Source organism: Oreochromis aureus, linkage group 17 (genome assembly GCF_013358895.1).
Source record: "Oreochromis aureus strain Israel breed Guangdong linkage group 17, ZZ_aureus, whole genome shotgun sequence".
Taxonomy (NCBI): domain Eukaryota; kingdom Metazoa; phylum Chordata; class Actinopteri; order Cichliformes; family Cichlidae; genus Oreochromis; species Oreochromis aureus.
Genome location: NC_052958.1, coordinates 10,061,097 through 10,124,378, shown reverse-complemented (window position 1 = coordinate 10,124,378; position 63,282 = coordinate 10,061,097). Strand labels below are relative to the sequence as shown.

At 39.8% G+C, this 63,282-nt stretch overlaps 1 long non-coding RNA gene across 1 annotated transcript; it reads right to left on the bottom strand.

The window, feature by feature from the left end:
- Positions 1–9,866: 9,866 nt before the first annotated feature.
- Positions 9,867–61,210, bottom strand: LOC116309802. The gene is made up of 4 exons (XR_004198659.2): positions 61,037–61,210; positions 59,400–59,473; positions 11,609–16,483; positions 9,867–10,440 (listed from the first exon to the last, which is right to left on the bottom strand). It is a non-coding gene; the product is annotated as an uncharacterized LOC116309802 (long non-coding RNA).
- Positions 61,211–63,282: the final 2,072 nt, after the last annotated feature.

Below are 63,282 nucleotides of genomic sequence, written 5' to 3'. Positions count from 1 at the left end.
TCAATCATTTTTAACAGGCACTCATAAATTTCAATGAGTTTTTAATTAGGAGGAGCTCAGAGTAATTGTCTCTCAGGCAGTTTTAACAGGAGGAAGATCATGCTGACAGATTGACAGAGTCTGTGTGGCAGATTGCTGCAAATCACCTAATTATGAGAAGAAGTCAAACTTTCAGCTTTTGATGATGATTATTTTGGCTTTATTGGATAATTTCACCATCAACAGAGAAAGGAAGGGCTGCCGAGTGTCTGCATCAGAGAATTATGTGTGACGAAAGTCTCAGACTCATCTTCAGGGCACTGTAAATTTGTTTTTCTTGCCTTTTGTTCAGTTGTTTGTTAAAAACCGCACAGTTAGAAACTTATATATGTTTAAAACTCAAAGGTTTGTTAAGTATTATATTATTTTTTTGTTAATGTTGCTTGCATATTATCTAAAACCTTCCCCCGGGCCATGATTAAAATCATAGAAACCCTTGCTGAATTTTTCCATAAATAAGCTGAATTTCCTGCTGAGAAGTCTTTGAAATGACATCTGCGAAAAATCCAAAATCTATGAATATGCAAATATTATCATATGAAAATTTTGAATTCTTAAATACTTCACTGAAACAGCCCCATTCCCAGCACTTTGTAGTTTGGATTTTAGTTCCCCAAGTTGCCTACTGAAGCAGAATGGGTCCAAATTTAGTTGAGAAAAATGGTGCTTACAAGTAAATGCTCCGGTTTTAGGTGAGCTGGATTTGAAAACAAGGTGAACCAATGTTTTCTTTTGCAGAGGTACTCAGCCACGAGAAGTAACGTCACACATTTTTGAGTGGATTTGAACATTAATTATAATTCATTATGGAGATGTTCAGCAGGCTCAAACCCAATTTCTGTTTTACTTATAACTGGAAGAGCAGTTTTAGTTGTACCTCTAAGATTTTTTCTTTAATTATCCCACAGGTTTCCAGCATCACCTGTGTTTATAATGTCTGTATGGTAGGCCACAGACATTATTATGCCTGCAGCCTACCCCGTATATCCTAGTGCTCAAATATTTAGTGACCAGATTCTCTTTGGACTCAAGCATCAGAGCCGTTTTAAGATATCTTGTGTGTTCCGATTTCTTTGTGTTTGATTGGAATTATTTATTTTGCTTCCATGACTATACTCCCCTTTTCAAGCCTGGTCACGAAGATTTGGCTTTAGGAGTTGTCATTTGTTTGGATAATATCTGTGAACTTCTATATTTAGGATATTTTGTTGTTCAGTTCTATAAGAGTGAAAGAAAAACAACAGGCTATATTTCCAGGACCAAAATAAGATGCTTTTAGTGTCACTGCAGCTAGAGAAAGCACAACAAAATTAGCTGTGTACACCTAAAAATCACATTTCACACACTCAGACTTGCTAACAATGCACACAGATAGCAATTAGACATCCTCACATGCTTGTGGAATCATGCCAAATAATATGCATTTACACTAATTTGTAGACACACAGACCCACAGTATATGAGTATCTGTGTGGACAAATTATCCACTCACTCACAGAGGGGTGAGTTCCAGTGGAGTGGAGTGTGTCCTGAAGATGTCCTCCAGTGTGAGGAGAGAGTCCGATGATTTTCTGTAAGTTGCTTATGACTTTCTGGACACTTTTCCTTTCAGCCTCTGTACTGTAATGTATGGTTGTATGTTAGAACACTTTCATTAGTGCAGTGATAAAAGGCCTTGAACAGCTCTGTGGACACATTGGTCTTCTTAAGTGTCTTTAGTTAATAGAGCTGCTGTTGGGCCTTCTTTATCAGAGCAGTGGATTTGGCTGTCCATGTGTGGTCCAAAAACCTAACAGCAGAAGATCCTCTCCTCTATCCCCGCCTTTGAAAATTAGCGGAGAGAGGAGCCTCCCATCCATTTCTTTTTACAGATCTAGAGATGATCTTTTAATTCTTCAAAAAGAATTAGACTTCTGTATTTTTGTGGCAAAAACACTGAAATATAATTCTTATTGAGCCAAGTGGTTTTAAGAGTTATTCATTTTGATATGAATTTAAATTAGATGAAAAGCCTTAGTGAACTTTTGTATGACCATTATGAAGCTGGAGTAAGAAGCCAGTTAGCTTATCTTAGATCATATATGTGGAAAAGGCCGCCCTGTCTCTGTTCAAAGTATAGAATATAAAAAAGGCTTTTTTTGCAAGTTCTTTGGCAGGTTTGCAATAACAAACCAATGCAGAAGTACTTTAAACCTGCATTTCTTCGAATGGGATAAGGGGGAGACTTCACTGATTTCAAAAACAAGTGCAATAGTAAAAGACTCTATAAATACTTTCCAAATGATTAAACAGCTTAAGCCCCAGTCATGCAGGTGTGCAGACCAGTTGGCTACTGTCTGGCAACCACTGGTCGCTAGGGAAAAGTGAAAACTCCTCAACCAACTGTGAATGGTTGCTGGAGGTCGTTTGCTGTTGCTAGGTAAAATTGGTCACAAAGAGGTCTGCAGTATATGGCTGCTGAAAACCTCCTTCCAAAAGCAGATTGCCTCATTTGCATGGAAGGTGTCTGTAAACAGAATGAAAGGCAAAAATGAAAACAGACAATGTTCACCTTCAAAGTAAAAGTCACTCCTTTTTGAAATATGTTGGTTTCAGCAATAATTCAAACTTTTAATTTGAAGGAGAACATTCTCCGCTTCCACTTTGAGTTTCACTTTCTGACCTTTCACTGCATTGCTGGCTTGTTAGTGAGTGTTGCAGACAAGCTTGCAACCAAAGCAATCACAAGTAGGTTTTTGCAGCAGCACCCCCTTTAAATCTGATGCTGCATTCCAAACACCTCGGAAGTTAAAAATCACGTTGGAAAAACAGGAATTGGTTTTGGTCCTTAGCGAGGTAGAGCCATTAATGTATCGCTATCAATACAGCATAATTCCTAAAAGCACCACTGCACCACATTCATGGACAGAGCTTGGTCAATGCGCTGCATATGGCTTATTCAGTGAGTCACAAATACACAAATGTAACAGTACAGATGAACAGTTTTACAATTTTACTGCTGCCACCTTGGATTGTTAATTCAAGGTTGGTGGGGCTGCTCCGGTTCTCTGGGTAGGAAGTTAACACGGCCCTCCAAATTAAAATTCTGACTGGAACTTGAAAATTCTGACTTAACCTGGAACGTAGCATGATTTCACCCAGCAACAGCCAGCAACCTCCAACACCCAACTGGGGAAGACACATTCTTCCCTAGCATTTCGAGGTTGCCAGGGGATTACCGACTGGTCTTTAGGTCTGTGTGACTGAGACCTAAATTACAAAATGGTGTTTTATATCAGGGTTTCTGTTTGGGTGTAGCCAACGACAAATGAGTTGTAGGACGTCACTGTAGGCCTGAGTGTTAGGACTAGCTTGTTCTTGTCTTTATGCTAGAAAATAAATGGCTTCTAGATCCAGATGCACACTGGCATCAACCTTTGGATGATAAACTAGGCCTTCAAGAATATTACTAAAACAAGATAACCTTGGACCGAAAAAAATATGGATAACAGGCTGCCAAGTACATTTGCTTGACTGAATTGCTGCTAATACAGCAGGGAGATGAATAACATTGAGGTGCACTAAAGCGGACAGTGTAATAACAGTAATCACTTTGTGGGGTTCAATTACAGCAGTAAAACAAAGGTCACTGACATCTCTTTTCAGGACGTCTCATGGATATTAGGAAGTATTTACTGATGGTAGATAATTTAGTGAGATAACCCTGAAGGACTGTAGCTGGTGGCTGTGCAGGGACATCCAGAGGTATTTTGTATGTGTGCGAGCGCATGAGCTTTGACTTGGCAGGAGACACTGGACAGGTGGATGCTCAGCCAGCCAAAGTCCCATTACTTGCTCAGGGGGCAGCAAGTGTGTATGTCCCTGAGTGTGTGTGTGCGTGCATGCATGTGGTAATTACTTTTTCTCTCTATGTGTATCTGTTTGTGTGTGTGTGTGTGCAGACAGGGTGATTAGAGATGGGTGGTGGGTGGAGGGCTTGTCAGAAGTTATCTTCCCATCTCATCTCATCATAGGCAGTCTGGCGGATTCCCTCGATGGCTCAACAGCCCGACGCCGCAGTGCTGCTGTCAATCGGGCCGTCAACGCCTGCAGAAATCGATGCCAATCTCCCTCGGTTTCTATTTTTAACCGAGGCTTAGCACCCAGGCCTTTGATAAGGATGCTGCCTTCTTTTGGCTCTCCTCCTCACCTCGGATGAGCAGCCCCACTTCCGACCTCGTTCTCGCCCCCCGCTGATGAGGGGTGATAAGAAACAGACAAGATAGAGCGAAATGCACACACCGACCTGACACTCTGAAAGAGCCTTTCATGATGGAGAAAATGATTATTGTTAGCCCAGGTATTGATAATCAGGCTGTAATAATGCAATGTGTGGGAGAGGCATGATTGCATTTAAATTGTTACCTTTATCAACTAAAGTTAGCCACAGGTAGTACCGCTGCTACTGATGGATCTGCTACAACCTTAAAGAAAAAAACCTTTTCATCTTTTATTGGAAAATATACAGGACAGGAAAGAAACCTGATTAAAATTATACCTCATACATAGATGAATCAGCCTAAGTGCAACAATAAAGAGCATAAATTAAATTTAAATTAAAGAGCTCCAGATTTTTTGATGAAGTGGTATTAGACATGTTTTAACTGTCTCAGAAAAAGGAAAGCTTAACATTTGCATTCATGGGTCTCTAGGCAGAATCCATCTGTTGATATGGATAATGTAATATGATGGAAAGCTCCAGAACACACTGAATGGATCTTGAAAGGAGCCAGCTTTGGTAAATGTACTGTAACAGTGTATTTTGAATATGCTGTCTCTTTATTGAGGAATTTGGTGATGCATTATGTTACATGAGTTCAGACTTCCTTGAGTTTTCAGGATCACGTCTTTGCTATTTGACGATGATGCTGTCCTCCTGGCTTTAAGTCGTACTTCCAGCTTTCACTGAGGCGTTTGGATCAGAGTGCAAAGCAGTGAGGATGTGAATTAGCACCTCCATGTCTGAAGCCACAATTCTCACCCGAAAAAGGGTGGAGTGCCCACTCTGGGTGCTTGACAGAAGAGGTGAAAAGAGAGCTGAGTGTAAAAGGGGAAAACTATTGATTTACCGGTCAATCAATGTTCCTACACTCACCTGCGCTCAAAGGCTGTTAGTATAGTGATGGAAAAAAATGTTGCGATTACACGAGATACATGGAACCTTCAGAGCTTCCTCTGATAAGTGTCGGGGCCCAGCCTTTTTTGCTAACTGTGAGGATCATTAAAAAAAAGCCAGTTATCACTGACTTGGATACCTCGTGGGGAGTTGCTTCAGGCATATCTTACTTGGTTTGACACCCCAGGGCAGAACCTGGACATGCTTGGGAGACTATGTCTCCTGGCTGGCATGGATGGCAGTTGGTGGTTGGTGGTTGTTTACATATGTATTCAGAGAAATGACAAATAAAATGGAAGTTGTTTGTTCCAGGGTAACCATAACCTCATCCACTGATTTTAGGAAAGATTGCCCGATAGGCACAACAGGCAACTGTCTCAGGGTCTCAGACTTTATACAATAACACTCAGTGGAACTGTCTTGGAGAAGTGACCTAATTTTAATATTAATATTTTAAGTAAATGCCCTTACACAATGCTTGGATTGCCTGTAATCCAGTATGAGAGGTCAGGCGCTGCTAAATTAATGTAGCTGCTATCAGTATACTCTGTATTCAGTTGGAACTGGAGGCTTAAGGAGGACATTTTTGACCTCCAACAATATTATGTTTTGTTTATAACCTTTATTATATATAAACATTTTACTGTCTTTAATGCTTGATTCTGTTTCTTATGCTCCCAGTGGTGGATGTCAGCCAGCTGAGGTTGCTCCTTATGCACAAATGACCCACATCTATTCACTTCTTGCACTGCTGATATTGCTGTCTTTCACACGCTACTGTTAGTTCATTTTTCATTTTTTCTTTCATTTCAAGTAATCTCATTCCAGAGAGCAAACACATTTAGTTTAATCTTGGCTTCTTTTGGCACTCACAGCTTGGTTATGGTACTGGCAAATGTTTTGTGGGCCAGATGATGTCCAAATGTCACCACACCTGACATCTGGCCCATATAAGGTGGAACTGTGGCTGAGTCGAGGCAGCCAGACTCTCCCCGGGTTGCCGCCATCAGTCAAAGCCAAATGCTGTCAATAGAAAACTGCACATGTGGACTACACGCTGTATGGGCCAGATGCTTGGGGTTTCTGTCTTTGAGCCAGTTTGCAACAAATCTGATGTAAACTTATATAATATTGAACTGTTTGCCATAAATATGCACCATTAATTATTATACAACCATCACGTCTCGTGCTTTTGAATGGTCATAGTAGGAGAGGCACAACAGGTTTTTGTATCCCAGGCGTCCACTACCTCTATTAAAAAAGGAAGAACCCTGCTTTATTCCTCTGTGAAGTTTAAGCGACTTGTGGAATCTATGCCAACAAGGACCGAGGATGTGGAGGTGTTTAATGCTGAGTATTTTCCCCCTTTACTACACTATATATCTATATATACACTGGAGTAGCATACCCTAGTGTCAGCAACTCAAAACTCTTATTAAGAACAGAACAAGACAGAATGTACCACCTGTCTACTGTTTCTCCTCCTCCTACACTGCTCAAACTTGTGTTGTGTGTGTTTTGTAGCCGGCTGGGGATCTCCTCCCCTCTGTGGACTTGGAGGTACTTTGTCACAGCTCATTGTAGGAACTCCTGGAAAATTAATTCCCCCCTCAAGAGTTAGACTTCAGATGTTGCACATTAATAATCACTATTGCCTCGCAAGAGTCTACGTCGACAGCAATCATGTGCTGACAAGAGGGAAGTTGTGCTGGGAGTTGTTGGAAATGTATCACAGATTAATCGTATCTGGCACAATGGTAATGCTGAGGAATGAAAAGTGTTTGCGGTTTTTAAATCAATATCTCGCATTAATTCAGAGGACTGGTTTCAGAAGCGGAGGATGTTGTTGCTTTGATGATATCTAGAGTTTCTGTACACTTCATCTTACTAATTTGGCCATAACTTATGATTATGTTGAGATCCCTTTCATGGTTTTAATTAGAACAAAAATACAACATGCACCTAATTAGTGCAAGTTGTGTTAGATGTTTTAAAAGCCTCCTTCTTTTTGATGCAAAAACAGCAGCAGCAGTGTGTAGGCAAGGCAGCTTGCTGGTTCAACAGAGCCTTATGTAACTGAGAGGTCACAGGTTTGACCCTCGCCACAACAAGTGTGCGCTAACAGCTGTGCGCTTTTGCATTGTGCCCTTGAGCAAAGTAACCTCGCCTCTCCTGAAGTCATGTTAAAAAAGAATTATCGAAATGCAATAAACAACGTTGTGTTTTAAATGTAAAACAGGAACGAATAGAATTTAAAGCTTCAGTTATTTTCTTTTTGTAGAAAATCTGTTGTAGAATTTCTTTTTGTGCGTGCCCCATTTTGCTCTGAAGTTGTTGGCAAAACTCTATTCAAACATTTTCCCTCTAATTGGGTGTTTTTGTGGATGCAGGATTAATCAGCCGCGGGGTATTTAATGTTGTTTGGGCAGCTGAGAGGTAATACAGCCAAGCCATTAACATATCATTAAAGAGTCCTAAGCACTGTAATTGCAGCCAGAACGCTGACGCTACACTCTCATTAAGTGGACTCTAAGAGGAGACGTCTCGTTGTGATGGGTTTTAGTGAGATGTTGGGGAAAAAATCTGTGTAACTCAGCATGCTGCTGTCACAATGAGAAGTCCAGTGAGCAAAGATTGTTTCCAAAATGGCATGCAGGCTGATGAAAGGCACCCAACTTTCATCAATCGGCTGCTACAAACAGGTTTTTAGCCATTTTAGCCGCATGACTCCATGTATTGCAATGCTGGTCCTCTGGTCAGTCCATCACTTGAGTCCAGGTGGAAACACTGCACAAAACTGTCAGTGTTTCAAACAAGATGAAACCCACTGACTGATAACTCACTAGCTGAAATGAAAACACATCAAATTACCATAAAACCAAGTAGAATAGTCAAAGGACTACATAGAGAAGGCGTGGTAGCCAAGTCGGTGATCTACTCCATCCTGACGAAAAAGAACAAATATTTCGTGTTCATGGACACAATTTGCAGATTTTTTTTTTATGTCAGTGAATTAGAAAGTGATCTATCTCAAAAGGAAGTTTAGGCTATTTCGTGTGTAGAGAAAATGGAACGGTGTGACCAAGGCAACCAAGAAACAAAGCTTTAAAAGATGTGCCAACCATAAGCACAAACATCTGGCATGAAAAGTGTTATTATACACCATTATACCGTCACCATTTGACCATACCTTACTTCTTTTGTCTTTCATGTGTATGGACATGAATTGGTATATACGAGAGCTGAAAGAACAACAACTTATGTTCAGGGACATGAAACAATGTGCTAAGGAACGTGAAAAGCAAGATGGTAGATTTCACCACAGTTTTGTAAACTAATCATTTCAGTCTGCACTAAACTATGTACTATTTTTATGTACATGCACAATATCTCATTAAGAAATGTAGGAGAATTTATAACCTTAACTAAGTACCAAATTTCCAATTTATAAACAGAGCAATCCTTACCTTTGAAAATATTCTCTTGCTGTTTTCTCCTGTCCTTTCTTTGCTCTTTCTTACATCTTCCTCCATCTCTGAGTGCATTTATCATGACTTAATCATTTTTTAATCCCTGGATTTACAGCATCTGTGTCTTGGTCACTGGGTCTTGGTTCCAGGGTTTTGAGTTGTGTGGTTGCTTGAATCATTTTAGTTTCGAGTATATAACTTATACCAGCATTTCCTGGTTGGTTTCTTATATATTTATTTTTTGAGGTTTTAGTTTTAGATCTAGTTCTGTTCATGATTGTCTGGGTCATAACTAATTCTTTGAGTTCCTGTGTAATCCTGCCTCCCTCATGTTTCTGTGTCTTGTGTAGTCTCCGCTCTGTCTTGTTACTTTTAATTTGGGTAATCTTTTGTCTCTTGTGTTTAGTTAATTCCTTTTGAGACATTATGTTAGCTGTGTTTCCACCTGTTTGCCATTTCTATTGATATCTGCTGTGTGTTTATATTATCAGAGTTTCCTTCTTTTCATTGTCGCATCATCTTCCATGAACGTGTTACAGCAATGTGAAAGACAAAAGAACGTATTGAGGGTATAAGTGGGCTGTGGGATGACATTATTTTCTTAATGCTGGTCAACTATCTCCATGCCTTCAACTGAAGTCACATTAAATGCCTACCTAATGGCTACAGCAGAGGAAAAATTAACTCTTTGCAGTATCATGTATTAAACTGTCTATTAGATTTGATTACACATTAAGTGATGTGCCGGAATGCTATTCTGGATCATTTCAGTCCGCTTTAACCCATGCTCACAGCAAAATGAGCAAATAGTAGCTATATTTGTCGGTGTGATTGCACCTAAAACTATGGCACTATGTGATATAAGTATATAAAATTGAGCAGTAGATGACTTTGTATCTGTAAAGGGATGCAAACGTTTTTATTTAGAAGGCTCATTATATTCATGGATACCTCCTTGTAACACCATTACTACCATTAGTCTTGAAAGAATCATTTCTACTATGTTGGGGTTTTTTGCTCGTGTGGCTGTCACACTTTGAAAACTGTGGATACCTGCAGAGAGTGACAGACAGTGCAACACTTGCTCTTTTTATGAAACTCTTAAAAATCTGCTGATTGTGAGTCTCTTCAGAACTCCTCCCTCACTGAGTCCACCTGCTAAACCCAATGAGCTCATGACAGGATGTGTCAGTGAACATGAGGAGACATGTCGCTTGAGGATTTAAAGCCAATTAAACAAAAAGATTATGCAAAAGTTTATTAATTAAAAAAAATCTGATGGGTTTTATTCATAAGTCATTTTCTTCTCAGATCTAAACGTTATGACAAAATGTCATATTTTGCCCCTGTGCATAAAACTGGGAGATTCTAAAAACTTGTTCGATAATGTTGACTCATCCTCAGTATCTATACTTTGCAGGACTCATCTGTGTCAATATTTGACAGACTTTCTGCTTTAATTACAGATTCCCTTTTGTGCACTCTCCCAAATTTCAGGGATTATCCAATTACTGCTTGCGTGCCGACAAACAAGGGGGCCTCTTTGCCTTTCACTAATTGGAATGAGGAGTGGTGCCAGTGCTCAAAGGAGAGGCCTATCACTGAGAATTATTGAATAGTGAAGGAGTAAAAGGGGGGAAAAAAAAGAAGGATGTGTGGTCCGCCTTGGGCTGCTTGTGGATTTCCTCTGATTTCATCAGAAAAAAGATGGCTGAGGCGATTCCCCCAGACAACAGCCAGCTGGTGTGTGTAGGCGAGCTTTGCAGCCCAAAATCTCTGAGAAAAGAAAATGAAAGAATCACGCTGTGCCTCTGCAATTCATCCTCTGCATCAGAGTTACCCCTAAACAATCTTTCAGCTTGCCTGCTGTTAGACAACTTTGTGATAACATGGTGCAGCAAGAATGACATCTTTATTTTTTAATGCGGTTCCGGTGTTATACATATATATATGGCAATTTTGTGCCTTAAAGCAGCTTTAACATACACTGTTAAACAACACAAGCAATTATGGCAGTAATAGGCTGATTAAATGGCACTTACTGGCTCTTTATTAAGCATTTCCATACCTCATATCTATCATTAAACCAATTATTGAAGCATATGTACAGTTAAATGTGCTACTAATGTGCTCCTGATTACTACAGCTCATTGTTGGGCAATTGTGGACTTAAAGTAGTCTTGAGTCAAGCTTTTAGCGAATCCAGGAAGAAATTAGGAGTTAAATCATCCCATCTTAATAGAAAAGAGCTCTCCAGAAGCTTGCCACACGAAGGCTCTAATGTGTGTTTGTGTGTAGATTTGGGCTGAGATTGTGCACAATTTGCAAAACAACACGGGAAAAACAAAAAGAGCACGACAGACAAATGAAACGAGAGATATGCGGCAGGTTGAACTGGAAGGATTCATAATTTATTGAGCAGCACTGAGGTTACAACAGGGAACAAATGAAGCACAGAACACAAAAGAGCATTATTTATTACAGGAAAATCAAAGTGTAGCCTGAGGGGGGTGTTGATAAAGTAGAACAACACTCGTACATAACACCTACTGTACACAAACGCACTATATTATTGCAGCTGTCAGATGAAAACCCCATTATGCTGTTGTGGATGATTTTCATGTTTTTACCTGAACCTGGGGATTATGTGACCTTGTATAGGACATATGAAAGCGTTTGCATAATTTAAAGTAAAATGCACGGCTGTCACAATGAAAATGAGGCTGTGCCGTCTCATTTCTCTGATCATTTTGACATTTTTGGAAAGCTGGGGTCTGCACGGCAGTGCAGTCATAACTGAGCATTGCAGGAAAAGACATACACACCCTTAGGCGAAACAAAGAATGGCAGCAATCTATTCAAACACAACTTCCCCTGCATGTGCCAGTGGTGTTTTAAATAATGCAGACTCTTTCCCATAGATGCCAGGATGGTTGATTCCCACCTTTACATTCCCATGGCCCCCCGCTGGTCTAGGATCAAATCCTCTCTCAGTCTCCCCTGCTCTACTATTCTCTCAAGCCTCCTCATGTCTCTGTAAAGTAAGAGAAAAAGCCAATGTAGGAGTGGGAACCTGAAAAATAAATTAAACTGATAATGCAAGCAAAAGAAACTTCCCAACCCACCCACTGAATATTAGATCACAACAACGTACAGTCTTAAATAAATCATTAAACCTCTGCAGACCTCCTCTATTACAATTTCATCTTGAATAATTATCTGCCCCTTTATTGGTGCTGGAGTAATGTCACACAGTTGCAAGCGTCTGCCAAAATCTTTTAATATCGTGGGATTAATAATTCATTATTTTTTTGGGTTCTCAGCAACAACCCATTTGGGTTTTATTCGGATTCTGTCCAGGGGGAGACTGAACAAGAACAGCTCATTGCACAGCAAATACAAACAGAAGGTTGACATTTAAACCCAAGCCCCCACAGCACCCTGCTGGACCCAGCAGCAGGATAATTTGAATTTCTTGCTTAATTGGTTGACACTGAGTTCAGCTCAGGCAGAAAGTTACCGCTGATAAATGCCATTATTAGCCATTTTGAGCTGGTGAAAATTTGGACCTAATTTGTGAGCAGACAAGGGGTTCACACTGAGCTGAGTCACTGTTTTCATGCTGGTGCTTAAGAGTTTAAAGGGGTTCGTTTTAAAAAAATACACCCTCACAAAGAGAGGTGGGCTCTGATACAATGTATCAGAATGTGTTTGTTCGTGGTAAAAACTCCTTATCAAGTTTTCAACCATGCTACCTATGTCAAACTACAGATGGTGATGTCATTGAGTCCAGGCTTGAGTTTCATTCATGGTTTATGGTTCTCAGATTGAGAATCCTAACATTGGGAGTCTTATTACTTCTCCTCCGGTGCCGTAAATTACTTAACTTTTATGGTTTTAAGAAATATGCTTTAACTTCTACATGATGGATGACGGGGAATTTTGGTGTAGACGTTTGAGACCCCCTCGAGCTAAGCTGTAATTACTTTGGTGATCCTCTGATTTCTCATTTAGCTCTATTACTTAGTCAAGATCAAACTTTTTTTTTAAAATACTTTGGCTCATGAGCTTCAAAACGAATGACATTCTCATCTCAGTACCATTTACCTGTTAATTACCAAATGTCAGGACGAGCTAAAATAAAGATGAACCAACTAAGAAAATGTTTTTTTTGATCAAAGGGAAATGGATTTATTAAAAATAAAAGAAACATACAAAAAAGAGCAATTGTTTTACCCATAATTGCCAATAATTTTAAAAGAGACAACTGCTATAAATGTTTACCTTTCTAAAGTCTAAGTCTGTCGCAACCTTCTGCAGATAACCCAAACCCTTAGTCACAACTAACTGTTACACAAGCGGAAAATCCTTCTAAGGACATATAAAAGGATTTAAAACATCGTTCCAAAGAGGAAAAATAACAGCAAGTTATTTTCAAACCTTATGGCCTTGCTTCATTAGATTACATTATTTTAAAAAGGTGTTTTACTTGAGTTTTAAAGTAACCTACAAATCTATAGTCAAAAGTTCTTTATTAATCTAAGAAGAAGAAAAGAAATGTAGAAAAATGTGTTTGATTGTGGAAGGTATATGTAGAATTAATCAAAAGTATTTTCATTTAACTCAAGTTTAACCTAGAGGATTAAATAATATAAAACTTTAAAAGTTGGGATTATAGTAAATATAATAAATGTAATATTCCTATCCATTTTAATTATATATAAGGCACCTTCATGACCGATGAGGGGGTTACAGCCCACACAGACTTATGCAGTTTTTATTAGCACAGTAATAATATCATTTAACTTAAAAAATAATGTTTTTTCTTGTTTCCTTTGCTTTGTTAGGTTTGGTTTTGGGTATTTTTTGTGGATTTAAAAGTTATTTCACTTACATCAATAAAAATCACTATAACAACTTTAAAAGTTCTTTGCCAAAGTACAACTTCACAGCCTCACATCTTACTTGGATGACAAACTATTTTAAACTGAAGCCTTTTTCAATTAGTAGTTAAATTAATTTACGTGTATATAGCGCCAACTCACACCTTCCTCTCATGGCACTTTATACCATTACGTAAAATGCAAATCATGTTAGACCTGATGTAAAACATTTAAATACAGCAGCCTGTAACAGGTTTTCGTGTACAGCATTTATTTGCATTCAAAGGAGAAAACAGACTACGTCGCGTACGTTACCAAAGAATATTGATGACCTACCTCTGCACATTGTTTCACTTATTTTTCCATCCTCATCTCTATTTCGAGAACTCGGCACAATGACCCCGGGGCAGAGGAATGCAGGAATGAGTTTGAAATTCAGGGCACATGCCAGCGTGCAGGTGGGAAAAGTAGGTCTGTTCACAACCAAAGATTGACTCGTCAGCCCTTACTTGCTGAGCATTCTGCTTAATTGTTTGCAATTAGCTGTTTAATTTTCGATTTTTCCCCCACTAAAACTTTTATCCAGAGTGGTAAACACTCTCGGCAGGGATCACCCTTGTTCTATTTATAATGTGTGTGTACATTCTTGATAATAGGCAGGACATTGATGTGAACATGGCAGCTGTCATATCCACAGGAAGCTCGCTGCATGTGTTGGCCAGCGTGTTGAGCACTCGCCGCGTGTTTAGTGGCTTCTACTCCTACATGAACCCATCTACCATCACGTAGGAATAAAAAGCCATAAGACACAACAGCAATCTCACAGGAGGAAGGAGAGAGAAGGAAGGAAGGAGGGAAGCGTATTAAAAAGGAACTTCACGTAGCCAAAAAAGGAGATAGGTTGTTCTCTCAGCTGGAAGGATGAGGAAAAGGAGGAAAAGTGATTCACAAGTGGGTAAAACACAGGGAGGGTGGGCGAGGAGAAAGTTAATTTTGCAAAGGGATGATACAAGGAAAGCAACAAGGAGTCATTTAGAAGGCAGAGGTAATCCACAGTTGATAGGTATTCAGAAGGCCATGCTCTCTGTTTGTCTTTCTTTCTGTTTGATTATGTGCTTCTGTGTGCAGCAGATGACTATGTACTGCAGGCATTACTAGATTCAGAAATTCCTCTGTGTGTAAACTATATTTGATATGCTGGAAGCTGCTCTGATGAACCTAACCAAACTCCATCTGCTCTGCTTCCAAATACACACATTTTTCTCCAGGCAGCCGCACATGGTTTAATGTGTATTTCAAATGAAAGCCCGTGTTTCTTTAGATGTTTCACAAATAGATATCTGCTTTTTAAAACTAGACATGCTCCTATTAATATCCACTTCACAGTCTCTGTTCGCAGCCCTCTTGCAGTAGAGAACCACTCACCCTTGGTTGCAAAAAGGGTTACAGTACGAGTGTATGCATGCACAAGTCAGACAGATAAATATGTATGACTCCACGGCGGTAGGTTTCCTGCTTTGTATGCTAATGATCTTATTCAAGTTTAATAATGCAACGTAGGTGCACTGAGGGTAGGGTGGTGGAGGAGGGCGGACGAACTGAGGAAGGACCTCGTGGATGATCCGCGAGGAGCGAGAAAACTGATTACATTTTTTCTTAATAATCCGTAGAAAGACTTTGGCTTTCTATGGAAACCACAAAGACTGCATTTGATAATCGAGACTACAATGTATGTGATTTGACATTTTTTTAATGGCCAGTAATGGTGCTGTTCAAATTAGTAAAGTAAAAAATTCAATTCACTGCAAGGATTCATATGCAGGCTTCTATATGCTGGTTAGATGTTTTGCAACCAAAGGAATCAAAGTGAAGATTCTATAGACTGTATATAAAAGATGGATGTGACTACTGTGACACTGCCCGTTTATTTATGATATCCCATTTGGAAATCTTGAGGCGAGCATTTTGTTCGGCAGGGCTGGGATATTTCAGTAGGTAGAGCGGTGGCCCCATGATCGGAAGGTCAGGGGTTCGAATCCACTGAACGGCTACCCTGAGGTGCCCCTGAGCAAGGTACCATCCCTACACACTGCTCCCCGGGTGCTAGATTGGTGGCTGCTCACTGCTTCACTGAGTGAATGGGTTAAATGCAGAGATGAATTTCGCCCAAGGGGGATCAATAAAATATACATTCTTACTATCTTGGCTCTTTGAAACCAAAAGTTGAACTTAAAAACTTACCTTGCTTTACTTGATGTCGGTTTTACTTTGAACCAGAATTTACAAAGTGAACGTCATGCTGAATTAAATAAGTCTTGAAGTTAGGGTTAGAGGCTATTAAGCCACCAGGAAAACATTTTCTGAGGTCATAGAGCTGGTGACAAGTAGGCTCATTTGCCTATGAGTTTTTTTTTTTATCTTTTTAATCTTTTTATACAGTCTTTGACTAAAAGAGTGTTATCCAGGTATTTCAAGCTAAAATCTATTATTTATTTAATGTATTTGAAGGTGAACTGACTGTATTTCTTTTGTTCTAATTTATATTTTTACTTCATTACATTTCACGTCATTCCCTTATCATTTAAAATATGGTGTTTCATCAAATTACTCCACTTTAAAAACTTTCTCATGCCAACCAGCAAAAACACTAAAACGCATCACTCACGTAACATGAAGTTGTTAATAGTTTCATAGGTATATTACAGGTTTATTTGGTTAATATTCTTTTATCTTCTTTCATCTTTCATTGCAGTCTTGCAGCAGATGACAGCGATGGAAAAGATTTTCATTAGTAAAACAAAGGGAAATATGACGAGCGTCTGTGTTGGTGTACGTGTGTGGAACCATATGCGATTCCCTGCGTCTTTCATCTACACTCAGATGAAGGTAGACGTCAGTGCTCATTCGCAGGTCTCTGCATGAAATCCTGAAGGACCCTGGCACAGAAACAGAAGAGAAAGAAGAAGAGTGGAGATGAGAGGTGCGCTCAAACAAGAACTCATCCTGAATAGTGAAATCCTTATTAATGCACTGCAGCTGTTTGGTCTTTTAATAAGTCAATTGTAAGGTTTTAATTATTAAATTAGAGATCATTATGAGTAGCTGCAATGAAAAATGTGCACCCTGGAAGAAGTTTTATGAGTTGTGTGTGTGTGCTTTCAGCTGCCAGTCTGAAAAAGCTGTAAATCTTTAAAAAGTGCTTCTTCCTGGGAAAGAGCTAAAACTGTGATTTTACAGACCCACTGACACAAACAAGCATTAACCACAAACCAATTATGCCAAGTAGGAACCTCTTGGTGATGACTTGTGCAGTTTACAGTGCCTAATGAAAAGTTAATAGCAAGCACACACACGTCGACGTTTCTGCACCTGCTAACACCTCCACTGAGGTAAAAAGTGGGAGATTTCAACAAGGCAGCCATAAAGCGCGTCGATAAAACTTTATGTTTGCTCAAAAGTTTAGAGCGCCTATATGTTTTGTTCATACATGTCTGTGAGGACTGACCATCCTGATGGCCAAAAATAAACGGTTTACTTTTAATTTATCATCTAAACGGCGAGGAGAATTGTTTAGGATAACTCTTCACACAATGAGCTGTGACATCTTCATTGAAAAATGATTGATTGGTCTGCCAGGGAGAGGAGCTGTTTGAGAGACAGATCAGTCAAACAGTCAAGCTGTAAAAGCCCAATAATATGATGAATGGTCTATTTACCCAACAGATGAGGGGAGACTTGCATAAAGATTAAACGTGTGGTTTTTGAACGTGTCCTGGTCACAGAATAGATAGAAATTTGAATAATATGTCTGTGTTCTCTGTCAGGGAGCAAGTTGGAAATAAATTTAAGTTGCGAGTGATTTTCAGCTTTGAATAATGCAGCTTGGCTCATTCATCACTTCGGATTGTCTTGCAGCAAGAGAAAAATGGATTTATCGATTATGATGCATGCATTTCACACCTGTGTGGAGTTCCACCTGCGCAAATCCCACAAACTCGATCCGCTGAGGATCTGAAAGTTGACGGAAAAAGTGTGGTTCTCTCTGATTAATTTCCCCTTCCTATTTCCCCCGTGCACAAAGAAAGTTTCAGCCACATTATCATTACGGCATAACCATTATTAGTCGTAACATTATTCTCCTTCACTGGAGGCCACTGCGTCTATATGCTCGTGTATCATAAATGGACCATTTAACATGCACAAACTGTATCTAAAGCCGAGCCACTAATCACTTAACTAAACAATGTCTCTGAGGATCGGGAGCAAGTGTTGATAGAGTGACCCAATTTTTTATACGTGGCATTTATAATTGATGTGCAATAGATGTACCAGCCTCAGATCTGATAAGGGCTTGGCTCTGATGGATCTCCAGATAGGCTTTCGTGGGGGGAACAGATGTAGAGTCGTGCATCAGAGAGGGATGAGGGTTGCCTGTGATCGTTTCCACCCTGCAGCGAACAAAATAGCCCTCATATATCCCTGTAATCTGCATTAGCGCCGGAGCACAAGCCAGGAGACGGCACAGAGGGGGATGAGTAATGGGGCTACCGCTGATTTGGCAGGGCTATATTACACCTCAAAACTGAGGCATGCCCAACTGGCAAGAATATGAAATGAGGATGTCATAAATGAACACCATCCCCTCGAACATGATATTCTTCAATCCATATTGTATGCTTTTAGTAGGCAACAGGCAGGTATTGACTTTTTTTGGTGAAATCTACCAGACTTTGAGTGTTTTTATTTTATTTTACTGCCTTATTTCTATTGATTGGCATGTTTCATCATGTATTCTGTTTCTGTCCAGAAACCAGTAGGTTGTGAGATGACTAATGACCTCACAATGCTTTGGCAACTTCTGCCGGTATGAAAATTGCAAAACTTGAGCCACAAGTAACGCTCTAACTGGCGAGGGTATGAGCACGAGCCCGGAGCCAGAGGAAGAAATGAATGTTTCTGTCCAGCAGCCACAGTGGAGTGTACATGGTGAAAAAAAAAAAAATCATCCAAAATAGTGTATTGCACTCCACACCCAGAGGGGGAAGGCAATTAGTTACATCTACTTTGTGTCTCTCGTTTTACTGCTTATTCTGAAGCAGCCTTTAGAGAAGAGAATTAAGCAGTGAAGTTATTTCCAACTGAATATTTTTAATCATGGGAGTAAATTTTGCAAGACAAGAAAGCCTAGCTGTAGCCCAAATAGCAGAAATCTTTTCATCGCATCTCAAACAGAGCTAAAACCTAACAAGTGGGGATATAAAATGAGAGCATAACAAACACCATCCCCAACACGGCGCCTGGCATTAAAGCCTTGTAATGGCTTGTAACAGGATATGCTCACTTGGTATCTGAAATTAAAGCGTAGATATTACATCCCTTGAGGCCAATCAAGTAATTCTGTGTATATTCTGCTGGGACGCTAATGCACTACAAACTGTTTGTTTGTGGGCTCAGTCTTAGTTGGTTCTCTGTGAATGAATTTAGTTTAATTTCCTCTCATAATTTATGCTTTCTTGCATTGATAAAGTCTGGTGCATTCCTTTTTCTATTTACAATTAAAATATCTCATAAGCAAAACACACAGCTCAAGGAAAAGAGCTCAGCATCTACAGTCTGCTAATGTTGTTATTTTTGCTCCACTTTGAACAGAAATTTGATTAGCAGGAGGAGACAGATAGCGCGCCGCAACATGACAAATGATGCGAAAACTTTACTTCTTCATCAGATAAAGCCGAATCATTTAATCAACACTGGTGCAGGGAAACATCAGCATATGGTGGTATTAAATTTACATCTTGGAGTGATGTGCAGCCGCCACACATCAACCCATCAGCCTCTACAGGATATGTACGCAAGCTTCTGCTGCATGGCTTTTCATTATGTGAACGACAAAGCAGCAAAAAAAACTCAGAAAAAACGGAATCTGTGAAAAGATGAGAATAAGATGAAAAATGCAAGCAATAAGAGCTAAAGTTGTCCCTGAGATAATGAGCGATTGTGTTCGTTTAATCCTTTCTTGCGCCTTTTATGTTTTGTGACGACGACTTTCATTAGAGAGCTTGCTTTCACAACAGGCGAGCCTTTTTCGGCTTTATATAAACCAACTAAAGGTCCAGATCAGGTCATTAGGAGAGCAGGACTTTCATTAGATTATCGTTAAAGTGTGCATGTGTGAAATTCCTTCGTTAGTGACCTTTATACTCCAGCTAATAGCCTCTAAGTTTCTGCTGGTGCTGTTTTTTTCCACTGCAGGGGCATTAGAAGATTGCTTTTTCCATTTCACATGTCTCTACGATAAAAAGTGCTTGTGGAAGCATTTTGGAAGCGAGTAGAAGATTAGCTTTCTGCTCCCTGCAACATCCGGCTGACCTGAGAAGTTGAAAGGTGTTGGTGTTTTTCTGTTGATATGTGTTGCACTGCTTTGGAGGATGCCGATTAATGAGAGTATATAGGAAAAAATGAAATGAATAAAGACCCCCAAGATAAAAGATAAGAAGGTTAGAATGCAGTGTGTCGTGCTTTTATTACTCAAAAATAAAACGTAGCGCCGACACTAAGCTTCAGGGAAAAGTCGACTAATCTGATTTTCACCAATTTATTCCGGGTATAAGAACATGCTAATATTTTAGGCTATTAGTGTAATTGTTTTAACTTTGGTTTGATACATCAAAATGCTATACTAAGCACAAGCTTTTGAGATAGCTGTTACATTGTAGCATCGTTGCATTGCTAAAATGCTTTTGTCAAAGCTGAGGGAGGATTCACCTGGGTCCTATCATAAAGGATGACCTGGCACATCAGTGTGTGAAGGGGGTAAAAAAGAACACTGCTTAACCAAACAGATACTTCTAAAACTTCGATATATTGGGGAAGACGTGCAGAATAATTTGTAAAATTTTATGGTAAGTAAACTTTAGATCTGTCTCAAAGCATGACCAACTACTGAGCTCAGCCATTTAGTCCGGAAGATTTAATGAATATGGACATTTTTCTTAATCAGCATCACAGCATTTGATTTTTTGTTCTCCATATTTCTCTGTTTGGTTTTTGGAATTTTTGTATTATTTAGTTTTATATTTGTGGGTGTGGATGTATATGCATGCATTTCTGCTATGTTGCTTAGTTGTTTAAATATTTCATGTACTTTAATAGGTTTTTATCGCTGGAAGCCCTTCGAACCTCTATATGTGATATTTGGCTGTACAAATAAACTGAACTGAATAAATTTTGAAAGGAGAAAATTTCTATTCTGGTCAACACTAAGCTCCTGGCAACTAATTTTTCATTCATTTTAACTGAGATAAAATCGAAAAACCTGCAGAAAACATTTAAAACTGAGTCAATTTTAAGTAGGCAAAGTTAAACAGTGGCTAAAAAAATATTTCCCATGCAACCGCTAATCAAATATTGCTGAGTTCTGCAGCACTTTGTACCATGCACAATGTTGCAAACACACTCACATTAGTTTGCAGAGTTTGGCTTACTTTAGCAGTGCTAGCAGCAGCAGCTGTTTCCACATCCTGGTGAACTATGGTTACTCCTGGCCTCTGTTTCTTGGTTCTTGCCATTTTACTTTGGCAAAGCCAGAATACAGCTGTTTTTCTTCTTCTTCTTCCTCTTTATTTCATATTAATGTACTGGAAAAACAGCAGTGGCTAGCATGGCTGTCATCTGTTTCCTTTCCACCTATTCATAAATAGTGAGAGACCCATTTTTCAGGGCTGCACCCAGGGCAGCAGCATTGCATCATTTGTGAACAGAAAGCAGCCATTGTGCATTATTAAAATAAGAGTAATATGTTCAACCAACTAGTGTTTCTGATGCTAACTGCCTGAGAATTTTTTGTGATGTGGTAGCTTTAGTTTAAAATCGATTAATGTGCATGCACCCCAGGTAGCAGACTTCAAGTGGAATCCAAGGAGGTGTAACAGTAAGGACTGCTCCGGCATTGTTTCGCCATATTTGCAAGTATAATCAACGCTTAACATTAACAGTGACAGTGACACTCATCAGTGCACAGCCATTCTAAAAAACAGAATCTTATTCTAAAAGTAATTTGTTAATGACAAGTTATTAAGACGTGATGAATGATCTTCTGATGCCAAGAAAAATTTGTTCGATTTGTTAACGTTGACACTACAATCCAGTGCCTATCCCAAAACCTTGTCAGATTGACTCACAAAACCCTGCAATACATATTTTATGCACAAATGGGTTCATTTGAACTTGGATTTGGTCTACTTCTAGCCTATTTATTTATTGTCTACTACTTGTTATGTTCACTAATCCTTTTAACAGCTAATTATTATGTTTAGTGACCACATTCAATCTTTTTTAGTGAACATTTTCCAACTGTTATGATTTCAGTTTACAATTTTAGCTGCTAGAAATACTTTTAGCTAATAAATCCAACTTTTCATTTGTAACTTAGTAAGCTATTTTAAAAGCATATTTCGCCAACAGTTTCATTAGTTTACTGTTAACTTACAAAATGAAAAGTTAAATGTATTCTTTTACAAGTTTTCATACTATCAGTTAACTGTGAACTATTCCTCATACTCTTATTGAGCTATTTTAATGTTTTTTTAAAAACTTTTTTTATTATTAATTTCTTTTTAAATTATTTATTTTGACCACTCATTATGCATCATTTTAACTTAACGGTTAACTTTCCTTCTCAAACATGTGCAGCTCTACTAAATTCTCGAGTTAAATTATAAGATTAATTAAGCTAATTTGTCTATGTACACCCTAGGTGTTGCAAAATTAACCCCCAGTTACACCAGTGATTGGAAATCACCACTGTAGTCTACCTCACATCCGTCAGAGCTGCATTACATGGAGCCACACTTCTTTAAACTCGGTTTAGCTCACTTTAAAAAATAAATTTGTGCAGTTTTTTTTTGCAAATCATGCACACACGGTATACTATATACTTGATGTTTATGTGGAGCGACTAAATGAAGAAATTATTAATAGCCTGAAAATCAAAACCATCCTCCCAAATATGCAACAAATCACCCTTATCTACTCTGTCGTTCCTCTTTCTTTCTTTGCTCCCTCCCCGTTTTCATTACTCACTGAAGGTTTTCTCTCTACCGTTGACTCTGAAGTGAGAACATTTTCATGAAGGCAATAAAACGCTCATCAGCAAAGGCCTGAAATGATTTTTTAATATGACGACATTTTAATGAGGACTGAAGGAGATGGCTGGTTTGGCTGATGGCAGCACCTCTTTATCAATGAGTGGCAGGGAAGAACTAATGGCACTAAAACAGGCAAGCTGCCTCGCCTCCCTCTCTCTCTCTCTCTTTGTGTCTTTATGTCTCTCTCTCACACACAACACATACTTTATATTCTTTATTTGCAGGAGCTAAATTAAATTTCAAGCAGTAGAAAGATACGAAACCATTTTTTCCTCCAGCAGGATAGTTATTACTTTCCCGGAGATGCTGTATAAAACCATATTTGACCTTTTTTAGACAGTTACACACAGACTCTCCACTCTCCAGCTCACTTTTCGCCCAAGTAAGTGTTTACGTGTTAGGCCATTGATTGAAACTTAATCTGAGGACTGCACAGTTTAGCTGCTTGAGAAAACCTGTCAGATGTGTGCGCCGAGATTGATTGTGCTGACAAAAGGTCGTGTTATTGGACTGGAGAGGTTATGATGAAATTACAGATACAGCCCCAGACAGGGTTCAGCATTTGAAATACACAAGTCACAGGAAGTCCACATCTATCAGCTGAAGGAAAAAAAAATGCTGTCTGTACAGTCTCACATGCATTGAGATTCAGAGTTTATAAAACTGCTTTCATGCTTTCATGTTCAATGGAAATTACACAGCCTTTGTAAAGATGACCCAAACCTCAACACCACAATACCGCTGAGACGTGTTGTAAATTAATGTCACAAAAGGTGGAACCACATATATCACTGCCAAGATGTGCTAAATTACTGTCAGAATGCATTTTGAGTATGACTTTTACTTGAAGCCTTAAACCTAATAAGTTGTCGCGCGAGGATAAAAGTCGGTGCTTTGAAACTATAGTAAAGCTATGATAAGCAGCAAATTAATGTCAGAACAGTGTCACTCACAAAGATGCTTTGCTCATTACATGCTGCTTTATAACACAGTGTGCGATGTAAAGTGCTTACCAGCGTACATTACACCACTACACCACTTCATATTTTTTTAATGAGACTTCCACTTTATGATCTTACTCCAGCTAGTGGCCAGACTTGGCTGACTTTACCGTCCAAGGTCAGGACGGGAGCGCTTTGTGGAGGAGAGCCCCCTGCCCACCAGACGCTAAACAAAACCGCTTTCCCCGGCTCCTTCCTCTTATGCCACACAAGGTCGTCTCATGCTGGCTACGCCTCCGCAATTAGCATGCAGCCCGTGGCGTGGCCTGTCTGGTGGCGAACACGCAAGCGTGGCGCTCTGCTCTCCTAATGAGATGCCAGTCAGTGAGGGTGCCTGCGGGACTGTGAAAGTAAAATACTTATGTGTAATAAAAAAAAAAATAAATTAGAAAACCCTCCTGGGGTGTTAGTGCACCATCTCGTGGGTGGTAGAGGAAGCACAGTGGCCTAGGCAGGCAACTAATTTTACACAACACACATTATTTAGTGGAGGCTGTGCCTTATATCGCAGAACTCTACTCATGAAAGCAACTGTAGTCACCTTGAGTAACCCCCAAAAAGGTTTTGTTGTTCCAACCTTTGCTTTGCTAAAGCTTTTGTTACACTGGCTTATTGGAGGACTAAACCAGTTTAAGGTACAAATGCCAAACTGAAGTCCCACTAAATACTTTTCTTTATGTGAAATCTTAACAATAGCACAGCCTGATCTCTTGATTTATATATTATATATTAAGATACAGGTTTTGTTTTGGCACTGACAATCAGGCAAGATTTATACACAATCCAAAAGTAAAGTGATTCAGTTTCATTAAATCTGTAAATATAGACCAGACTCAAACACACCCTGGTCTTTAGCTAATTTCCCCCTTTTATAACAGGTTCTACCACTCACCAGTTTAAATTTTAGCGAGACAAGAAGTCATGCATATTTAGGAGCAGAGATGTGTTTGACTGACAGCTGCCAGCTACACCGAGTCACTACTGAACTAGACCTCTCAGCCACAATTGTGATGTTGGTGCTTTCTGGTTCACTTTTAATACAATTATCTGACAGTTAACCTCAGTTGCGATTATCTCTGCAACAATCTGGTACTGGTGAATTAAACTGTAGTGTTTTATTTATGTGCTACGTGTCACTAATTTCCAGATGTATTCATCTATGCATTCATGTCTTCATCTCTTCCGAATATGGTCCCCTCCAACAAAGACCAAGCTGGCGAAGCGCAGTATAGTCTGTCTCTATAATAACATCAAGGACTTTTACTTGCATGTTTGTAGATAGATTAACAAAACAATTGGGATGCCCAAATCATGTTTTGTGTTGCTGCTGGTCCTTTAATAAAGTCCTTTAATATGGAGAATCTGCCCTTGTTTTATATAGTGCCCTAATGGATCTTCTGTAATATCAGTGGATTAGAGTGTGAGTGTAAATCCGCTGTGGAAGGAGGCTTTGGGGGCTTTTCACATGTCTGTGAGGCTTATTTTCTCATGAGCTGCCCACACATATGGTGTTTTTTAAAAGAGGAAAACCACCAGGAGACTTTTGTTTCAACAAGCCGTGTGTGCAGCATGACAAATGCGGTGTGCATGCAGACACAAACTAGTTGAAAAAACTGCTTTTGCCTTCACTTTGACCGTGCGGGAAAGCACGAATCAAAGAGCGCATAAAGGGAATGTTTCTCTCTTTTAGATAGTATTCTGTCACAACTTCTGTTTACAATGGACACAATCACGAAATGTGTCAGGTATATCAAGTACATGCTTTCACCTCTAAGCAGATTTTTCATCAGCTAATTACCCAATTTCTTGTCTCTTATTCTGTAAATAGCAGCTGCTAAATGCTTCAGTTATCAAGAACAATCCAGTTAAATATAACAGAATAAAAATACTGAGAAGGTGACAAATAAAACCATGAGTGAAACCATGAAAATACTGGTCTAAATTAAGGTATTAACAGACTTCTGTGTCAGATTTTTTTTTAAAAATGTACGACTGGTAACATGACCTTGGAGTATAACTGTGCTTTTTTTAATCCTAGTGCCTGTGTAGAGTTTAATATTATAACATCTGGGTGGTATCTGACCGGTCTTTCACCATACAATACAAAGAAGAATAAAGAGGAAACGCCAGTGCACCTAAAAAATATGTTATCGCTGCCGTTTTGCTTCAGTTATCTTTTAAATGCCTATTAATAGTGCGCAGATCTAACTTCTTACGTACAGCATGTACTGTTCCTAAACACTGCAAGAGGCATTTAAAAAAAAAATAATCACAAAGCACATTTTCCTACAGTGAGGAAGTCATTATTATGCCGCTCCAGTCTCTAGCACTGCCTTCAGCAAAGAGAAGCTTTTACGATGGGTGTGCATCTCTTTAAAAATCTTTTGGCAAGAAAATCTGCTCAAAACATGCTATTAGGTGATATTAAACCCTGCATATGGGTAGGATTTTTTGCACCTCTGCATGAAAGAGCAGTGTGAAACTATGCTTTTATTAAAAGCAAACAGGAGGGTTTTGTTCCTAAGTCAGTACCCAGTTCTGGGTCTCATCCTCTGAGGCGCTGCGGCTACACAGTGTGCCATGTTTCGACCCAAATTGCTTTATTTTGCAAACGGGTCTGTTGTAACTAGGCCTTCAGAGAGATGTGCACCAGATGTTTTACCTTGTTACATGAAATTTTATTTAAGTGGTGCATGTTTCATAAATGCCTTATCTATCTATCTATCTATCTATCTATGTCTGGCTCTGTGTAAGGTTTGTCTTAAAAAAGCACGGGGGGCTAAAGGCATGAACAGACGACACGCCTCACAAAGCCTTGGTGCCTGCTAATGGCCCCCTGTTTGTAATGGCATCCGTATAGCACCGCTTGACGAGCTGCCAAAGCGGGTGTTCTGTTATTGCGGAGCCAATCACCCACTAAGTATTTGCTGGCTCCTATTTCCTTTCTGCTAATGTGCGAGCCTCCCCAATGCCGCAGCTAAATCGACTCTTTACGCCTGACTTGTCACCCTGCAGCGACGCGCAGAGAATCCCAAAGATGCATCGGCGGAGGGCAGCGCAATGTCTCTGTTGCCATGGATACGTTTATGGGCAGGGATGTGGCTGGGTGGGTTATGATGCTTTTACTGCAACCCTAAATCATGGAAAGTGATGGCTTTCGGTGATTAGGATGATGACGCTGACGTGACCTTTGCAAGGGTGTTGTTTGGCGGTGATTGCTCACTTTAATGCGTCTTTGAATCTTCTGTGTCAGACGCTGCGTGTGGGCAGAGGATGTGTGTGCGTTAACTGCTTCCATAAGGGCCAGATTCTCTGGATCTTTAAGTGGAAAATGAGGAAAAAATATGTATGTTAGTCATACTGTTATGGATAAAAAGAAAACGAATAGACACAATTGTTACAATTATTGATAAATTGTTTGATTAATAATTTTCCCAGACAAAAAAAGTGTGGTTTAGGTTGAAGATTTTTAGGTTTTCTTTGTCTTAAATTTTTTATCAAATTAGTCAACCTAAGTCGTAGGTAAATAAATTAGGGTTTTTGAACTACTACAAGTAAGTAAGGGACTATGACAGTATAACTTTAACTTTGTTACTAAGGCTTAACTATCAAAGGTATCAAAGAGAATTCTGGTAAAATTCTGATCAAATACCCCAAAATATAAATACTAATGGTTGGGTTTAAAAAAAACAGACTTAACAAATAAATAAAAACTGAAGTTCACAGGAATGGTCATTCACAACGAAACTTTACTGCTCACATAGCTCCTCTCGCCTTATTAGAAATCCAAGGTGTGGGGTAATTTGAACGGCCTATCCCAAGAAGCTACATCTTATTTAACATTTCCCTATCATTTGGCACCCTCAAATATATAACTAGAATTACGTTAACCCATTATCATGGCCATGTCAGATGTTCTTCTCAAATACTAGTGAGATTAAAGTGCAGCTTGCTAATTGTGTACGCTTTAAAAATTAATCTTAAAGTAATCTTTTAATGGCTTGCTTGACTGTAATGTAGCACCGTGTTTATTATGCTACTTATACCATCCTCAGCCACAAAATTCAAACTGATTGAAGCTGAATGTCCCACCTGAAATTGATATAACCGTCCATAGGAAATGTAATTTATAACATAAATTTTATACGGCCTGAATTCCTGGTTATAGAATCGTTGGCCAAGGGCAGCCCCTGGTGTGGGTTTAAATTTTTGCAGTTGGGTAACAGTGTCAGACCTGAAAGTCCATCGGCAAAGTAAACAGAGAGGTGACCTGCTGATACGGGCTTTAAAAAGCAAAGCTATGAAAGTGAGAAGCAAATAAACTCAGAAAGATGTAAGTCCTCAAGAGGTCTGTGTGGGAATGAGTATGTGAAAGCCAGGTGACGGCTAGAAAGCCCAGACATTCTTTGCCCCCTGTTATCGGCCTGCACAGATGTGCCTCAGCCTTCTCTGCAGCGCTCCCATTCGCCACATCCATCACAGAAGTGCACCTTGGGAGATTGAGAGGATGGTGCATGCGCCAAACCCACCATCTGCCGTCGTTTAGAAATAAATGACAGGCCCAAACCTAGTGGGAGCCCGTCTCATTCCACTGCCAGCGTCAGCGCGGTGACGGGTCCGCCCAACCTTCCCTTCTCCCTGAAATCGATGTGTGAGACCCCCGCCAGTCATGCTGGAGTGTGCCTGCGAGAGAGACTTGGAGTGGATTTGGTCGGTGAAGCACAGCCCTTTACTCAGGGGAGCGGGCAGGTGGAACAGCGTGGTGAAGCCAGCTGTCTCCCCACTGATTACAGCAGCCAACACGCGGAGTTGGAGAACTCGTGGATTCGAGGTGGATCAGACTGGAAAGCAGCTCAAGCTCCACTTTATTTGATTAGCGGTTTATTGATGGGCTACAGATAAAGAAACTATCAGTTACAACAAGCTGGGACTTTTACAGGCTTTCTTATATTCAGACGTGTTCCTGCTAATTAATATTTCACACACAAGTAATGTTTGCAAAAGTCTGCTCCCACAAAAGTATGCTATTTCACAGTTTTCCCAAGGTAGAGATTAGAGAAAATTAAGTACTTAACTAAACCAAATGGACAACCCAGCCCCTGTGCAAACGACAAATGAAGCCACAGGAATCATAAAACTAACACACAGTCATAACCCTCGTCAGGGTGAAAAACTGCAGCCCAGATATCGTTTGCCTAAAACACAAAAGTGCTTTTCTCTTGTTCTCTTGTTGTCTTTAATCTCCTAAAAGGATGATTTCCTATAGCTCCTCCTTGCCAGCTGCATGAATAGGCAACGTGCGGCTACACCGAGTTCTTTGATTTGACAGCAGTTATAAGTTTGGCCCCAGAAGTGAGTTGGGAGGTAGACTTTATTAATTTCATGGATTTGGAAATGAGCCGTAGTGATAAGGCTATCACTCTCTTATCTGGGGATGGTGGGGGCGTAATTAAGCCGATAGCCGGCGATGATGAGGAAGTAGTGTGAAAAAAAAGAAGCCTTGGGGATATGAGGGCGGAATCTTCAGGGCTCGTTTACCAGAGGGATGATTAGATTGGCATTTAATTGCCACCTTTTCTATTTTTAGGGCGAGAGGCTTTTCTTATGAAGCTCCCGCCTCCATTTTCCCCCCTTTTCTTCGTGGTCAAGGTCAGATTAAAGAATGTTCGATTGTCAGATTGTCGCTGAGGTTAAGTCAAAGTGTTATGTGGCAGGTTAGACTGAGGAGGGTGAATGTGTCCAGCTCCCCCCTGCCTGCGTGGATATATGGGAGATTGGGGTCAAGAGTAGGTGGACTGCAGTGTAATAGCACAAGACAGAGCGTTTGCTTGAAATGGCTAAGTTTCATCTCTTGAACTTTACCAAGAGCCTGAAACTCTGGTAATTGTTTTGCAGCCACAATCCAGGCTTACCAATCAGTTTTTATTGATTCCTCATGTCACTGTCTCGCTGCGACAAAAAATCCCAACTCCAAACCTGGACATCTCGTGAATCTTCTGAATCCTATTTCATGGCCAATAATGGCCGATACGTGTCAGAGAAGACTATTCCTTAGGGAGGCGACTAGGATTTAAAAACACAAAAAACAAATTAAAAGTACTTGATACTAGTTGGAATCATAAGTCTAATCATCAGAGAGACAGACGAAGAGCCCAGAGGCTAGCAAAAGTGGAAGGAATGGGTGGATCTGAGTATGCCAAGTCTGAAATCACAACTGGAAGCTGGGGGTCTTCACTAGACTGGTGATCTACCAGGCAGACACTTGGTTAAATTAGACAATACATGCTTAGGCTCAAAAGAGCAGTCAAATGTTGGTATTTGCATTTCTTCTAATTCCATATTTCCAGCTGTTTTTCAACTGGAATCATCCCATGAAAAAAACTTAAATGTCTACCTTGTGGTAGATCACTGTAACTCTGAATTAATTTTGCCTGTCCAAGACATTATGAAGGTGGTTCTGATGGTAGGGGGGCATACAGCATGTCAGGCTCTCATCTAGATGGCTTGAGTTTGGTTTTGCTACATGTACACTCTTTTATTAACTGTATATGCATCGTTTTCAAGTCATTAATTTGGGTAACGTACACATAACCACAATCGATAACATAAAGTAAGAATTTTAGAATCGTTGGATGAATTATTATAATTTTTTCCCCAGGATTTATTCCTAACGGAAAAGAAATGTCTCACAGTAAGGTTGAGTTTCACTGTTTTTGTGGTCAACTTTCTATTATTTTTCCTTCCCACTGCAGTTGAGGACTATTTTCAGCTGTGGATTGACACAGACTCTGGAGCATAAGTACTGAAAGCAGCAGGATGTTGCGCGAACTAAGTAAACTGAAATTACAGTGCCCTTGCTCCTTATAATAAAGGAACATGTCATCCAGTGCAATGATGCGACTTATGGTTGGGGTTTTAAGAGTTTATTTTTAATAGGATAATAACTGAGCTCTACGGTATGGAAGATTAGGCTCTCTCTGGCTATTCTTAATTAGCTGGATCAATTCATTGTTGGTCTTTCCATGGGATTTGTTGACAATAAGAAAAAAACAGACATTTTAAATGTCATGAACCAACATTACTGGAGTATGATTTGTGCTTTGGTTGTGATGCAGCTCTGCAAGAGGACAAAACAAACTCCTTCAGGTAATTTCTCCAGGAATGTCCTGGGAATAAACTTTGATAGGATGACTTTAAATAACCCGTCCACTAGGATATGATTGCACAATGTGAAGCAAAGCTAAAAACTAATGAAGACCTTTGTGTAAGACAGATGTAAGACTATTTCTTTGGTGCCCCGTGACACCCATGATACCTTCCAGTGTAAACATCCCAGCCTGCAGAAAGGTGCCACATATCGGCAGAGCCTGGCTGTAAACCCATAATCCCCGCTCCTCCGACAGACACGCAGGAGAATAGAGTGTTATCACCCTGGTTGACACACTCCTGTGTTTTCTCCCAGCATTCTCGGGGGTTTATCACTCCTGCATTTCATTCCATTATCCCGAGTACACCGAGGCTGTCCTTGGAGCGCAGGGAACGAGACAACTTGTCAGGGTCGCGGAACAAAGAGGGAGCATGTCGAGCGGCGGATTAGACTCGGAGAAGTAGCGAGGGGCTTCAGGGGGAGGAAATCAAGGAAAAAAGGGGATGCAGGAAGAGAGGAAAGGGAATGGAGGGAGAGAAGGGAAACAGAAAGGTAGAAGTCTTTCTTCCAAAGCTGTAACATTGATTTCCCCCTCTGGTACCTGTTTCCTTTATTTACCTGATGCAAGTTTTGCTGTGAATTAACGAAACCTCCTTTGTTCTTATTCCAAGACACTTTATTATAGAAAACCCTGTGAGGAAAAGTGGCATTTCTTTTTCTTCTGTTGTTTGTAGTGAATACTGCCAGTTCTTTTTATGACATTGTAAAAGAGAAACAGAGATTGAGTTTTTTTTTTTTTTTTTACTCTAGTTGGAACTCATTAATCTATGGCTTTTTACAAGGCAAACAAAGTCCAATTAATGAACTGTTGATCGACTAGCAATTTTTGTTTAGCTCTATATTTTCTTTAATGTTACAAATTCATAAAGTCGGGCCTTTTCAGCTCTTACAAAGACTATAACAACGGCGTGTTTGAGATTTCTTTTAATGTTGAGCCCGAGATTTGACTTCAAAGAATAAGATTTGGGTTCTTGCTTCTATTTTGTTTCTTTTTCATGTGCTTTTTCATAAACCGTTACAAATATAATCATTGTTTTCTATCTGTATCTTTGCATGTCTAATGATGTGTTTGATGAATTCAAAAATCGAGTGCTTTCACAGCAGGTTAAACTTTACCATCTGCATGTAATACACACAGGTGACACATCAGCCCACAATACATCCAAAAAGCTATAAGGCGCAGACAAGTGCGCACGGCAACCCCCAGATCCCACACTTCATTACACGTCCAGCCATCCCTGACTGGAGTAAATCGATGCAGGATAATAGCCACCACCCTCACCCCTCCATCACTTCATCTCCCCCTCTTTCTCCCCCTCCACCATGCCTCCATCCTTCCACCCTTTCCTCCCACCTTGCCGTTTCTCCATGTTCTCCTTCTCCTATCTTTCTCCCATCTTTTCACCCTTTCTATAGTCCAACTCCATACCCTCACTCCATCCCTGTCCTCCACCAGCCTCTCGCTAACTACAGCTCTGCCGCTCTTTCCCCTCCATCCATCCATCCCCTCTTTTCTCCCCATCTAACCCGTCTGTTTTCATCACTGCCGTGCATCATTCCTCTTATCAGCCGCGGCGCCTGTAATACCGCTGTCGTATATAACATGTCTGTTGTGATCACTGACAGCTTGGCCATGCAGCATCAACAGTAACGGGGATAATAAGCTCATTTTGCATGCGTTTCTGTGTCACTTCTGTCTGTCTGGGCTGCTTCCCATAATTTAGGTGTGCTGCATCTCTGGGGAAGGAGGCGTTATTAGTCTGCTGAGGATTGTCTGGGGTGTTTAAAAATTCCATTTCGTTAAGGTGTCGGTTATCATGCAAGTAGAGAACCTGCCGCTGTTACACTTCGTAATGGCTGCGTTACTTTCATTTAACTAGCCGAATTGATAATGGCTGCCAGCGGAGGGGCATGAAAGCCAAAGTTTTTGCAATTCTTCAAACTAGCTTTGGAAATTATTTATTGTGGTTAATGGCCCACTGCAGGCTTGTTGCATACAATTAAAGGTGCAATCCATTATTGCTAAAAAACAATAAAATGGCCTGTCACGCTTCCTTTATTCACATTCATGAGGCCGGGAAACATTTGAAGTTTGCCCCTGTTGTCGAAATACAATCTGCAAACTGTAAATACTCAGGAGGGAAGAAATTATGTTGAATTTTTAAAAAAAAAACATGCCTAGCAACTTTGCAGCACATGCGGTGACGCTACATTTAATGACTTGTGAACTAAAATCTTAAGCTTTCTTTTAATGTGACAGCAGCGTTGCATATGCATTATACACGAAACAGAGAGCGCTCGCCTCATGCCATCCACAGCAGGAAAGCAACAACTTCACTTTTCTCTGTCAGTCATACCGCACACTCAAAAACACTGAATAATTGATAATTAGGCTTTAAACAAGGACATGAGATGTGATTTTCGAGATATTCTGGTTGCAAAACAATGAGAGTGGATTGAAAAAGGAAAAGAAAAAGACATGAAATATTCAGGGGAACTGTGATAAAGTGAGGCTGGAGCAACAGGAGGAAGACAGCTCTCTGAGAAAAATCGGAGATCAAAGACCCCGAACCTCCCCTGCAATATTTCACACGATCGGGCTGCAAACACATTCCTGTGGCCTGAATCAAAAATCACTGCTGACTGAATATAGGACAATACGGAATAGATAATTCCGAACAAAAAGCGCACGTTTGCAAATGTTGGCGAACCTGAAAGCAAATGTCAGTGTTGCATTATTAATGACCTTTGCTTTGTGATAATTATGTGGGTGGAATTTAGATTATTGAATGAGCGAGCGAACATATGTGTGCCCAAGAGGTGTTTCTTCAGTTTCATGTAGTTGTACTGTTGGCATCATTTTGACTTTGTAAAATAAGATTTTAATGAGGCTGAAAATGATATTTTAAACATAGATGACGCACAAAGAATAGCTTGGTTAGTTACTCAGAGAAAGACTAGGAGGCCAGGAGATGAGAAAAAGCCCTCAGGCAGGATCAACTTTAGGCTGGAAACACAGACATTTTGACTTGTCATACTCTGAAACAGCACAGGTGTTGCTGACAATAATGATGGCTCAATTCTATTTGAGCTTTCTAGTAACTCACAACAGTGTGTGACAATGAGGCAGCACCCACATCTTTATCATGACTCACAGCAGACATTTTAGCAGTTTATGGAAAAAGCGCAGGGGTAATTGATAAAATTTAATTTGCGTAGTAGACTGCCTTGCTCACTTAAAGCAGTGAGTTATTGGAAACTTGTTTCACCTGTACTTTCTTGCTGCTGCTGGGAACAAAATGCATGCCAAGTAAAGTCTGATAACAGAAAAATTAAATCTAAAGTAGCTAAAATATTAAGTCACAAAAACCAAAATCAAACTGCTGAAAAAATTGGTTTTCTTCTTTGCCGGTTTTGAAAAATTGCCAACATTTGGAGGCGTTGGTGGATATGTTTAATGAACTGGGATGTCTATCTAATATTGTATCACATGCTGGCAGCTTAGTCATCAAGAGGCTGCGCGCTCATCTGGGCACCTGCTGCAGCCATAAAGTAGATCTTCTCACCGTAAGATGCCGAATCCGAAGCTAACGAGGTATCCTCTACAGGTGAGACGTATCATTCCCCCAGTTAGCCAGTTCACCTGTGGGAGTTCCTGCTATAGCTGCTCTGTGAGCTCCCCTCACTGCAGCCACTGCATCCTCAGGCTAAACAAGGAGAGCGATAAATCTAAAATGGAAGGCTCAGCTCAGCTTGCCAGGCTTTGGGGGATCCACCCAGTTATAAACTATTGTTTGCTCCTTTTAATTAATTAATAAAGAAGACATCCACAAGAAGACATCAAATCTGAAGTTAATGAAGATTCCCCTGTAGGTGAGATGTGCCACTTCCTCAGCCAGCCAGCCAGCCAACTTACCTGTGGGAGTTTCTCCACAAGCCCCATTACTACAGCTGCTATATCCGCTGGCCAAACAAGGAGATTTTAAAATAGCTCAGGTAGCCAGGCCATTGGAGCGTCCAGCAATAAAACCTGCCAAACTGAGGCACTTTCTCAGCCAGCAGGCTTTGGGGCAGCAGAGTCTCCCCATACATTTGTTCCTTTCATTTTTTTTCATTAATATACTTTTGGATTTCAGTGCTCTTGCAAAATTTTGATTTACCGCCACATTTCTAACTCCTCAAACTTTGGTGATAGGCTTCAGGCATAAGACCGCACCTTTCGGACAGCAGATTTTAATGACTGATACTTTAGGCAGCAAAAATGCATTGCTTGCAACTTCAATTTAATTTCAAGTCACGCAAAACATTATAGCCTCCAGACTCTTAACCTTCCACATAAAGAAATAATAAGTAAAATTTATGCACAACGGCACTGAGACTGCCACTCTTACTCGGACTCTGCGTCTCTACCTCTAGTTTTACCTCTCTAAAGCTCGCCTCATTCCCTCTAATGAAGGCGTCTTCTCCATCTACATCTCTGCCTTGCCTCAACTTCTGTGCAGCCACTTCTTTGGCTTGCTCTGAGTTGAAGCAGCTCTCCGCTGTGGCTGAGAACAAAACACTGGGATATGATATGAAAGGCAGAAGAGTCCTCAGTGTCCACGGAAGAAGAAGCAGACTCAAACACGTTTCTGATTTATTTCTGCAGATTCCTTTTAAAATTGTTCCCACACCTCATTTACAGCAAAACCTGCATTTTTTTTATTAACTCACATTTCGACTTATCTGAAAATGTTCACTATGTGCCTCATCGTTTTTTGCAATCTCATCCATTATAGCAAACTAGAAAAAAAAACAGAGGGCAGGGGAACAAGAGAATACAGTGTTCCAGCACTCACCAGTGCATTGAAAGAGACATACAGTTTTTCCTCTGAGCTTTCCTCACTAACTAACTACTGAATCTTGGCAACCAACCTAAAACCACACACAAGTGTTCCTGAGTAAACTTCAGCTCAGGAGCTTCAGCTCCATGCACTGAACTCAAGTTCCTGACTCTCGACATCTTCAACTTTCCACTGTTAAACAGAAGAAGCCCTCTGTTTAATCCAGTCTCATGGCAAAACTATCTATTGTTCATGTTTGCGGACATGAATAGTGCTGTTTTTTTTCCTTTTCTTTTCTTTGTGTGTGTGTGTGTGTGTGTGTGTGTGTGTGTGTGTGTGTGTCAGTCAGCATGTTTCTGTAACTGATAGGAAGTATGCATATAGTTGTGTCTGCAGAGATATGCTCTGCAAGTTATCAAGTATTCCACAACCAAACCAGTCTTTTGATACCCAAGAAAACAAATGAAAAAAGTTTTCCTGAAGCTATTCAGGAATTTTTAAAGCCTAAAAGTGTAACTGAGTACTTTCTAATGACAAGTAACTTCCAATAACACAAATGAAATGTATGTAGCGCTCTAACTGTGGTCTCTTGTGTGAGCAGCACACTGCGTTGCCAACATCCTGCAGACTTTTTTGCCCTTTAAAAGTGGAATATATGTATTTTGTTTACATGGACACCACAGAATGGAAAATTTGTATCCACAAATATAAATCAGTGGATTACAAGTTGTGACACTTTGTTGAATTGAACTGAACAGCTAGCAGATCACTAGACCGCACTCAACAAGAATGAAAAATATTTGATTTCATTGATGTAAGGTTAAAGCCTGAAGGTCAGTAGATGTGCTACTAAATGGCCTATGTGGACATGACCAAGGAATGGCATGTGGTGTGAATATGGCACAGACAAAAATGCATAAGAGTCCATGGGAAGGTGGAATGTAAATAGCCCTGTAGAACCCTTGTCCGGTGTTCTCTTTAATAGCTAAACCTCCTCAGCTCCACCCATGAAATCCCGCAGCAGGTGGACATGCACCACCACTGCATACCAGATTATTCTAAGTCCAATATTTATTTTACTTCTGTCTTTGGTGTTTGCCAGCTCCTGAGGGAAATACCTGACTCCTTTGAAGCTGTGATCCACAGCAAGGCTGTGTCTGTGTTTTGGTGCTGAAAGGTGGAGCACATTTAGATTTTAGAATTTTTTGTTGTTGTTGAGAATAACAGTTGAAAGTGGTGAGAGAGAATAAATAGCTGGGCAGCTACACAAGCTGACAAAGAGCCAAAGAGAGCTCAGTTTTCAGGGGAGACTCCTAAGTACAGTCATTGCTGTTATAACATTCTGTATCCACATGTTCATTAATACACTGTCAATCATAACAATGTTCTTCTTACTGGATTTTATTGAGACAGATCTGCCAATGATGGTGACAAATTTCTGGTGCATGTTGTAAAGATATTTCTTATCTCTCTGTGAATGAAAGCATATATAAATTTTATACATTTTCTATAGAATTCCTTGTATGTATATGCTATAAACTACAACTGGAGCACTGTGTAACATTCAACATGTTAAAATAAATATTTAATGGATTCTGTTTGGAAAAAAAGAGTAAGATAAGACATAAGAGACTTCATTGTCATTGTGTCACTGCTCAAAGCATCTCAATGAAATTAATGCTGAAGAAAAAAAGCTGCTAAGTAATTCAATTCAATACAATTTTTCTTTATATGGCACAAAATCACAACCACAATCGCCTCAAGGCACTTTATATTGTAAGGTATAGCATCCGATAATACAGAGAAAACCCCAACAAACAGATAACCCCCGACTGAACAAGCACTTGGCGACAGTGGGAAAGAAAAACTCCCTTTTAACAGGAAGAAACCTGGAGGGAGATGGAGATATATATAATATAAATACAAATACTATATTCTTAAATACTGTGATTTATCAAACAAGTTAAGGAAAATAAACACATTCAGTTCACTTGTTTTAGACCATCAGTAAATGTCCTTCCTTTACCCTTTGTGCATTTACATGCATCTGCTTTTATCCAAGCAATTTAACTTGGAACATGCATGCATTAGTTGTTTTATTGTGTAGCTTGAGTGTAGGTTGATTTCCAATCCTCTGCTGCAGTTTCACTTTCTAAATCTTTATTCCACAAATTTAGCTTATCGTGTTAACTGACCTGAACATGGTATACACGACTTATAATTTACGATGCCCTTTCTCAAACGGCCCTTTGCATCATATTTTTAGTAGGTGTTTTATGGTGGTATAGTGAGCGAAATATGTTGATGTGATTTTACAAAACTTCTCAGCTGGAGATCTTTAAAAGATGCTTTCCACTGAGAGTGAATTCATGCCTCAGCTCTTCAAAGGACATGAAAACATCAGTATTTGGATGAAACGGATCTTGAATTTTTTAAGCTCTTTAGAGGCCCAAGGATTAAATGTAGCATCTCTTCTTTCTGGTTAAAAAAGGTTACTCATTACTGGCCTATCTGGAGAAAGAGGTCTTTAAAATAATTTCTTGCTTCATACTAAATTTTAACCATACCTGTCTTCTTCGAATGGTTTAAACACATGGAAGGAAGTAAAATAGAGCCAATTAAATCCTAATGCAACTATAGACGCTTAATTCTTGTCAAAATAGACCTCCCCAATAACGACTGATTTGATTATTATCCTTGTGCTCAGCCACACTTACTTAAAATGAAAATTCAGCTATTTTAAGTACCAGCAATCGCATATTTACCTCATTCCCTTGGGAAATGTGTGCCTGATCTTAAACCATCGGTTCACCTGAGAAACAGCTCAGGAGGATCTCTGTGTGCTTTTGCTTATTCTACGCAACACAAGCCAAGCCATGCACATGTGTCAGATCAGCAGTATGGTTTCTGGCAGTCTGAAAAGTCCATTAATTTTCTGCAATCAAGATCATGGATCTTTTCAATGCTTATCAAGAGCAGACATCTTCTTGGATGGAAAAACTTGTCCCCGTTGGTGGATTATTGAGCAACATTTCCCATCAGCTCATCATGTGATGAGCAGCGCACATGTATTACCTCATTTATTGCCTGGAGTCTGCAGCAACAATGCCTTATACAACTACCAGTTATCAGCTACCTCAAATCAGCCAGCGCATTGTACCAAATGTGAGCACTATTAGCCGTCTGCAGGAGAAGGTTACAGCGGATGTTGGTACAGAACAGCAGCCAGATAAAGTCAAGCAAATGTGGACAAACTGAACCCACAGCAACCTGAAGATAAAATCGTAAATTTTCGAAAATGACCGCATAATGAAGCTTTTAAATGCCCACTTAAAAGAAAGATTATCATATTATTTATATATATATATGGCCTTTTGTCAACTCTGAATGGAAAAAAAACAAACTATCTAGGACTCTTCAGAAGTGTAACAGCCTTTAGGGCAGCAAAAATAATACAACTGTAAATGTCAATAAAAATCCAGTCCTTAAAGCACAAACTCATCCCAGAACTTAAAATGAACTTCAAACTTTTGTGGAGTGTGCCTGCAGCGTACTGAAAATCAAATATTCATTATCTCACCATAAGAGAAACCTATGGATCAGTCACACTGATGCTAACAAGGGGGATATGAAGTAGATGTAACAGACGGATGGCGAAGCACAGCAAACACTGCGGCAGCAGCTGCTCTCTGCAGTACAACCATTAAGAGGAGGCGACACTCCTAGGAGGAGGCACGTAATGAATGTGCATTGGTGGCGCGCCTCAACATCTGTGCACCCCAAAGCCCCGCCATGCCTTCATCTACTCGTCTCTGACTCCATTTCGTTGTTTTAAACCACACCCTGCTTGTCTGTTTGTTCAATTTTCATCTTTATTCTGTTTGCTCTTAACTGCATTTTCCTGTGCGAAAGTGGCAGCGACAAGGGAAAGGTGGATGTGTTAAAAGGTAAGAGACATAGTGACAGAGAGAGAGAGAGAGGGAGAGAGAGAGACCGGGGAATGGAAGGAGAGAGGGAACAGGAAGAGCATCCCCATCCCCCCAAAGCCCTCCACCCCTCCTTACAACTTTTCTTTGGGGGCTTCTTATAAACCAACCATCTATCTCCATTATGCCCCCGAAATTGCTATTTGTCGCTTTGCGGGGAAGAAATAATCAATATGTCTTGTGGGGGCAGCGAGCGCATTAGAGGAAGCAAATTGATGTCTCTCGCCCCAGCGCTCCTCACCCAGCACACTGCACCACAGCTAATGGGAAGCCTCGCTGGCTGGCAGACAGGGAGCCACTGTGTGTGTGTGTGTGTGTGTGTCAGTGCACATGAGTGAATGAATGAGCGAGTGGTCAGGCAATGGGGAATTTGTTCATGCAAAGTGAATGCCAGTGTTGTGCATTTGTGTGTGTGCGTGGGCAAGTATGGCTGCATCCTGTCTGTGTGTGTGTGTGTGTGTGTGTGTGTGTGTGTGTGTGTGTGTGTGTGTGTGTGTGTGTGTGTGTGTGTGTGTGTGTGTGTGTCCTCTCTGTTTGTGTGTGTCCACTGCCGACAGAGCCTTATCTCTCCCAGCCATCCGGTTTTAGGTCTTTGGGCTGTCAGAGGCAGATAGCCCTGTCACTACCGCAGCATCCCCTTTCCCCGAGAGCCTTGAAGGCTTCCTATACCGACTGACACTTCCAGAAAATCCCCACCTGATAAGTGCATTGCAGACGGACGTGACTTGCCCAGTAGTCTATCTCCTCTGCCTGGTTTTTATTTCATTACACTTCTCTATCGTTCTCGATCACAGCCCAAAGAAAGTAAATGTCCTTTTCTTGATTTCGAAAAGACACCCCACCCCCCTCTCCCAAGTTTTTCAGCTAAAAGTGCAAATTGTTCAATGTGCTCCGTTAATCTTGCCCATCATCAATATGATCTAATTTAGAAGTTTTGTGCAATGCAGAAGCTTTATTTTGTTGCTTTATGTCATATTGTCTTATTATACTTGAATACCTTGAGCTTTATTTGATCAGATGGCTGGTATCGCCTTATTTGAGTTTTGTTTCATTTGAATTTTCCCCTTTAGAGAAGGTATAAAGACAAGGTCACTGTTAGACTGAGGGATTTCCCTGGGATCTGCAGAAACCCCTACAGAAACTCACTCTCATGCTAAAATAGTTTTATTTTTATTGGTGTTATGTTTTTAAAACACAAATTAATGCATGTTTTTTTTCTTCCAGTCTTTAATATTCTGCACCTCAACAATGGATTAAAAAGAAAAAAATCCAGAAACAAGGAAAAGGAAAGAAAAATAAAGGATCAGATCAATAGGATTTAGAGCAACGACATAATTAATGCAAAGAATCTAACTGAAAGTAACGTAATCTGTATATAAAGTTAACAAAAAATCCCATTGTTAACATTTTAGAGTTGCTGGGCACTGTAAACTGTTTGACTATGTTCTGTGTTGCATGTCTCTCTAGTTTATTGACTCGTTTTTTTTGTTAAAGCCACTCTATCTAACCAAACGATCTTTCCAGTAGTAGTTTTTGGAGCATTTTATCATATTATACAGTCGTCTTCGGCCAGGCTGGAATTGCACATCTGCAAATTTCCAATTTACCAAGAACCACAAGGGCAATAATACCAACTAGCACTCATTAGCTCCAAGTCCGTTCCTGGAGAAGTTTTTCCTTCTCATCGTATCGGTTTGTGTCTGAGCGGGTAAGAGATAACACCGCGAGAGGTCTAAGCTTGACGCGTGTCCCTGCCTGTTCATCAGAGGTCTGCAGTAAATGCAAAGCCGACAACATGGAGGCAGCAACAGAATAACATCGCTGTCACTGCATTATAATATGAGGAATGAATATGTAAATAGTGTGACTGACACTACGAAACTAGAATAAATTCATCTTTCTGTCACTCTCACGAACACACATGCAAAATCAATCTCTGGCTGTGTCACTGGAGTGCTCGGATGTCTGTGCGTCTCATCTCAGGCGCAGGACGGGGGGCGTCACAACAGGATTCTCGATTATCCATTTATTCGCTGCAGAGGGCATTAGGGGCCTGTCAGTCCTCATTTAGCCAAGGCTGCACTTGCACAGCGCTGGAACCGTGAAACATATTTGGCATTGCTACTTTTAGCGCAAAACCCATGTGTCACTTTCATAAATCGGAGTATTTTGACTTTGACATGGACTGGATAGATAGAGCCAGATAACGCATTAAAAGTACAAATGCAACAACGTGGTGAGTGTGTGCTCAAGACTTTTTCTGTTATATTTGTTTGTAATCCTTGGTTCTTCTCACTTCTGCTCTTTTTCCCTCCAATTTTCTGCACCTAATTAGTTAATCACTCTACCCAGTCCTCTGCTGTATCCTTCTGTCACTTACCAGGGCTTTACTCGTGTTCTAATTTCTTGTTTGCATTTGTTGTGTTTTCTTTTCTTTCTTTTCTTTTGCCCCTTTGCTGGTTTGTTGGCATCGTTGACTGCCTACCCGTGCATGACCTCGGCCTGGATTAAAGATTTGAATTTTGAACATTTACATCCGCCTTCTGTGTCCTGCTTTTGGATTTGCTTTCCTCCTTTCACCAGCGCTACTTGCAACACTATTGCACTCAGCTCTAAGCGTAAATCTTTTAAAACAACTACAAAAAAAAACCTGGAAAAAAAACCTTTAAACACAAGGAAATATAGCATTTGTTGGACTATTTTCAGTCACACACACATTACACTACAGTATTTACAGCCTCAGAACTGACTTTAAATAAAACATGTTCATTATAATGAAGGAACATGTCTCCAAGTGTCACAACAGTGTGATTTATTAATGGTGTTTTATTAGTATGTACACTACAGTGAAGCTCTTTGGCACAGTGGAGTAAGATAGGGCTGTTTAGTTTAGTTCATTTGGTGGCACATTTTAACAAGGAAATATGAAATTACTTTTGCTGCTATTAGTCGAAATGATTGACTAGAGTGTATTTTTTGCCACCATTAGCTCGGTGACATCTAGCATCTTTCTTTGTTGCAACATCTTTGGTTCTAACCGAATGCTTTTTGTGCTGTGTGTTCAGTGCACTTCCCAGACATCACCTGTCAGTCACACAGTGCCTCCACTACTGTGGTGTTTTCCTTTGGATTTTCCTTTGATGAACTTTCGGGTGTGAAATGTGTTGCTCTCCTCGCTTTGCTCCAGGTGCTCCAGTTTTCTCCTCACAGTCCAAACACATGCGGGTTGGCTTAATTACACACTCTAAAGCCTGCGAGTGTGAAAAGGCGTTTTTTCCCCTCTTTTCCACAGGAGTTGCACAGGTGTTTCTAATAATATTAAGGATGGTTTCATTCTATTTAACTTTGTCATGACAGTGCATCCAGATACACAGTAACAGGGCCCTGATTTTAAAGCAATAGAGCTCAGCTGCTGTTTATTTCTTAAATGCCCTTTCTTACTGTGATATTTCTAAGGCCAAATATATACTTGCTTTCAACTGTGAATTTGCTTTATGCATGAATAGATGCATCATGGTTCCAGGGTTAACGGGCACATGAACAGTGACAAATGTTTTAAAGTTTTCTCATCTGTGTGAGCGACACAGCGACAGCAGCGCTGTTATAAAAAACCTCCAGTTATAAAAGGGTAACACGTCCGCTTATTGCTCGGTAACAATGTGGTAATAGTGGGGTAATAAGGCAGAAAGAGGAAGATAATAATATGGACATAGTAAGTTATTACTACTTAATTCCAAAATAGTCAAATAATAACATTCTGTGGTTGAGCTAATATTTTAAGCTAGAAGAAAGAGACTATTGGCCATGAAATGAAACATATATTAAATTCAAACATGCTTAAATCCATTGAGTTAAAGCTGGATTTCACTCTTGGTTATATATCCTAATAATTTCACAATATTATTTTCTTATTTCAAGATGAATCGCTCTCCCACTAACAGTTAAGCAAAGATGTCATTAATAGGTTGATCAGAGTAGTGTTGAAAGCCGACGGTTATCATTAATGTGAAGTCTGACTCATTTTCAGAGAACGTTTTCTTTATTAGCCAAAGGCAGCTACTGTAAGCTAAAGTATCATATGTTCAGGATGTTAATGTATGGCATAGCTACACATAAATCATTTACCTTCCAGTGGTTTAATTTTAAATATCTATAATATCCGTCTGCCATGGATAATTTTTTTGGCGTGCCATTTTTTTCTTTTGTTCTTTCCTTGGTGTACGGCATGCTCAAATAGACCAGGTTTTCAGTCAATAGCTTTTTGGTAATCACCTTATTTGTGCAAAAACACAATTTTATGCCTGCCAAACTGTATTATGAAAGAGCTAGAGAACTATTCCCCAAGACCACTTTAAAAAAAGTTGGAAGAAAGTTTGGTCTTAGAAGCAAAAACACAAAGAAAGACGGGGAGTTCAGGACTTTTGCACAATACTGTATTATCCTGATATGTTAAGCCAGTACTTTATTGATTTATATAGCACTTTTCACAGGATAAAAACCACAAAGTGCTTCACAATAATATAAAACAGATAAACAGACATACAGCACAAATCTAATTAAAAGCTATGCTAAATAAATGAGTCTTAAGATGCTGTTTAAAAGAACAAACACAATCCAGGCAACGTGGAGATTCCACAACCTGGGGGCCACCGCTCTAAAAGATCTATCACCTCTGGTTTTAAAACGTGTTCGGGGGACTACCAACAGCCTTTGATTAGATGATCTCAGGCTGCGAGAGGGAGCGTGACGTTCTAAGAGATCAGAAATATAGGCAGGAGCGTCATGATTCAAAGCTTTAAAAGTCAGTACTAAGATTTTTAAATGAATTCTAAAATGTACTGGAAGCCAGTGTAATGAGTGTAAAACTGGTGTAATGTGCTCTCTTTTTCGTGTCTTTGTTAAAAGCCTTGCCTCAGCATTCTGGACTGACTGGAGAAGGTCAAGATTTTTTTTTGCTCAAACAAAGAAAAAGACTGTTACAGCAATCTAAGCGAGAAGAAATAAAAGCATGGATAATCATTTCTAACTCTGATTTAGACAAAAAAAGTTTGCAGTTTGGAAATATTTCTTAGCTGAAAAAGGCAGTTCCTAATTAACTGTCTAGAGTGTTGCTCTAGAGACATGGCAGAATCAAAAACAACACCGAGATACATGAGGCTCAGGTGAACAGATGATCCAAGAGGACCAAGATGCTGTTTGATTATAGATATCTGGCTGTCAGGGGCAATAATTAATGTTTCTGACTTCTCAGAGTTCAACTGCAAGTAGTTTTCTCCAAGACACTGTTCAATGGAAGCTAAACATTTTATTAAAGAGGACAGTTTATGGACTTCCATTGGCTTAAAAGAGCAGTAGTATTACTGATATTCATGATAATACGTATTTCCTTATTACCGTGAATCTACCAGCACTTTAGAGTAAATACGTCAAAATTCTAATGACCAGATGTTACTATTTTAGTGCTTACAGATGATCATATTGTTACCTATATATTACTATGCTATTACTAATTGGTTTGCTTCATAGGCAAAAAATAATCAGGAGATATAATCAAGTCCGAAATAAAGTTTTAATGAAGTGAATTAACCATGTTTGAGCTTCAGTATGCTTCATTTTTTCTAGCTTACAAAATAAACTCACCCACAGAGTGCTTCTCAGCTAAAACCATTCTTGATACAAAATATTACCTGGTTATTACTTGTATATTTGTTGATATCAAGCTGTAACAGAAAGTGCGACCAAAAAATGGACAGAGTCTGAGACAGTTTTGTTTGTGCTTCGTGGAAGATGTTGGAAACACCAAGTGGGAACGGTGCCGATGGTGTGTTTTGCTTCACTAGTCATTGGATGCGTCTGGTTTGTCAATCATAAGTCTACTGATGCCAATTTTCCACAAAACATTACAGAGTCTAAAGTGTTGCCATTTCTGTTGTTTATATCTACAAGTTTTGTATGGTGTTTTTTTTTGGGGGGGGGGAATAAGCCTTTTAATGGAGTCCTCTAGGAGTACATGTTGTACACTGGTAAGTATGTGATCAATTCTGTTCACAACAGAGCCACTTGTCTGTGAAGAAGCATGGTTAAAAAGCAAGTATATGTCTTTCCTAATGGCCTTTAGCGGAAACTGCATCGACTTGTTTGTGTACACATGTCTGTCCTATGAGAGACTGATAAGTTATCTAATACTATATATTTTTTGCCCTGTGAGAGCCCTGTGTGTTCCCGCGCAACAGTACAACGTTGAGATAATTTAATGATACCGTAGACGAAGGTTTGATGATTTCGTGTGGGTGGATTTGAATGTGTGTGTGTGTGTGTGTGTGTTTGTGTGGAACTTGTTTCTCAAGCTAACCACAGAGTTCTTCCATTTAGGGCATGTTTTATTGGATGCTATTTCCATCTCTCTCTCCCCTAATTTCCTGTCATCTCTCCGCTGACTGCCATTTAATAAGGGCACATAATACAGCCGCGAAAAACACAAAATCTAAATTACTTAGCAGTCATCACTCATTTTTCAATGCAACGTTGCGCTGCAGAATTTCTAGCAACTAGTGGGCACAAACTCTTTCAATCACTTATGCATTTTTTATTTTTTGGGGAGGTGGAGATGGAAAAACAAAGGGTTTAAAAAATGTTGCCTGCGTAATGTGTCAAATCAGGTGCAAATGTACAAGAGGAAAACATGAATGAGCCACCATTGCGTTGTAGGTCATGTATCCCGTGATCTGGATGCTTACTGCTTGTTTCAAGAGGCTATTTTCTGTGCTTGCTTTTAGTCAAGCTCTAAGTAAACTTCTGAAATGGATTTATGCAAAATAACTCTTGGAATTGATGCAGTAAACTCATGCTATTCGTCCAAATATAGAGTTCTGTGTGACTCATCTCTGCAACAGGTGCAACAAGGCAAAGAGAGCATGACCTGTAAAATAATAATAGCTATATTAATTGTGAACTTGTAAACTTCAATTATGCTTTAAGTGTGTCATCGTGTTTCGAAGGCAGTGGAGGTAAACACTGAGGGTTTTACCAGTTTGCAATGAAACCTTTCAGCTATTCTGTGCACAGGTGAAGAAAAACCTGCCTATTGTTCCGAATTTCTCCATCTCGCAGTAAAACTCTCCGCAGTGCCTCCCACAATGTAACACTACTGTGTCAGAAAAATAATTCCACTTCCAGCTGCATGTGACGAACAGAACAATTGCGCGGCGCCGCAGGTTAATTCGCCGCTTTGATGGATGCTGAATCAAGGCTGTCGCTGCGAGCACAGAAGAAACCATGGCAATTAGGAAAGCCCTGTGTGTGAGAGTTGGCTGCTGCATGCACCGCTGGGCATAAATGAGTCTAGCAGCCCGGGCAACGTAGGCAGGGCTTTAACACAACACCACAGACACGCCTAAGACTCCCATTGTGCCTCTCGCTAATCCATTTCCATCCTAACAAGCTGCTGCCTTCGAACCCAGCCATCCAACCGCAAGCCTGTCCACCGTCTGCTGGGCTTGGTTCAGCGCCAGTATTCTGACTTTCAGCAGCCATTTTAAGCTCTCTTTGGCAACACTCGCCCTCCTCTGTGTTGAGACAAAGCTGCTTTTGCATTGAAGTGCTGTTACTGTACATGTTTGAATGTATGTGAGAAAAGTGGCTGTTGTTACTCTGTGTGTATGTGTGTATTAATCTGTTTTTAACCTTTGCATGAAAATTGAAATCCTGGCTTCTGAAAGACGAAATCAGATTTATCCTCATGAAATGTACGTCTTGAGATCGGCTGCTGTTGGAGAGACTAGAACTGGAAAGACAGCAAGCAGACACTATTATCTACTGACAATACACGGCTGTCCTCTGAATCACCCTGAAGTTTTATTATTTGGGGTGCATGTTGATTGCTTCTGCAACCAGGAGGCATTCACAGTTTGAACGGAGCTCAAGAGACAGTTTCTTTTTTTTTTCACCGACAGAGGAATAAACAGAAGGGAAAAAATGTGCCTTTAGTTCTTTGCTAATAAAGCAGCTGAGACACCGCCGAGAAATCAACAGTGCATTTTCTCTATTGAGCTGAAAATTGTAGAGGCACTTGAACAGCACTATTTATCGTCCCCGCAGCCGACATTTTTTCCTCAGGTGAAAGAGCTGAGTAGCCGACAAACAAACGAAATTAATAAGAGCATCCAAGCCCTTTCTTCGTGGGGCTTTAAATAACGCAAATCTCTGAAGAAATGAAAAACAAGTTTCCCCCTGCCCCTCTCTCTCAGTTTAGCAGCATTAGCAACTTTCTGAACAAAATCTGCTTTTGCCTGAACGCACCTCTTATCCCACCTGTTTTCAAAGTGACAAACTTCCCTGTGAACATGATTAGCGACACACACCCACACCGAGACACTGGGTGTGATGAGATAAAATGATATAGGAGATAATACGGGGTGATTTCACAGGCGTGCAGGGGCGGGCAGCTTCCAGTGAGTCAGCTCCATGAGGTATAAACCCAAAGTCTTAGAAGCAAAAAGTTTTGTTGTTATGTTTTTCTTTCTCGGGGCTGTTTCCCAGAGATGTTGTGTGCCTTACTAGGCATCTAATAAACTAAATTTAAACAAGATAAGAACTCCTTGTGTTGCCATAATACACATTCTCCTGCATTATAACAGCAAGAGGATGGGTAAAGATTTATAAGCACAATATAGCTATTATGTGTATGCTACACCCAAAAATATGAATGTGAAGATTTCCCAGTAGTCATGACAATGATATGTTAGTTCCTTTTAAAAATGCTTGTAAAGTCTAGACATGGTCCTAAAACAGCTGATGTTGGCATGTTACATAAACAGGGGTAAATGGTGCAATCTTTGGAGACTATATTGATGAGCATATTTGGTGCTTAAGTGGATATGATGACCAGAGGGATGGTATTATTTAAAGCACTTATCACAAAGGGTGAACTTATAAAAATGTTCATTTAAAATTTTGTCTTTAAGTTTAAAATTTATACAAAACATCAGCTCGTCCATTTTCTTACATGCTTATGTAACTTAATGGGAGAATGGAGCCTATCGGAGCTGTCGTAGGGTGAAAGGCGGGTAGATTAAATATTGTTTAAAAACTGATTAATTAAACAAAGCCTGGGATATTAATTACATATTATTCTTTGCTAACTTAATCTATTTTTGATCCAGAGCACATCTTATATTTAGTTACTGATGGGGAAAGTCAAAAATGAGCCATGCCTGTCAGCTGGCAAGAAGAAGCTGTTAATAAGGAATCAACCAAAGCAACTAAAACATGTCAGGAGGTCAGAAAATTTTCCATTTCAAAAGGATCGGCGACATTCTTAAGTTTGGCAATACATTTATTGTACACATGACTATAGAAGTATTTAAAATAAAGAGTAATAAATGTCAGTATAAAAGTCAGTGAAATATAAAATTGCAAATGTTATCTTCCCCCCCCCCTTCCAGCGGCAGGCATCAGTCCAAACTGATGGGTGACTGTGTAATTTTCAGTGTAATAGTAAAAAAGCCACCAGTGGCTTCAGATTTTTACACTGAATGCCTTTCCTGACACAACCCCCAAAGGGAATTATGTCTCTTTCTTGGATCAAACTGTGGAATTTTCAGTTATTAAACAAACGTGTAGCCCACTATGCTATGGAGCCACAATTTTCAGTGTAATAATATGTCTGTATATCTGCTCAGGTACAGATGACTGTTATAGTTTTTTAGCTAGAATAACTACACAATTACATTCTGTCTGTGTTTAATAATTTCAAATACAGTGTTTGCTTCTGCACCACTGTATCAATATAAGCACAAAAGCCTTGAGGCTGAAGATTAAGAGCCATTTGATTGCATTTTGGGTTGCACTTCATCAAAATGTGACTTTGCTGTAAGTAAAAATATAATAAATGAAAAATTAGCTGATAAAAAGGAAACAGGGTGAGGGTTTAAATTGCATTTTCTTTGTGGTTGTACTCATTTCTTAGTGCAGTTGTATCCAAATTAACTCAAAACTATAACTTCCAGAAAATGGAACATGAATAAATTCATTAAGGATTCACTGAGTATGCACACAGCTGATCAGTGTAAGCTGTTGGGAAACCGTTAGGTGTTTGCTGGTTTTAAGTCCCCTTTATCATGATTGGGTGTAATGTTCCTTTTCTAGCTGAAAATTCCCCTTTAATTTTGCTCTGTTCCACAAAATAAAGCATTAATATGTATTTGTGTCCTGAAACAATTGCATGAACTAATAAAAATGCTATCAGAGGATTAATGTGATTTCTGCAGCATATTTGTTGCCTGAAATTCCACAGCTGCCTGTGTGTCTCTGAGCCCCTCGGTGTCAGCCTGTTTAAAGTAACTGCTTCTTGGCACAAAGGCAGACACAGTGAATATGAACAGAATAAACTCCAGACAATAATAAGGCAGCACATCAATAACAGCTAGGCTGGGCTTAGCAGGGGGGCTTATTGGTTTAATTCTCAAAATACACCAAGATGGGAGAGTATGTAAGAACAAACAACTGAAGGGGTTTTTTATGTGTGTAAGGGTGTGCTCGAAATCCAATCCACCATATTTTTCAACACGTACAGCCGGCCTAGTGCAAATATTAGCACCACATCTATTGGGAAGCAATCTGGCTGTCACCATATTGTTGGGTGGGTGTTTTTTTTCTGTGCAGAAGAGTTCGCAAACAGCTGAACAGACACTAAATATTGCCTCAGTTGTTTTGCAGCTCCAGGAGAGGTTGTACTGGTAATGAGCAGTAAGTTCAATGGCTTCCATCCTTACCGCCGCAGTGCCTCAGCTGGCTTGTGCAGTGTACTGGAACAATAGCACTGCTTGTGTGCTGTTTCACTTGACTGTCATTTTGTTTAGAGTGTTATAACATGAGCAGAACAGCGTACGGGGTGGCATGGCAGAGTTATCCCATTACTTCTGTGTGGCAGCTAGTTGCCTTTTGTGTTGGATTTTTAATTATAATTTAAATTGGACTATTATCGCTTCAACACTGTTTACGTTGAGCAAACAAATAGTATTATTCAGAACACCTGCGTTCAGTGTTAGCTTAGCTTCGAGGCTTGGAAATGTTTACTGGTAGAAATGAAAAGGAAAAACTGAGGTTGTTCTTTGCAATTATGTTGCTAATGGAAAAAAATTGTCTCATCTTCCATTATTATTGACGTCAATTAAGTATTACATTACAATATTGCTTTGCACGTAACAGTGGAAGCTATAAAACCAACTGGAAATATAAGATTATTGAGCAGACATCAATATAAAGACATGCAACAGTTCAATAAATTAAACCTGTGTTCACATAAACATCAACCATTCATTTCAGTTTAATTCTGTTTATATAGTGCCATTTCATAACAACAGTTGCCTCAAGGAGCTTTAGTTTAAACCATCAGTTTCTTTGATACTGATGATTGGTCCCTAGTGGATGTTCCATGCTCTGGTTGCCTAGGTAATCCTCTGATGTATTTACTTTCCTGCCATATGTCAGTCATTAGTATCCTGCACTGACATTGATAATCACTTAAAAATGAGACAAGTTTATCTCGGGATCTGCCCACTTTAGAGTAGTTTAGTAGTTGCTTGAAAATGCCAAATGGCTTGAACCATTTGCTAAGCAGCTTAAGAAAGAAAATTGTGAAATTTCCCAGTTTAGCTAGGTTGGTGGTCATTTTTTGTGTTGGTCTGACTGAGCTTGGATTTATGGTCTTAAAGCAAGAAGGACCTAGGTTCTAAACCAGGCTGGGGTTTTAAACCTCCCAGTGTTCATCCTAAAATTCAAAGACATGCATGGGTTAGGTTAGGTGATCCCAGTTTGGCTAGGATTTGGCAAGGATCAGTTAACTTATTCACTTCTTAAATTTTATATCTGTTGCTACTGGTGACTGTCATGAAAGGGAAAGGTTTTGTTCCTAAGAGTCCAAAAAAACGTTTTGGTCGAAATGCATTTAAGTTTTTTAGAATAATCATGACCACTCCATACTTGAAAACTGACAGAAAGTAAGTGAATAAATTAAAATAAAATAGAGTTCTTTGATGATTTAGCCTATGTAGTCGAATAGCTGAATTTTAAGGCTATTATTTGTCCTCTAATTAGCTACGCTTTGGCATCCAACAACTACGTGGCTCTTTAGCAACATTAGTGAATGTCCATCAGCTAGTTGCAAACTGATTGTTAGTTACTTCTGAATATGTATTGCTTTAATACCAAAATGGCAGTGAAGCCAGAAAACTGAAAGTACACAGGTGAAAAGCTGGGTAATAACCAGTTGACGATACATGATGCCTTGAATCGCCCAATGATCTATTGTTCTATTGTATTGTTATATTGTATACAAACAAACTATTTCCGCTCTTAAGATAAGGTATCTGTGCTGATGTCTTCATGCATTGAAGCATTAGCATGTCACACACACATGCAAACACATGCAGAAACATCTAAGAAGCGGTCTCTGTATTGTTGCTTGAACGGATGACTTTCCTTCTGTGATAATGTGAAGGCTCTATCTTAGGCGGGAGCGCTGACGACTATTAGATCTATAAATCATGTTAGCTGAGGGGTTGGGGGGGTGAGATGGGTGTGAGGGGGGTGCGCAGTGAGAGCTCAGGGTCGTAAATCTCATTACCTGAGACTGCTGCCGACCCCCCCGCCGCCTCACCCTGTCCTCAATCTCTCCCATTATCAGCTGACCTTGACCGCCAACGCAGACACTTGCACTCAATCAGAGCTGCAGAGAGAGAAAGAGCGCGTGTGTGTGTGTGTGTGTGTGTGTGTGTGTGTGTGTGTGTGTGTGTGTGTGTGTGTGTGTGTGTGTGTGTGTGTGTGTGTGTGTGTGTTTACCTGCCATATTTCTGTCTGGTGTTTGGAGCTCCACCCAACTCAAATGAGGTGCTGGGATTTTTCAAATTAAAATATCATTTTATTCTTGCTCCTGTCATCTTGCCATCGGCTTGTTTTTATCTAGACTGTCTGTCAGTGCTTCTTAAAGGTGAACGCCCACATTTGACTTTACAATGTCTGCATGTTATTGACAACACCTTTAAAACCAAAGAAAATTATTATTTTTTTAAATACAGAAACAACCTACATGTTGAACTTGAGCTGATGAATTTACTCTTTGGTCAAATAGCTTCAATATGTCAGGAGAATAGGAGTGAACCTTACATTATAAATCAGAGCTGTTTCTTTCTTTAGTGACTAAACAGATTGCTTCGGTCCTTACTTCTGGTTAGCTGAGTCACTTTTGAAGCTGCTGTACAACGGCCAATAAATGCACACCTGTAAGCACATCATGGCTCATTTGAAATCTAAGAATCTAATGTTGAAACACAGACCTGTGGCTATGTAACACTCGCGCTTTAACGACTACCCATCTGTCAGAGATGTGGAGCAGATTATGAGAGGTTTCTTGGAACACAAACATCTCAGGTGATTGGATTTTTATGTGTTGCCAACTGCTGTTGGAAGGGGAAAAACAATTCTTATTGAATTACCTGTGTGATTCTACAGATAACACTCTGCTCAATCTGCTATTTTGGTTCAGTCTGAATACTATTAAAATTTAATTGTTCACCATGATGGCTCCCTCATGACTCTGCCAGTCCTCGGATTTGCTCTCTTAACACAGCAATAAAGTTGACATTTGTATTGTTTTTTTGCTTTGTTTGTTTGACAAACATCTCTCTACACTAATTGGACAGACGACTTGTTAAATACATTAGAAAAACCTGCAATAACCTATGCTGCTGGCATCAGGAGGGGCACGGTGGTTAGCACCCTCATCACAAAGCAATGCTTCAAATCCACTGGCTGGCCTTCCCTTTAAAGTTTGTATACTCTCAAATGCAGGTTGAGGTGACTGGTGATTCTAAAATGTCCATAGATGTGACTGTGTACCCATCTGAGTCTGTCTCTCTGTGTTATGGGCCCGTTTTATTTGCCAGCTTGGACGTGTTGCAAGCTAACAACACTGGTCCAAATCAGCGCCGGTATAGGAAGAGAAGAAGTCAAAGCTGAAGGCAAAGAAATTGTAGAGGTTGTTTTTTTTTCCCCCTCTCCAGAAAACCTCGCCTTTTCAAACTGTTGCAACATCTCCCTCTGTATAATCTGATATAAACTGGCAGTAAGAACTCAAACAATATACTCACATACACATGTCTTTAACCTGGCGGAGGTTTGACCCGCACGAAGGGCCAAAACGACACCAAAGCATAGCTCGCATCACGTGTTTGCTGACGTCATATTTGCTGTTCATGACAGCAAGACGAGACCGCTCCTGCCTCTCATGAATTGGCTCACATATTGGCCTATGTGAGCTAATTCATATTGGCTCACATAGGCCAATATGAATTGGCTAAATGGAATTAAATGGATGGACGTTTGCAGCCAAATACCTGAAAAATCAAAGATATTCTTATAATCTTAACTCTGCTTTGTGCTAGAGTTAAGTGCTAAGACAATCTGCCTGTCAAATACTCTATTAGCATGCCAGCACTGTTCTTGTAAGTATATTAGCTGATGCAAGCCAAAGACTCAGTCATGTTGCATTTATTTATGGCATTAAAGGTTATTTATGAAAATAAAAACAGTGATATCAACAGGTCCATCAATATGTTGCAAAGGCACGCATTCATAACACGATACCTGTGCTATTTCATATATTCTAGCAGTTGTCAGCTTTATTCTTATGCATTCTTCTTTTGTAAAGCACTTCCATAATGGCTCAGACTCTAAACACATTTGAATTTTAAGTGAAGAAATGAAACGAGAGAGGAAACCACATTCTCAGAAATGATATAATTACATGGTTTGCGCTTTGCAAGCTGTGTGGTGCTGTTGTGTCTCGGTTTATTACTGTTGTTTATAAAGGCAATCACTGGGTTGAACTTAGTTATTTTCTGCTCTGCGCAATGCCAAGTAACATCTCTTGACTCCTCTATAATGGCAGACCTCAGTGTCTTTTTGCAGCCTAAGTAAAGTTCAAACTTCATGTACCTGTTGACAGAAGTCGGAGCTGCAATCAACACAGATGCAGCAAGAATAGATGGATGCAGCGGGGGCACAGGGGCCAACATTCACAGCTCGTACTAGCGGAGTTTCCTTTTGGCAGCTGCAACTACATAAACTTGGCAAAACTTTGAGAAACAATGTTAAAGTCCTGTTCAGGTCACATAGGGTGAAATGTCTTTTTGTTGTGTAAATCAAGCCTCTGGCAGTGCTCTTGGTTCCTCTGCTGGCTGGCTGCGATCTCCTACTAAGCTCTGACTAACAGCACCAGTGAAACAGACATAATGAATGTTAGACTTCCAAACAGAGTCTGGCGCTGCATGCAGTCTCCATATTTCTGAGTTTGTCTTTTCTCTTGCTTTCCGTCTTTTTTAAATGTTTTTCTTTTTCTTCCTTTCTCTCTCTCAAAAGTAAAAATGCATATTACAGCCATTAAAAAAAAAAATCATTCCACATAATTACATCTGTCACTTCAAGAACGCGGCAGTATGCCGTTATGTAATCAACACTGCTTTTGGGAAAAAAAAAAAAAAAAAAACCAGAAATGATTTGACTGCTGACAGAAAAATCGTTTAATTAGAATTAATGATATTAAAGGCAGCCTTGTGTAGAAGTGGTAATAATTCTGTCTGCTGCCTCCTCCTTACATCATTTCTTCAACTTTTCTGCAATGCATCTTAATGGGTTTTCATGCCTGGAGCGGAATCAAGGCCAGAGCGGGAATGTGCTGCATTGTGGTATGTCTGGCTGGTTCAATAATAACTCATATGACAACACTCTCAGCTATCACACAACCCCCAAACTGTCACCGTTCCACCACTGCGCCTTTGGGTAGACGAGTTCACCCTGAATAATTTCACCACAGAAGCAGTGAGCGAGTTCACCCAGAGGAAGCTCCTGAAAAGTACATCATGTTTACCCCAAGGCACGATTCATGGGATGCTGACAGCTTCAGTCATGTTTGATAGCTGACGATGTGCACAGCACTAATCACTTGTAAATCCAGATATGTCACTCTATAATAGAGGACATGACCTGGGGCATGAGAGTCTAACACTAATAAGGAAGTGGATCCTGAAGTCATCACTCTCCTGCGACAGGACAGTTTGAGTACAGCTGACGGACATATACAGGTTTTATTTTTGACAATATGTTCTCACATTAGGGTGGAACTACAACTCCCACAAACAGATGCGAATGTCTTTGTGGCTCTATAGTGTTATGGATAACTGGGAATCACATTTTCCAAAATTTCAATAATGCATTTTGGAGACCTAGATTTCAACCAGGCTGCTTACCATAAACTGTATATAAAAGATTGACATGGCTATTCTTAGCCCTTTAGTTTTTTGAATCCTGAATTGATTGTATTTGCCTTGAAGCAGGGCCAGGACATAATAGAGAGATTATATCTGGCTTGGGAACACCTTGGTGTGCCCCTAGATGAGCTGCAGGAGGTGGCTGGGGAGAGGGGGGTCTGGGCGCCTCTGCTTAGGCTGCAGAAAGGATGAAACTGACCCTTTATGGACGTGTGGTACAAAGGCTAATCTAGCAAATGAAATTTACACATATAACAGCTGTTGAGTGCTAAGTAATACAAACAAAATACTATAATTTCAGTCAAAAAGCAAGAAAAAAAATCTTTTTTTTAATTTTTCAAAAGATTAATTTTTCAAAAAAATTGCAATAAAATTCGCTGTAGTGCAGCCTAGCGGACTACGTTGTCACCCATCTTTTTCCTCCCCAGCTGCTCCCAATATTTCATAACTTTATGCCTTAATATTTTTTGATTGAGGGCCTTTAACAAAAAATTCCCCCCACATAAAGTTGTTATCTGTCATAGTGACCAAACATGGTTGTAAACATGTTCATGGACTACTACAGCTGTGCATTCTAATATAGGAGTCAACGGGGATTGACCTACTCTTGGTAGTCAGCCTCAAGTGGCCAGTTGATGAACTGCAGTTTTTGGCTGCCCCTTGGTTAATTTTTCAGACTCTAATTTTTCTGCTTGGTCAGGATGCGTGTTTTAATGAAACCCAAGATTACAACCTCCAAAAATTTGCATTCGTATTTTTGTTTGTTTGTAACTCTCTTTGCTTTCATAGCAACTAAATCCTGCCATTACACTCCTCGCAATTCATAGATATGTTTGTAGTTGCTTCTTTTACACTTTAAACCACCGTGTGTGGGATTTAAATTCTGCTTTCTGTAACTTGCTTTATAAAATGCAAAATTCTTGAGAACATTAATACACTGTAGATGTTCAGTACATTCAATTGAATGCACAAAATCATTACAGACCGAATCAATGGCTTTTGAAAGTTGCCGTCAGCTCCGCTGTGATTCAGAGCATTTCAAACAATCACCAAGCCGATGACTCATTTGTAAGTGCTATTTTATGTACAGAGCTTGTAAGTACTGAGGTATCTCTGAATGTGATTTGCAATTTTAGAGTGATGCAATGGTTATGAGGAGGTGGGGGCTGGTTTACTATCTGTTACTTTCTCTGCACATATAGCAGACTCTGCTGTGACGGACTCTTAGGAGCACCTGAGGGTATTACATTGCAGCTTTGTTTTTCCTGTATCTGCTTCATCAGAGAATAGCGGGGCTCATTAGCGTGTGGCCCCTGTAGGGTCCTGAGGCCCCAGAACCCACCCAGCCAACCTCCAGCGGCCCCTTGGGCCCTGAGCCACAAACACAACAAATCATTGAAACAAAAACGCGTGCTAGCATCCCTAATGCCCGAATCTTTACACTTCAAAAACACAATTATGCTAATGCCAGGAATCATTTGCCATTCCAACTCTGATTTAATGCGGCCTTTTAGTACGGGAAGCTAATTAGAGGCTTTAATTAACATGTGCGACACAAACTGGAGAGAAGTGTGAAGGAGCCTGTCGATCATGGAGGAGCACAGCGAGAGCGATGAAACAGGGAGAGTGAGGAAGGGAAGTCTGAAAGCTATGCAAATGAGGCGAGGACGCACCGCAGGGAGGCGCGGATCTCTGCCGCTACAACGGTTTCTGTAAATATCACCGTGACCCGTAGACGGAGTGGAGTCATCTCATTAACACAGATTGGAAGGTGTTACCAGAGCTCAGCCCACGAGGGTCAGCGCTGATACGTCGCAACCTGAGCTTAGTGAGGGCACGATCATTAAAAATGTGACAAAACACAGCATTTAAGGCTGTGTCGGTAATGCGGATATTTTGCTCCACTTGCATCATCCTTTCCTGTGTAACTACCTCAGGGAGGATGAGCCCGCCGCACAGCTGGACATTCACTAGTGGTATACTCAGCGTCGAAAGCTGCATATATTCTATAACGCACACAATGACTGCACTGACCATCTTCATACCGGCAGCATGCAGGTTTCTGCAAATTAAACAGCAGCATGTGGGTGCAGGAGTCATCTCATTAACACAGACTGGAAGGTGAACTCTGCATAACGCAGTGTTTTTGTTGCATCTTAAGCTCCAGATATCATCATCATCATCATCATCATTATTGGGAGATACAAACAGATACCGAAAGTAATCACCTCGGCTTTCTACACCGATGCAGCTCCCCCCTGAAAATAGAAGATTGAATCTGAAAATAGGAAAAGTCAAGGAAATGTAGCTATTAACGTGTGAGCTTTCCACTTAGATTCACACCCTCAAAGTTCTGCTGCACAGCCAGTGCACTTTAGAAAGCAATATAAAGATATTTCAGGACTTATTTCATTTCTCATTTTACTGCTTAAACTACCCTTTAAAGTTTAAAGTGGTTCTTTTTTAGAGTTTCATTAAAACACATTAGGCTGTCTTTTCATGCTTTCTAAAAGCGACAATAGTTCTTGCTAACTCTGTTTTCTCCTGATAAGTAGTTTATTGCTTGGCAAAGACTTCAGCACCATTGCCTTTGCAGTATTTTCAATACCTTATAATAGTGTTTCATTATGCAGGGCAGCCACTGAGTCATTTCATTTACTTAATTTGATCATGTAACTTCTCATTTATTTATTTATGCCAGAGTTGGTTTGGCATGGGCACCTATGCACGGATTGTTTTATGTATTCCGAGAAAATGTGCACTTTGCAAAAGCTATATGTCGTAGGAAGTAATCATTATTCTTACAGACTTTGTGTCTCTGCAGGCTGAATTCACTTTGTTCTATTCTAAAGCTCTCAGGGCTAGACCAGATAATGGCTTCAGTGCAGTATGGGCACAACATGTTTTCCTCATGGGAGTGACTGCTGCAGCAGGCGAAGGAAATGGATAAATGACGCAGCTTCTCTGATGGTTACACGTGTTTAACTTTAAAATTCATAGAAAGAAGAGTCCAGCTAACTCAAAGACAAGAATAGTTCGAGTATTGATCTCTGAGACTCGTCTTTTTCACTTATTTGATGCGTTTTTGCCCCGACGCCATGCAGACGTCTGTAAATGGCAAATGCATGATTGATTTTTAAATTTTAATCATGTTTCTGTTCCAGTAGATTACATGGAGGTGAATCAATGTAATAAAAATGTCAGATCCCTTCTGGTATAAAACACTATAAATATTCCGAGGGATTACTTGACTTATCATCCAGGCATTGCTCACACTTCACAATGTCTGATGTTAACTTCGTACTACCATCCATCATTTCAAGGATCCTTGTTATTAGGAGACAGCAAGAACAGTGAGACTCACCTGTGTGTTCAGGGCGATCAGTCTTTTCAGGTTCAGGCACAACAAACACTTTTAGTACATCGTGTTCTCTTGACCTGCAAAAAAATGGCAAGAAAATTCACCACCAAGCACACACTATTCTCATTCTCATCAAACTAAATTATTATTATTTTTTTGGTACAAGCTTTTAGCCCGGAGGTTGAAATCTTTGCAAGGCTGGTGTTTCTGTTTAATCATTTTTAGGAAACAGCCTTCAGAGTTTAAGCAAACATGACAGGAAATCTTTAGGCAGACAGTGAGTTAGGCTTTTGTTACGTTTCTTCTGCACCTATACAGTGTATGCAGTTCATCTTGGCTAATGAGGTGATTATATGCTTTGAACTATAAAAGAAAAATATGAACTACAGATAAACATCTTCTGGCAAAGAATGGCAAATTGCACAGATTCAAAAAGTGTAACGTTTTAACAAAAGCAGCTATAAAGAGTGTTTTTATGACAACAAAGGATCAAATCATCCCATCTTGGTTTGCATTTTGGTTGAAGCAGGTAGCCATTTGCATTGAACAGCTCTACGAAACCTGGTGTGCATTATTTACAGCAAGAATACACAAAAGATTAACCTGCATATACGCTCTATATTTAGTTTCTTGGGAAACTAGTTTTGTATTACTCAGAGTGCAAAATAATCCTCCTTTATCTTATCTTGGTGCACTGGGTGTCCGACATGACCATCTATGCAGAAGAGCTATTTATCTCTCTATATGCTGACCTCATGAGCATCAATCAGTACCCCACATATGTACAGTATGTAAGAAAATAAGTAATGGCTTTAGCTTAAACAACAATATTTTTCTCAGAAATTGGTGAAGACCAAGTATAGAGCCAAAAGAGGGATTTCTGCGCTTACAATAGTCATGTGGCCTGAAAAAAATAAATAAAATAAAATACTGCCACATTCTGCTACATTTTGACAGTTTCTCCTTTAATTACAGAAACTGGGAAACTGGAAAATTGAAAAATTACATTTATTTGACCGATGAAGGCGCACATTAAAGATTAAAAGCCAAAGTCTGAAAGGCCACATTTGCAACATTTTTGCCGTGTTCTGTTTAACAAAAGCAGATCTCCTTACTCACAAGTCCTAGAAAATGCATGAATAATTACTGATGTTTCCTTGCTTGCTTGTCACTTGATGCCACGCTGAAGCACTTGGACACACATCTGCAATGTGTCAAACAAGGTGCTCTTGTTTAAACGGCGCCTGAATTACCAATGCAGCAGGGAAACATTCATATGCACTTCACTTTCAAGGTCAGTGACTATTAAGTGGTTCTACAATATGTTCTTTACTAATTTAATACAGCAGAAACTTATTTCCTCCGAGGACATCAAGAGGAGGCACAAGTGCTGAAAGTGCTTAAGAAGAGTTCAAACTGAGTGTGCAAAAAAAAAAAAAAAAAAAATCAAGCATAATCACATTTAGTAGAATTACAATTACTATAAATGCAATTTTGGAGTAATTTCACATTACAAATCATCTGAGAGTGTTTAAAAAGCTCTTCCAGGATTACGAGTTTCTCTTTTATTAAGATTGATCTGTTAGGCACTTTTTCAACTCCATATTTTTTATTCTTGGACTCTACTAGAGTGGACTTACATGGAGCGTAGTTCCAAATTTCTAACTGTGACTTGGCACAGTTCCTGAACAAGTCTGCTTTGGCTCCTTTCCCTTTGTGGCCTCCCCCTCATTTAACCAAATTTCTTCTAATTGTCTGACTGGTTTGAACAGCAGGTGGGTGGGGCAGTGAAAGCTACATGCCTGAGATGACCATATAAGGCAGGGGTGGGGAACACCAGGCCTCAAGGCCCGGTGTCCTGGAGGTTTTAGATATCACCCCGGATTAACACACCTGAATCAGATGAGTAGTTCGTTACCAGGCCTCTGGAGATCTTCAAGACATGTCGAGGAGTTAATTTAGCCATTTAAATCAGCTGTGTTGGATCAACGACGCATCTAAAACGTCTTTGATATCCACAGGTAAAAACATCTGTAAACTTGAGCGTTAAGATCAGCTTTTGGCTCAAATGGTTCACTAGTGCATGCGGTGATTTCATAATTTAAAACATTTGCCCTGTTTCATGAGAGCATCCACCACTGAACCAGTGTATATGTGACAGATAATAAAGAAAAGTATGATAGATCCCCTTTAAAAACACATTAACTCATAAAATTCCATAATTATAGCACATTTAAAGTGTTTACATATTTAATGATTCCACCAAGAAATTCCAAGAGTGATCTCCTCTTTAAACCTCTCAGTTTTAGGCCTGTTATCTGTTTTTTAAACAGTTATTTTCAGGCCAACCCGACCACATACAACAATAAAATGGATACAGCTGCAGTTCTTTCAGTATCATTTTTAATTAACAGAGTCAAACATTTGCTTGTTTATTTATGGAAAATCTTTTCCACAGAATATTTTTAGGCTTCAGTAAATTTCAGTAGACTCAAATTTATTCTGCGCTTTTAGACATTTTCAGAAAAGGTGATGAAAATAAGTGCTGCAGACCTATAAAACTATCTCAAATTTGAAACCATCCAACAGCGCAACACTATTTGCATCTGTCCAGAAAGAGCAATAAACTCTGCAAATTCTCTTTCTGAGGTAAACAGCATTTCATATTGCTCATAAAGAAATCAATATAATGGATGGAGCTGGGGAAAAAAAACAAAAAAACAAAATGGTAGTGTTGCTCAGGTTGGCATCAGAGGGGCTTTTATAGTGAACTTGATTAAAAGAAAATTGCTTTCAAGTGCTCTCAGCAGGCTGGAGGTTGAGTGGGTGTGCTCTTGTGTGCAGCGACGATGGTGTTTCACAAACTAGGCTCGCAGGGGGAGGAAACAAGATGAAGAAATGCTCTGAAACTGCCCGAGGACAAAGAATATGGAAGCACTGGTGACATGGTGGCGCAATATTACTTCTATTATCAATTTCAGTGCGTTGTCATTTACATGACTCGTCCAGGGCCATCGAGATTGAATTCATTTTTCTGTTTCTCCAATGTAGGGACTGTTGTGTTGATGTGCTTTCCTTTAGACACTTAAAACTCATTTTAAATTCCACTTTTGATTACGCTTTAGCATCTGCTACCATAAATCAAAAACGCATTTAAATTGGTGCAAGCTTTTGTCAAATAACCAAAGTGAAGTGTGGAAAAAAAAAAAAATCACCTAATTGTAGATTTTATCTGGATAAGTGACAGGAGATCTGACAGGGAGAGGTGGAGGAATGGGCTTTTTAATTTTGGAATTTGTGTAATTTATTCCCTCTTGAATTCAAAATGACATCAGGAGATCAAATGCTGTCCCCGATTTCCATGAAACCTTCACCTAATTGGCTTTTAAAGAGTGAAAAGAGCACTGGTGAATATTTTAACTACTTGGTTTTAAAGTAGTTTGACTTTGGTGAGAATACTATCAGAGATCCATTGGTATGCAAGGTTATTTTTTAGGAGCACTGTTCATAAATTAAATTTGCATTTGATTGAACTTTGAAATCTTTCACCACAGCAGTCATTGAAACATAATGTCATTCTCACCATGTACGAACTCCAGCAGGGGAAATACCAAGAAAATAAAGATGTAGCCACAGCACAGAATCAATGAACTCAGGGTGTTGCATCACCATGTCATTGTGTTTTAAGGTTTTCTTAGAGCATCATGAGCTTTGTTTACTTGCTTTACAGGTCAAATGGATCACAGAATCTGCACATAATGAGAATTATTCACGGTTTCACCTCTCTGCATCGGGTTCACTTTGATACACACTGTTTCAGCATAACATTCATTGGCGCCTGAACATCATCTGACATGCATTAGCATATGCACTGTAGCATAGTAAA